Source organism: Chelmon rostratus, chromosome 24 (genome assembly GCF_017976325.1).
Source record: "Chelmon rostratus isolate fCheRos1 chromosome 24, fCheRos1.pri, whole genome shotgun sequence".
Taxonomy (NCBI): Eukaryota; Metazoa; Chordata; class Actinopteri; order Chaetodontiformes; family Chaetodontidae; genus Chelmon; species Chelmon rostratus.
The window spans coordinates 5,485,630-5,557,550 of record NC_055681.1 but is presented as its reverse complement, the minus strand read 5'-3'; the positions used below and the strand labels follow the sequence as shown (position 1 = coordinate 5,557,550).

The 71,921-nt window shown below is 42.0% G+C and overlaps 2 protein-coding genes across 2 annotated transcripts; both read left to right on the top strand.

Moving 5' to 3' along the window:
- Positions 1-18,187: 18,187 nt before the first annotated feature.
- On the top strand, positions 18,188-37,087 carry LOC121627138 (sodium/potassium-transporting ATPase subunit alpha-1). The gene is made up of 23 exons (XM_041965826.1): positions 18,188-18,353; positions 18,793-18,903; positions 22,564-22,623; positions 24,249-24,350; positions 24,495-24,596; positions 26,334-26,447; positions 26,953-27,087; positions 27,385-27,502; positions 27,906-28,174; positions 28,267-28,575; positions 29,578-29,712; positions 30,013-30,205; positions 30,312-30,487; positions 30,705-30,841; positions 31,393-31,543; positions 31,647-31,815; positions 31,939-32,093; positions 32,263-32,386; positions 32,520-32,665; positions 32,791-32,921; positions 33,624-33,725; positions 35,008-35,099; positions 36,889-37,087. Exons 1-23 carry the CDS (start codon positions 18,342-18,344, stop codon positions 36,915-36,917), a joined length of 3,072 nt encoding a protein of 1,023 aa, XP_041821760.1. The 5' UTR covers positions 18,188-18,341; the 3' UTR covers positions 36,918-37,087.
- Positions 37,088-40,903: 3,816 nt separating this feature from the next.
- On the top strand, positions 40,904-65,921 carry LOC121627139 (sodium/potassium-transporting ATPase subunit alpha-1). The gene is made up of 23 exons (XM_041965827.1): positions 40,904-41,129; positions 52,681-52,794; positions 53,485-53,544; positions 55,256-55,357; positions 55,561-55,662; positions 56,033-56,146; positions 56,413-56,547; positions 57,368-57,485; positions 57,583-57,851; positions 57,944-58,252; positions 60,010-60,144; positions 60,679-60,874; positions 60,995-61,170; positions 61,367-61,503; positions 61,657-61,807; positions 63,190-63,358; positions 63,500-63,654; positions 63,824-63,947; positions 64,667-64,812; positions 64,907-65,037; positions 65,320-65,421; positions 65,582-65,673; positions 65,791-65,921. The coding sequence occupies exons 1-23, from the start codon at positions 41,118-41,120 to the stop codon at positions 65,817-65,819; spliced, it is 3,078 nt and encodes a 1,025-aa protein (XP_041821761.1). The 5' UTR covers positions 40,904-41,117; the 3' UTR covers positions 65,820-65,921.
- Positions 65,922-71,921: the final 6,000 nt, after the last annotated feature.

The following is a 71,921-nucleotide window of genomic DNA, read 5'->3' as shown; positions in this document are numbered from 1 at the left end:
TGGGTTCGCGTGAGTGCATCCAACTCTGACTGGCAGATTGCTTGCAATGAAATGTCAGCTGCCCACACCATACCACATGCTGTTCTGCTGCTTTGTGTGTGCGTCTATATCTGTGTGTTTTAGTGTGTGTGTGTGTCGTGTGTCTGTGTGTCATCACTTCATTCACTTCATTCATAAGAGTGTGTAAAAGATTGACAGGCAGACAAACAGATGAGGGGAGAGCTGGAGAGACAGCAGGGAGGGGGAAAATCAATATATAAATGTCACAAGACATTCATTCTTTGTCATCTTTCACCAATCCTTTGACGCAGTGTAAATGATGTTTAGTCCTCATTAAACACTCCTAAGAGTCAGCTGTAGATGTGGCTGTTTTCCTCAAGTATCCACATAAAAATATCCAGCTTCAAAATGTTGCATGAGCATCCTGCAAATCCTGCCATGATCAGATTGAACGAGGTTTGAAAAAATGAGGCTTTTCTCAAACAGCTGACCTGCAACAGACTGTAATCCACAAATATATTCATGTTTTTCTCACAGTCAGGGCTGGTGAAAAGAGATTAAAATGCATGTATTAAAGTAAAATAAACACATTTAATATGTCAAGAAATACACCATAAACATGTGGAAAGTATGTATTTTTTGCATTTGTAGTTTGCAAGTCTGTGTGAGCGCTGAAGTCCAGACGCAGACAGAGGAATGAATGCGTTAATGTGTTCCAGTTTGTTTAAGTTACTGCACAATCATCAAATTAAATTCCACAGCTCGTGTTCTCATTGCAGTCGATGCTTTGTTTGGTTGGAAGGAAGGATGCTAAGAGCTTATGCAAAGGCTTCACCTAAAAACGTGGTGTAAGAGAAACAGAATTACATTAAATGCAAATAATCAGGGATAGAAAGGCCTCTACAAAATACATAAAAAGAAAGAAAAATATCTTTACAGTGTATATGAAGCATTTGTCAAGCAGTCAACACTGTAATTGGGATGTTAATGATTAAGGTTTTAAACACTTATGATAAGTGATGGAAAACATGTACATTTGAATCCCACTAAACAGCTCCTCTGTATCTAAATTGAAATGTAAGCACATTACTGGAATATAAAGGAAGATGAAAACGACTGACTTGGCTGCAAACATCTTGTTTAGCTGAATCAAGGTTAATAATAGATTTCCACCTAAATCCTGACATAGATCAATATACTTACATCGATAGATAGATAGATAATAGAATAGAATAGAAAGTTAGTGTGATGGCAGATGATGATGACATCTTGTTCTTTCGTTGCTCAGCTTCAGTAATCTCACCATCATATGTATCCCCCTAATCCTAAACACACATACTCACACACACACACACACACATACACATACTCACACACACACTAGATGAACTTGACTCGTCTGACCGGCTTTTTACACTAAAACACTGTGTACTCACGGTATCTGTCTTCATGTGCATATGTGTCACAGTACAAATGTGCACTGCTGGAATGGTTGCAGTATCTCGTTGCATCGGGTGTGGATTGTTGTCATGGCAACTAAGTAATGGGGTTAAGATGGCGAGTGGTGCATGTTTGTGTGTTTTTGTTTGCATCTGACCCTTTCTAGCCGGAGTTTCTCTTTGGGAGTGTGCTACAGTATCACTGACAACTCTCCTATCTCGCTCTCGACATGCAAGATTGTGTTCATGTGTGTGTGTGGTGTGTGTGTTGATGGAACGATGGAGAGTTAGAATAGGAGAGAGGAGGAGAAAAGATCCGGACTTTGTGCACGTCAGTGAGACTGATATTGATTTCTTTTAAACAGACATCCAATTCTGCTGACTGTTTGTGTGTATGTGTGTGTGTGTGTTTATGGTGTGCTTGTAGGGCTGCCCTCTCTCATCTCTCCCCACCGCAGTAAATCCATCTCTCTGGCTGCGTCGTCATTAAGAGGCTAAGATCAGTCTCTCGGGCCCCAGAGAGAAATCCATGCTTCTGTGTGTGTGTGTGTTTGTGTATCTGCGTGCAAAGTGTGTTTTTAAATTGTATATATATATTTTTTTGCTCATGTTGTTTTGTGTGTGTGTGTGGCCAGTGAGGTGATCCAGCAGGACTATAAATGGAGTCTAAATCTGATTTTTTTTTTTTTCTGCAGCAGAAGCTCAGAGGAGATCTGGCAATATTTTACTTTGCATCCAGCGTCATATTGGCCCCTAGAGGCTCCCAGTGCAAATTCATTTCCATTGTGTGTGTTCGAGGAATCCATCTGCTCTTTCCCTGTTAAGATCAGCCCCTGAGGGCCCCTTCAGCACAAATCCTCTCCTTTCTGCAGCCTTTTAGCAGATTTCAGGGAACGGAGAAACATCAGGCCCAGTATGTGACTCTGCCCCATCTTTCACAACCTGTCGTTACATTTAGATAAGTTTGATTAAAACATCATCTTTCACATTCAAAAAATCCAGGCTGGTTAGTTGCATTGGTATTGAGGAAGTCTCTCCGCTAATCATAGCTTAGCATCCCTAACTACGCACAGCAGGCCTGTTGAGCTTTGGATTTCACCAGATGTTGAAGCAGTGTGCATGGGGTTGTCGTGAGTTAGATCCTCAGTATTTAAAGCACTTGGAGGGTCATGTCTTTTCTTATGTTTTCCAAAACAAAAACAGTGTGTTTATGTGCTCTGACTTCAACATGTTGGCTAACTAGCTTCTGTCAGGGTATGTTAAAAACTGTTAAAGCTGATCCTGGACAGAAGAGTTTAGACTAACATGAGGAGCTCTGTCTTGCTCTTTTTTTGGCAAATTTACACTCCAGCAACCCAAACTAACATCAGTGTTGTCTTATACACATCAGGTAGTCCTCATCATAAAGCCCTTTCTCATGAAATATGCAGTTTGAAAAGGAACATGTTTACTAGATGCCACATATTATACATGTTATATTAAAATGTAATAATCTGATTTTACATTTTGTTGCTCTGCATCACAATGCTGTCTCTTCATTTAGTGTCACGTGTCCTCTACATGGATCATCAGCTGGTGAGAATGCTAACGCTTTCCCCAAGACCTGCAGCTTTAGCCTCAGTCTTTTAGCACATGATCGTGTATGGAGCCGTCAAGTGCATATTGAAGACCCTACATGATTCTCGTTTGAAAACGATTCAGCTGGCAGCATTAAAAGTTTAACCAGAAACTGTTTTCAACCAACTAATGGAGCTAATATAACAACTGATAAAATCTGCTGGTGGCAGTTGTCATTTCAGCTTGCAAATTGTCAGTCAGTGCCTATAAATGAGAAGTCCCCATTGTCTCAAAAGTTAGTCACTACGCATGTGCTGTGCGACAACAGAAAATCTGACAGGCATAACAATAGTAACTAACAGGGTGTGGTATTTAGAGACATTTGGATTTTAGAAAGTACTCTGCAGAAAATATCTGCCCCATATGTTGCCTTTTATACTGCAATCAAAAGTTGACAGTAAGTAGAAAATGTTCCAACTCTCTGGGGACAAACCGACCCAAACATAATTGTAGTCTAACTCACTAAAATCACAGCGAGGTCGGTCAGGACATTCCACAGCTTTCATTTTACTGTCATGCAAGTTTGCTGCGAGAACAAGAAACCTCTGTTCTGTCTTTCTTCTGAGAACATAGCTGAAGGCAAAGGCCAGAGAGGGAGAGAATGACAACTCGAACCTCCCTAACGCCACACACTGTCACACAGACACAATTTAAATTTGTCAGTGGACTTGGTTTGCAGATGCATCTGCTCTTGATCTCTCTCTCTCACACACACACACGCACACACACACACACGCACACACACACACAAACACACACACCACCAACATGCCAGCAGTGTGGACAGTACACCTCTACACTTATACATTGTGCATGAGACCTTGTTGCTAAGCACCACCTGGCTATGTCAGAATGGCCCAGCATGAGGGAACAGACTTCAGGAATGCGGTGTGTGTATGTGTGTGTGTGTGTGTGTGTGTGTGTGTGTGTGTGTTCTTGTCATTTTCTGTTAATACTGTATTGTAGTTGTGGGGACCACTTTGATTGCTGATCATCAGGAGAGTCGTGTGTAGGGGACATGAGGACCATGTTGAGTGTGTGTGTGTGTGTGTGAGTATTGTCTCTAATCTGGTTTGCTTGGTGCATTGTGTGTGTGAGCTGCAGAGAGAGTATGCAGCATGCTCCAGCATATTTCCTCTGCCATCAATTTTTAAACTTTACAACACCAAATGACAACAACGTTCACTTTCTGTATTGCGGTTAGTTTTAGATGTGTGCTCCTTACTTTTGTTTTTCTTTGTTGAGGCAATCTGTGCTTTGTCGTGTTTATTCTGCACACAGAGACCAACTGTCAATCAAACAGTGTGTTTCAGTGCTTGTTGTCTTTTTTGAGCCTGTCCTCACTGGAGAGTTTGCAGTTCTTGGTAGAAGAGACAGACTGTGTAGACTCAAACAGGCCTGTAAAGTACATTACTACATTAAAGTAAGTGAAATCATGACCATGGCTTCAGCCTCAGCAAAGATATCTAAACTTTACCTTAAACTACTGTCACCAAAATATTTTCATGTAACATTTAAGCCCTCTAAACCCAACGAAAACAGCTCATAGTCAGCAATCATACTTGTACCAAAAAATAGGACCATTGCTCTGTTTGAAACTGGTGTACAAGGGTTAAAGTCGACTACTGATGTCATGAATCTTGTCGCGTTTTAACAGAACTTTATGTCTACTACTTTATATGAACCTACACATAGCTACTGACAGAAATCTGCAGAGGAAGACTCAAGTCCATCATCTTCAAGTAAAAAAAACATCGATGTGGCATAAAACCAACAACCAGACATTTACGTTTGTTATTAATTATCTCTTAATGTATGTCATGACAGCGACTGAAGATTATTTTTTTCAGGACCACGTGAAAAAGGACTTATCTGTGTACGCACTTTCTTTGTTTAAAAGCGGTGGCTGCTCATGCTAACGAAACCAAAACGCCCAGAATCAGAAAAGGACACTGACTATTAAATAAATAAGTAAACAGAAAAAATAAAACATTTTGTGCCATAAATGTTCATGCTAACCACCCAGTATTTCCTCTATTTTTTTTTCAAGCAGTTCACCACTGATGCTGCCACTGCCAGAATAAAAAAAATGCATAATTTCCTGTTAACCAGATGCTTTTCCCAGAATAGATGTACTGTACACCAGATGTTAAAGCCTCTATTATGTGGATATTCTGAATTCGCTTGAATCACTTTTGTTTCAAAGTAACTGTCTATGTAATCATCATCTTTATGTGAAAATGGATTTTACCTTTATTGAGTGAGAAAGTGGAAATCTGATTTTGGTATTAATTCCTGCGACGTGTCTCTTTATGCAGAAGGATATAGACATGTGTTGCTTGCTCATTGTACATGTTATTGCATAATTTAAGAGATGGCAGGAAGGGACAATGCAACCTATGTATTTTGTAAAATGAATCATTGTCTTTAATCCTCATATTAAGCTTTGAAGTAGAGCTCAAAGTGCCACATGTCTACACATCTGGATTTTATGCTTTAGCATGAAACAGTATAACCTAGAACAGTCCGTCAAACCTACAGAATTAAAAGTATTATGTCTATATATAGTAATCTAAACTCATGATTAATCAATGGGGCATCTCTTTATGTCTCTGTTGACCTTATAAAGGAATATCCATCTTAATGAAACACTCACTCCAATGTTTTAGTTATCATAAAAGCAGTGTCTCTCATATTTGTTTCAAAATTTAAAATCAATTGAGAAAAAAACAAATCGCCACTTGTGCATGATCACTTTACCCACAAAGTATGTGAACTGAACATTTTTTTCCCCACTATAGACTGGATATTTCTGGCTCAGGCAGTACATTCTGCTGAGCTATTCAAGATGTACACTCGAGTAGTTTGTCGCTACAATATGGAAATACGTTTGCACCCACATACGCGAGGAGCTCTGTGTTTGTGACTAAACATTATTCACCTTTTTGCTCTATGGTTGTACTCATGCTTCTTCCGTTCCTCTGCTTGTCTCTATGAACTTTCTGAAAAATGTGCTCCTAATATTTAACCTGATATTATAAAGATATGGCTTAGGTTTGATATGGTAAACACTATGGTACACAAATTATTTTTCACTCTATGTATGTAAGTCATGTAAATCATTGAATGTTTGCATTGGGGTTAGCACAAATCCTCCTGTGACTTGCTAAAGCCTGTCTTTTGGCTTTCTTTGAACAGTGTTTTCACATACTTTTGTGGCAAAAGTTGCTGCAATACTGCTCAGGAGAGCAGTATTGCAGCTCATCATAACTAATGGGAAAAAATGCAACTACTGTAAGTTTCACTAAGTTTTTGTTGGATACTTGCCACTACCATATGACGGTTAAGTCCAACCAAAACCACAAAGATTAAAATGCTGCTGCTTTCCTGACTCTTGCAATGTTAAGACTCTTAACATTGCAAGAGTCAGGAAACGGACTTTGGATGCATTTATTCTGACAATACTTTTGCAAAATTAGTTACCACCTTTTTTATTGCAACAACTGAATTAAACTTCCTTTGATCTGAACAGCAGTTTATTGCAGTTACAATGATACAGATGGAAAATGGAAATGGGTAATTAACATAGCAAAGCACCAGCCAGCCATAGTTAGGTCAATGGAGGATTAGTCCAGTGGGAGGTGGTGTTGCTTTGGATGAGTTCTCCCTCTCTGTGCAGCATAAACTGAATGCATGTGGAGGGAGAGGGTTGCTCTGTATTTAACTGTCAGTCAGCATTTCAAGGCTGCTGGGAATGTAAATATTGGTGTTGTCACGTGTGTGTGGGTGGAAGAGTTGAGGAGTTTTAAAGCTGATCAGTTTTCATCAGATTTGATGTATATTAGAAAAAAAAAACCTCTCTCTGTCATTTTCATCACATCTGTCTCTTTCGCCATTATTCTGCTGTCCACTGTTTCCACACTGATCTCACTGTGTGTGTGTTTGTGTGTGTGTGCACTGGTAGTTTTCCATGAGGGAAGATTGTGAGGGCCCCAGGGGAAAGTCTTCACAGAGGGGAGGAGTCAGCAAAGGAATTCTGTCTGTGTGTGTGTGTGTGTGCGCGCGCATGTGTGCGTGTGTGTGTGTGTCAGTGTGGGTGGATGTGTGTGCAACATGATAATGATAACAAAGAGCAAGAGGGGGAGTTACAGGTGTGCATGTGTGTGTGTGTATTACTCATATTGTGGGGGAATAAGTCTGTTTAGTGAGATTGTGGGGACTCACCTTCCTTATTTGCTAAGTTCCCATAATGTAAACAATTAAATTTTAAGGTGCAGACTTCAGGGTCAGGGTAAGGTTAACTTTCGGGTTAACGGTTAGTGTCAAGTGAGTAGTAGTCTCCAGGAAATGATTGGTCTCTGTAATGTCCCCAAAAGTGTTGGAAGCATGATTGTGTGTGTGTGACAGGGAGAGTGAATGAACTCCGATTGGGCAATAACTGTGGCAGAGCGCAAAAAGCGGAAAACTCCAAAGTATGAAGGTGTTGTGAGTGTGTATCATTTATGTGTGTGTGTTGTCAGGAAATAAAATGCTATCATGCGAGACAAGGCTTCCACACACTGAAGTTGAAACTTTTCAACAGTCGCAAAAGTTTGCCAAAGTGAAAAGACAGAAAAAAGAGGAGGGAGACAGCAAAGAAAGAGAGAGACAAGGACATCTGGAGGAGAAAGAGAGAGAAAGTGAGGCAGATGCAGACAGATAGGAAGACAAAGAAATCGTTTGTTGTGAGATGCCGGTGTCCTTTCCAAGGACAAGCAGACATGCCACTGCCGTCATGTGAGGAGACTCCTCCTCCTCCTCCTCTCCTCCTCTGTCTCTTCAGCTCCTCCCTCTTCAACTTCTACTTGTCCCTTGTCTAACATGTTTCCCTGAACTTGTTACCCCTGGGCTGGAGATGAATGAACACTGGTGACACTGGCAGCGTTGGGAAGGTTTTCAAAGAACCTGGAAAGATTTAAACCCCTTTCTCTCACTTCCTGACTTCTTGACTTTTTCCTCATTCTCTTTAATTCCACAACTCAGTCTATTTATGCTGCCTAACACGACCGATTATATAGCTGAGTAAAGTATGACTTTGGGGTTATATTCACCTTAAAACTCAGCACACTGCTGGTCCCAAAGTTTCCAAAGATACCAGATATGTCAGGCTGAACTTTGGGAAGTTGTGTGTAAAATGAATGATCCAGAAGAAGTGTAAAATTAGGTGCAGCCATGAAAAGTCTTGGGTTGAATATTTCACTAGATGTAAACATATAACTCCAATGTAGAGCTGGAACAAATAGAATGTGTATGATCTTGTGTAGAAAAAGCTGATCGGGACCAACTTGAAGTTACTGAAGTGGAAATAAAAGATGACTGTATTTAACAGGGTTAAACTGAAAGAGATATTGTTCAGCTGTTTGTCCCTTTATCCATGCATGTGTCTACTCATCCTGCCCAGCCACTGTTTCGTTTTTCTCATCTAAAAAGTTGCTAGTGACTGAGTGACCTTTGACCCAGTTAGTGAGCATAGGTCCTGTCTGTATGTGTCGGGGAAGTGAAAACAGCTTAATGGCTGTATGGCAGTTACCAGCAGGGCTTTCATTGTGAAAGCCTCCCTCAGTACACACTGCCACAAGGTCTGATTTAAATGACGTGAATGCTGCATGACATGTGAGGGGAAGCTGACAAATGAATTGACTCACTGATAAGTTATGTTGTATTTCGAAACTTGCTTGTACACCACCCTTTTCACAAATTGTACGGTTTAGGACATCCACTTTTATTTTCCTTCCCAAAATTAGGTTTTGTTCAGCTCAATTTTATGTTGGAATTCAGTATTTGCATGACAGCAAATGTACTTAGTACAAAACTTTGGATACACCCATTTACAGCTTCAGGCAAAACCTTTTTCATAACACAACTGGCACAAACATAATCTTGGTTTTAAGACAACAATTATATGTTGTTTTGTTTGTGTAGGTGCAACCAAAATGAGCAAGTAGCAGCTTGTTTACAATCATGGCAAGTCATAATGACAACTTAGTGTGTAAAGTACCTCACTTCTGCAGAGACAGCCAGCTGATTTCTTGGAGCAGGAAGAAAGATTTTCAAGCTCAGACAGTTAAGCAGCACCTTTGCCCTATCAGGAAACTGAGTTCATGACCCCTGAACAATTTACAGTCTTTGATGGTCATTTCACCACAGCCACTCACGTGAATCTCTTGATCTTCCAAACCAGACAGGCTTTTTGTCAGCATTGTCGGGCAGCATAAAGAGTTGATTTAGTATTACAGAAATACAATTATTGTTTCCAAAATTGAAATGTATGTTCAGTAGTTTAGAGAAATAGATGTAATACACAGAAAAGTAAATTTATAAAAGAACAATTAAAAAAAATAACCTGAATAGGGGTGACATGGTCAGAGAGCTATTGTGAAAAATACACACACATTAACAACACCTATGAATAATACAACAAAACAAAGAGTCTGCAGTTACATTAGCGGCTCTGGGATGCTTAGGTAGCTAACGTCGACATGTTAACGTACTCACACTGACATTGCTAAGGGCTGATCTTTAGCAGATAGTATTAACCATGTTCCATCTGATTTTGGCTTGTTAGCGCACGGACATGTTTAACATTTGCTAATTAGCACTAAACTCAAAGAGCAGCCGAAGCTGATGGGAATCAAATTAGTTTTGCAGGTATTCAGTGGTAAAGAGGTATTGGAGAAATCAAAAGTTTGACCCGATGATGTTGCTAGATGAAAAGTTTTAGGGTGACATGCGTGTCTGAACCACATATCATGGCAATCTTTCCAATAACTGTTAAAGTAATTCAATCTAGAGCTACACAGCTAGCATGGCGAAAATATGCAGTGGTTACACTCATTGCCAACAGGTGGCATCAATATCAGGAGGTTTTCTTTTCATTTCCTGTAGATGGCGCACATTAGAACATCATGCTATTGAAAGTCCAAAACTACTGCTGCAGTTACTTTCCATCAGTGACTGGCACAGTTTGAACTGGAGATGCAGACGTGCCTGACTGTTAGCACAGGGCCTGGATTCAGATTAACCTTCCGTTTTGACGTAATGTCTCCATCTTTAGAAAATCTGACATCTTCAGCAGTGGGTAGCCAGGAAATCGCCGAAACAGGATTTACATTTGTGGGCCATTTCGGTGTGTGTGTCTATGCCTGGGTGTACACAGTACAGTATGCGTGCATGAGCGTGAGAGACAGAGTGAGCAGAGACAGTGGCTCTTTGTTGTTGCTGTTGCCAGGGTTTTGGATCAGCCAGGCTGGCAGTGCCTGCAGTGACTCTTTTCTTTCTTTATCTGCTTATTCACTCTGTCACTAGTTTTCTATGTGGCAGTACTTCTCCAATGCATAATGATAAAGACTATACATCTCTAAAGTTACACAAAGCTGCTATTTGAAAGAGGTAAAATCATTTGTACTTCGGATCGATTTCATTAAGTTATATTTTATCCAAGATTATTTCTGCTCCTGTCATTTTTGTGAAAGGGGTACCATACAGATCCCTCGGCTAAGCATTATTACTGGTTATTTCCACAACAGGTTGAGCTTCAATATCAAGATCAAAACAGGAAAAATAAAGCCTGTGGTGCAACACACGGTTGGTACAGTTGTTCTTGTAATTTTAAGAAATCTGAAGTTATGAAGAATCCTGACACGTGCCTCCCAGCATGGGATGACTCCACTGATTCACTATTTTTGTGCTGTTTACGTCATTAAGGAATTCTGCTTCCTTTGTGAAAAATAAAAACATATAGGCCTTTCAAATAGCAAGTTTGCAGCTAATATTTGCATTTGTCCTACACTATTTGAACTGAAGAGACCATTTGAAAGTGGAAATCCTCAAATGGGGTTTTCAGGCGTACAATGTGCTGATTATTGAAACTTCATGGTTGCAAAAATCCCACTCAGCAATAGTACACGTGATTGAAGTTGACTTCTTTTTTTAATTTGATTCCAAGCAGAGTTTTGAATACATTTTAACAGTGACCTTAACAATCAGTGATTACATTAATACTGACAATAACAATAACCAGAATTAGAAAAATGCATCTCTCACCCTGTCTGTCTCTCTTTCTCTTCATCTCCCCTTCTCATTCCTCTAATTGCAGCTGTAATCCTCAACCAGATTAGAGGGATGTGCAGGGTCTTCGTGTGTGTGTGTGTGTGTGTGTTAGTGTGTGTGTGTTGCTGAGTTTGTGTGTGTGGTCTGAATGAACGATGCATGGATCTCTCTGAGATTACGTGATCCCTGCCATCATCACACGGGTTGAAACTGACAAGAATCCAAATCCAATTTACTCTCGTCCGACGTTTACTCAGATGAAGGATGTGATCTGGCAACTTGTGAAGCGACTCGGCTAAACCACTGAGCATTTCCTTCATGACAGATACGCTGTAACGTTTGTTGTTTTTGGCTAGTTTTAAAACAGTTTCATCTATCAGCTGTCATGTCTCTTGCTGATGTTGGTGCTGATTTGGATTCGCTGATTCTCCAACTCTCATATCAAAGCCTGATTTCATAAATCCTGCCTGCTCTTCCTTTAATACAGGTTGATCTGAAAGGAACAGGGTTCTGGCAAATGTTTGGACCTATAAATGGCATCACTGTCTCTTTTGTGTCACTCTCTTCCTCACTCATACATAGTCTGACCTGGTTGTCGCGTGCCTTAATGGGTGCTTGTTTATGATCCATCTATTTAACTGCAACTTATTGTCTTGTCTTTTGTTGGTGCTTTTAAAGAAAGACATCTTTGCAAAATTCATACCTAAGTAAGAATTTTGCAAATAAGTCATGATTTCTCCTGAGCAGTGTCTGTGCATTTTCAGTAGTGGATTTTAGCCCATTAATGAAAGAACGTTCATTGTGGAAGCACCCCACCCCATAGACTACTCATATTGAAATGCCCAACTTAACGGCAGAAATAAACATCTTGACAGCCTGGTACAAAAAGTCTCTCTTGCTAATTTCCCCATTTATGACAGCTGGATGGGGTACAGGGCTGTAGGACTTGAAGTTATGCATAAGTATAGGCATGGTTGCTCTTAGTAACAGTTAGCCGCTAGGCTCCATTTTGCCTGCCTCAGCTCTACCCAGGCTCCACCTTTTTTGCCAATTTTTGGACTGGCTGGGAGTTTGGTTGAGTAAGGCACTGCCAAGATGGCGACAGCTGGATCCACTGTCACTGAGCTTCACAATGGCTCTCCAGGAACCTGTAGGTGTCGTCACAGAGGCTACTTTTATGACAGTTTATGGTCATTCCCCCTTTTTTTTTCCACAGTTCAGTTTTCTCAATATAATTTTTTTCGAAGACATGGAGATGACAGTAAGCAACTTAGTGGCATCCAGTTACATTATGTCCAGTTCCTTTATCTGACCTCAGCTTGTTATATGTTGATATAAGAGGAGAAGACTTTTTGTGCCTTTGCTGTCCTTATCAGGCTCACCAGCCTGGCCAAGAGCACGCTATTTTGTCTTTTTGTCATCACTTTTATCTGTGGCTTTGACTTATTTTCCAGAGGAAAGATGTTGGACCTTCAAGCAAAAATCCCCAGTCGCAGACAAGTGAGAAGACTGGGGTTGATGGAGTCATACGTCTGGTATCTATCGTGTCTTTTCTGCTCTTGTCTGTAATCTTTCTTTGTGGAAGTCAGATGTTTGAGGCTTGCTTGCTTGAAGCCCTTACATCTTTATTGTGTTTTGGTGAAGCCATCCACAATAGAGCTGTCTCGGTTCGCCCAAATGAAAACCTAAAATGTTAGTAAAATTGAAATTTGAAACCACACATGCTGAACTAAGCTGGATGTTGAGTGCACAGAGTCAATAGAGAGATTCCACTCCTTTTCTTGTGCCTGACGCAAACGCCTGGGTTGGGAATTTGAAGCAGGTGTGTGAAGTCTGTTTTTTGAGAATTCTGTTTGCCCATTGGGGTAAGTCTTCTAAGACCTTCTCAGCCAAGGAACCAACCAAGAAACTTTGCACTTAAAGTTTCTTTGCTGTCAAACTGAAAAAAAACAATTACTGGTTTGTTGGTGTTCTTTATACTAAGACAGACTTGTTGAGGAAGTACTGGTGATGGCATCAGCCACCGCTAGCATTCAGCTTGTGCCTGGCAATAATGTCCATGTGCGTCACAGAGATGCTCTCAGGGGAATTGCAGGTGTCACCAGCCAATGCTTCAACATTTGGGACAGCAGCGGCATTAACAGTGAGCTGCTCCAGCACACTGTTCATGTTTTCAAGCTTTATTTTCAGAGAATGATGCTGGTCTTTTCAGCTCCATCCTGTTTGGTTTGACGCAGTAAGATGGTCGATTAAATGCACTATGAAAAAGATTTCTTGTCCTTCTGGTATAAGACAGGATCTGCTTTCAGTTTCTGCTCTATTCTGAGAACTCTGTATTTTTCTTTCCAAATTGGCTCCAATCTTGACTCTCAGCTTGACACAGTGCATGCTGCAGAGGGGAAAGAGAGAGATGACATCTTTTTTAATGTGATTTAAACGTCTGGAGACTTGTATTGAGTGTACAGTGGTTCACATGTAAGAAAAATGCACAGAAAGCCCCTAGTTATCAAAAAAGGCCTGAATAATTTGTCATTTTTTCTGCTCCCTTCTTCAGTTAATCAGGATTTCCACTGAATTTCAGTAACTCTTTGTTGCTTTCTCATTGCCTCTGCTGTAAGTATCAGACGTAACTGCTCTGCTAATGTCAGACATATTTACAGGTTCCTTTACAGGGTGAAGGAATTTGCAATTTGTGTCACAGATACAGGATGTGAAAGGATAAATACAATTTCATGTGCATCATTTCTTGAGAAGCAAAGAAAATCTGCAAAAGAGAGGTTACTGATGTAATTTTCTGTGAATAATGGCATGGTTTCCAGCTTGACAGCTCATTTGAGTGCAAAACAGCGGTTCTTTTGATAGTTTGCATTAAAGTAGTTGTTTAAATAAATTATGTTGCACAGTTATAATACAGCAGTGCACTGTGGGAACCCTAGAAGCTCAGTGGGCTGAGAGACATACTGTTCTCGTGATGTGGTGGGTTGGAATTTGACTCATGATTGTGGTTATACTCTTCCTCGCTGCTTGCTTCCCATCACTCTCGATTCTTGTGTAGTTTGTGTAACAGGTTTAGTAGTTGGAGTTTTTGATGGCTGCTGGAAGGGACAATTGATCTTTGTCTGTGTGATCAGGCTCCTCTGGAGGAGGAGGAATGACTTTACAGGCCAGATTTTCTCCCCACACAAGCTGAAGTTTTCATTGTCCCCTGCGTCGCAGAAAGTAGCTCAGCAACCAAAATGTTCAAAGTCACTGCACTTGTATTTGGCCTTAAATCGGTTTAATTTGGGTTTGTAGTGAGCTTCTGGAAAGATTTATGATAAAATGACAGATCCATCAACAATGTATACTATACTGTACTATACTTCATACTACATGTTAGAGCACAACAATCAGACTTTTTTGACTGGATATAATCCAGTGAAACCAGGAAACATTTCAGTGCCAGTCAAGGCAACATAGTCCAGTTAACATTGGTGAAAAGGTTTTTGTCTGTACTTATTATTTGGCAATGTTTACTATTGTTCATTCAAGGCCAGCTGTGAGTCTGTCCAACACACAACAGAGCTCAGTTTTGCTCTACAATGTCTCAATGACTCACTTTCTTTCCATGCTTTGTAAGTCCAATGCAGATTGTTAATTAATAATGGTAATTGAGTGGCACTGTGGCAGCATTGCCGCATAAGGCAAGCAGGCTCAGTAAACACACATTTTTGTCTTTGCCAGATAAACTTCAGACAGCTTGTCAGTATCAGAGTGTAAATATAATCTCAGTTGGTGTTGGAATCATCATTTATCTGTTTGGATAGATGGTGACTGTCTCCAGCTGGATTTATTCTCCTCTCCCTCTCCATGTCTGACGCTCTCCTCGTCTGTGTGTCAATCAGTGCTGGACTTCTATTAAATAGTAACAGTTATGAAACACAGGTGGAATTTTAAAATGCCTCTACGTCACACTTGGTCCAAAGTTCAGGACAGTGGGAGCACTACAAGGGCAAGGGAGTGAAACATTTACAATGTACCTTTTTATATACACCTCTGCATTAGCGAAAGGCAATTTAAGTGTACATGTAGTTCAGGCTCTGGAAGAGTATAATGAATTTTAGCTTTTTAATGTACAGACCCAGAAAGAGTGAGTCTCTGCAGCAGAGCAAGACAGGAGAACAAACAGAAAATGTAATATGGTATCTTTGTAAAAGGGTTGGTTTACAGAAATTACAAAAAAAAAACACATACCATCGAACTTACCACAAGTCGTAATTAACCATGCATGTAGTTTTATTTTTATCTGCTGAGGATTTGAGAAGTCTGTGCATTTCTACCTCCTTCCCAATTGTAGTGGAGGTAAATTAACAGATTTTTTTTAAAAGTTCTACACACAATACTGTCTGCATGGCTGTATACAACTAGGGGTAAGTCAGAAAATGTTTTTTTCCGGTTATTAAATGATAGTTGCTACTATGTTGCTATGTCACTTATTACTAATATGTTTCCCCTAATAATAATACTATTACTCCTTGTACTCGCTACTACAGTGACATTCCAAAGGCCATGTTTTGCGTCTTCAGCTCCAGTGCTGTGTATGTGTTGCAGAGCATTGTTTGGGGTCAAACAAGAATCTAAACTGCATTAATTATGGAGCTGAAATCCCCATCAGCAGCATAAAAACTCTGAGGGAGCCACTTAGTCTCAGTCATGGTTTGCTGTTTAGGTTTTATTGATGCAGGGGTGATATCACTGCGTCGTGGGAGGTACGTTTCCCGAAGACTTAAACGTAATCAAGTACAAATCCTGCACACGAAAAGTCGAAACAGAAATTCTCAACGTGTGTGTCTGAATAGAAGGTGTGGTCATGTCATTGTGAAGCTAATGCGACAGGTACTGAAAATATGCACACTCGGATCTATAGCTGTTGCCGTGATGTGCCGTGAGCCACATGTTGTTCGTTAGCGTCCCAATGAATTACAGCAGATTATCATGAGTAACTGCACCACAAGCCAGCTTCCACTGGATTCTATTGTATTGTGGCAAGCTTCAGCCATTATCTGAGTGGATTACAGGGCCATGGCTAAGAGGAAAAATGGGTTTTATTTTATTTTGGGTTGAACTGTCCCCTTAAGGGTTTTCCCAACCTTTCTCCCTTTCTCGATCTTTTACATCACTGTCCTCTTTCTCTTGGATCTGTTTCATCCTTGTGAATAGAATTGGAACAAATTGAATTCAATACTCTGCAGGCTCCACTGCTATAGCAGGTTCTGTAGGCCTGTGTACCGTTAAAGCAGCAACAAAATAAGCTGCATTCATTGTACAACTACTTATCAATACCAGAGGAGATGTACTCTGTCTCGACTTTCTTCCCTTTTTTAATTTTTCCCCCTCTCTTTCATTTACACTCGTTCCTTTTCTCATAATTCCTATTATCCTCCTCTTTGCTATTTTACAATCGCCTCCCCCGCTTTCTCTCTCTTTCTCCGCTCATCTTTGTATTACAATGCCTCCTCCTCCCTGCATACTCTAGTGACTATAAACAGTCGTAAGTTTACTACAAACACATCCAGCTACCCTCCAGCAACCACCCGGCCAACAAGGACAATCCCTCCCCCTCTCTGCGAGTTACAATGAACAGGGAGAGCACTTCTTGGTCTCGCAGAGACTTCAGGGTCATGAGTGCACAGCTAAGGTGTCCGCCATAGATGTGTGATGACATTGTGACTGAACTGAGACTCAAAAAGCTGTGTCTGAAAACTTTTGCCTGATGCACTTCCTGCACAAATATCCACATAATTATAATTTTAGGCGTTTCGTTTTTCTGCACAGCAATGACCAGTTGAGACATCACTTTGTCTGCTCAAGGACAAGGCGTCTCAGGGGCATTAGTTGGCTCAATCATTCATTGAAAATCCTCTCAGTTAAACTTTATGACTTTGCTTTAGATTTCAGCTAACCACTGGAACACGAAGGTGGGGCTCACACTTGGAGCTGCAAATCGTTTGCCTTTAATGCGTTTTAAATTTGTACCCATTTCCACATTAGTGGCAGCTGTTGTTTGCCTAAGTTTGTGTTGGAAACCTAAATCTCACCTGAACGCTGAGAGAATGCAGCACATATTGGGTCTCAAATGGGATTGTCGTTTTTTTTCCCAGGACGATTAACGTATAGTAATCCTTTTGCCAGTATATGGGACCAGCAGGCAATCGGCCAAGGACATTTTTGAACTCACTCAGTGTTGCAGCAATGTGAATCTATGCTAACCACTATGGTGTAGCATTGTGAAAGACATTCCAGTCCTGGTCTTTTGACTTTTCCTGAGCTAGAAGGACTCCAGAATGAATTACAAGGTGTTTTTTTTTTTGTTTTTTTTTACAGGGCACTTTGAACCCAGACAGAGAGAGAAAGCTAACAGCTCAGTGGATTCCTCCCTTTGCATTCCACTTGTTATCTTTCCTGGGAGCGACAGTTTTATCCTGAGCTCTCATGCAAAGAAAGCCAGTCAGTTTTGATCAGCTTCTCACTTCTTTCTCATGCAGTCTTTGTTATTCAAATGCATCATACAGCTTTGGGCAACCAGTCTCTTGCAGAACTGGACTTTCACCTTTCCAGCTCTGCCTTTATCTCTACACCTCTCATTCACTATTCCACTATCTTGCCTTGTTTCACATTCATTCCTGTTTGTACTGTAAACTAAGTGCTGTGTGCAGGGATTCACTTGGGTCTCTGTGGAGGTGAAGGCCGTGGGCGTTTGCTAGTCTGAACCACCTATCTGTTGCAAGTAAAGGTCAAAATTAAGCTTAGTGGACAGGATTGAGGAAAGAGAGTAAATGAAGAGTGAAAGAAGGAGAGGGGAAGTGGTGAGAACAAAATACGGAAGTTGAGCAAGATTTACCCCTCCCATTCCTGGAGCACTCCTCCTCCACCCTACTAATCCAACTCCCCTCCCCAACACTACTACTCACCTGTCCAGTTTCACCCCTCTCCAGCTCCCCTCCCCCAAGCTCCTCCTCTCAGGGCAGGTGGGTATAAAGGTATGGTCATGTGAAGCAGCCTATCTTCTCTGCTCTGGAGAGTGTGGAAGACACAGGACGCAACAGGGCTGAGAGAGAGAGAGAGGGTGTGTGTGCGAGAGAGAGAGAGAGGCGGAGTAGGAAAGCTGCAATTTAAAAAGACAATTGGATTGACTGTTCTCAGACTTGCACTGCAACCATGGGGCTGGGAGTAAGTATTGGAACTTTGTCACATGTTCTGGCCTGCTTTCTAAGAGTCTTTAGATTTATGTTAAGATGAGGCTAGTTATGTATTTCAGTTTGGAGCTCAGACCAAGTTTTGGTCACAAGTTATTGGTTAAACCTGGCAGTTGTGAATTGCCTGAAGTACTTTGTACCATGGTTTCGAAATCGACTATGCGAGTGTACAGTTGTCGATATTTTACAGTTTTTGGGAACTCTCCAGACTTAATTTAAAATTAGAGATTTTTATGAGTAATTCACAGTCCCTCTGACAATGATTAACATACGTCTTACAGCGTGTTTGAACAGCAACGTTGACACTACTTTCTGCTCTTACTTGTGCAACAAAAGAGGAACTACAGAGCAGTATTCCCACATGTGCTAAGTCTTATTCAGAGGCTCATTTTGTCTCACTTTCTTCAATCCAGAGAGGCAAAGAGGAGTACAAACTGGCGGCAACCTCAGATGGCAAGGAGAAGAAAAGCAAGAAGGGTAAAGGGGATAAGGATATGGATGATCTGAAGAAAGAAGTTGACCTGGTGAGTACACAAACAAAAGTCAAACCAGTCTCTAAGTACTTGACACGAGCAGTTTCAGTAATGCAGTGCATTCGAAAGTGACTTAGTAAAACACTTTTTAAACTGGTGAAATCCACATGTCCAACTTCTCAACAGCAACAGGCGTGAAACAGAATAACCTTGAACTTTATAACCATGTCCTTCTATACACATTGTTTGCCTCATACTTAATGACAGTCTTGTTCAGGTCATGTTAATACTTGGTCACTGCCATTGGTCACAGAAATGGTTCAGTCAGGACTGGGACAAACCTCTGCTTTGACCTCATGGCTTGTCACATGAGATGTAGCTGTCTGCCCTGTATTTCATAAAGATTGCTACTTACACTGCTGCATGTACTGTCACATGTTATTAAGGGGCTTGCAGCTATACTTAACTTCTAAGTCATGCTCATCTAGATGGGTTTTCACTGCTGAAATCTTAAGTGAGAGGCTCTGTCGACATTATTGTCTTGAGTTTCTCAAAACATACTAAGCAGTCCTTTTCCCACAGCAAGTAAACATATATTGTTCTGCGTCTAGCTTCCTTTCAAACTGGGTAGTTTGATCAGTTGGGTGAGTTTCTTTTTATCTGTAGCCACAATCTCTTTCTTTTTCACCAGTGCACTCAGCTACCCCAGATGCATAGAAATTGGCAGGGTTGTACAGCTGAATGCATGGAGGTTTAGGTGGGTTTGAAATTTCCTGTGTAGAACAGTTCCCCAATTTCCACTGGTGTCAGCTTTTTCTCAGTATGTAGCCGGCTGAGGTCATTTCCCAAGGTCAGTGAGGCACTCTTGCATTAAGTTCACCCCAAACTCTATGAAAAGGGCTGATGCATGATTTCATACCACCGGTGGCATTTCATAGACAGGAATACGTTCATGAAAACATGTTTCATCTGTGACTTAAATTCTTTCTGCTGAGCTTCTGTGCTTGTCCATTAACCACCTTTAAAATGGCTCGTTAAAAGACAAAGCACCTTTCAGCTTCCGTTAGATAGTGTCCTTCACAAGGTCATCAGGCAGATTCAGGCCTCATGTTGATCTCAAAGCATGAAGTAGACATGAGTGAGCCCACCATGTTAAAATGTGCTGCTAATCTTTTGATAATATTATAGCATTTTTCATTTTCTCTCATTTTTATTTGTGATGTGTTTTGTGTAAACTGGTCTTTGACTTCCACAAGGTCATCCAGTCAAGATGTAGATTGATGTGCTATTCCTAAAGAAACTTTTCAAAAACTACCATTACAATAGAATATGAATGTCATGGATTGTTGCCAGTTTTTGTAATTAATTCTGTCATGACTGCATGTTATCTGTCCCTGGTCAATGTCAACCACCGGGTCACAGAGTCCTGCAGGTTATTAGGTAATAAAATTCCCATCTAGGTGACATATTAATGATTATTGTCCCCTATGCGTCTTAACTAGATCTCAAAGTCCTGCTGCCGCTGAAGGACATCTCAGTGCCATAGCAACCGTATCACCATTGGGCCATAATCTCCCCAACTTAGCATGTCATTTACTGCAATTAACCGCAGGCGCTGTCTTTAGTGTGTCTCCCAACGGCTAGAAGTGCGCCATGTTCTCACAAAGGCTTTTAGGTATGGAAAAGAAGTTTCACTTTGGGAGCATAAAATGGGCAACAATTATTTACTGTCATGTTCATGTCATGATCCTCAGGTTTCAGATTTGAACTATGGTTAAAGAATAATAGCATATTGGGCAGTAGTAGAACAGTAGTCAGAGTGTAGGTGAGTCTCAATGGAGCTGACATGTTAATGATTATTGCACCATCATATTATTAACTGAGGCACCAAAGTCCAGCAAAAGAGAATGGAAACTGTTCCCATAGCAACACAAAGCAGGCCGTGATATGATCAAATGTGACAGAGTCCAACATAAAATGCTAAATATAGAATCATGTTCAATTAGACTTCTTAAACTAATTCAGCAGTGTGTGTTTGGCCATCCAGACAGTCATCCAAATATGTGTGTTTATGAGCCTGAGTATCAAAGCTAGTGAAAAAATTTTCTCTGCGGGCTTCAAAAGAACTGCTGACGAACAGTTTGGGGCATGTGATAAAACATTATCCATGGCACATTTGGCTTGGAACACTGCTTGCTTATTATAATGCCAAACGATGGCAGACCAGGCAGAACCGTGCAATTACACCCATTTTCTCCAGCACCGTAAAAGTAAAGGGTCTCACTGCATCCAGTAACTTCACATTTTCTGTCATGTTATCATTATTTGAATGCCTGATTGCACGCAGTGCTTCTATATGTTCCAAGGAGTGGATGATGAAAACTTTAAAAGGTCGAAATAAACTTATATTTATAATAAACAAAGTACTTAAATAATATAATGAGGTACTGTTGCTGAGTGGTGTGAACTGAGGCCTCATTCATTTCCACAGTCATTCATTCATTCAAGATGGGCCAACAGTAGCTGAGAACAAACTGGCCATCTTGTTAATGGAAATTTCAGGGACTGCTTTCACGACAGACCATCAAAATTTATTTATGTTTTATGTTCTAAACAAATAACCACAAAGAGGCCAATGTGAAAAATGTAGCCTCTGCTGTTTTTCCATCTACCCCATGTAATATCTAATACAGGCAGAGTACAATATGACATACTTTCCATGTTTATAATGGTTGACTCATTGCATGTTGTCAGGGTGTAGTGAGTTGTGCAGCTTTAATTTTGTGGAAAAGTAATTACCAAAATGGAAAATTCAGCACCATTTCAATCACAACAAGAATTTCTCACATATGTGAGGTTAGTAAACCACCACAGAAACCAACGTCGGCATCTCGACATGAGATGTTTGGTGCTCTTGCATTTTGTTTAACGATTACAATACTGAGTTGCTTCACGGTGGGAGTCAGGTATGATTGCAGATCATCCAAATCACATTGCAAGAATCTCTATTCATTCACTCGCTGTAGGCGTTATTCAGAAAAACACAGTGTAGGCACATGAATAAGCCAGCTTCTCTTCTTGTTCATTTGCAGATACACTTTTATTTGCATTTTCACCCGCTCCTCCATTTAAAAATAAAGAGATTGTTGGTGCAGGAAACCCTTTTTTTAAAAGAATTCTAGACACTTTGTAATCAAAGTTTACCTGAAAACACTTAAACTGATCAAATCATCCACTAAATTCATTTTGATGAAAAAGATGCTGTGAGTTGAGAGTGGGCTCCACCCTTGTGTGAAAATGTCATGCACATGAGCAATACTCTTGGGCACAAACATCAGTGTATCAGCTGGGTGACATTGATCTAGCAGGATGAACTGTTTGCTCACAACAAACTGACTGTTTGGATGAGTCTGTTCTCAAGTGAGCTCATGATAGCTAAGCCCTTGTGTTTGTAGTTTTCAAAAATCAGCAAACTAGTTTTTCTCGAATGTCTGCTTTGGCTCATCGTAAAATCACATTTTATGGACCACCAGGCATCCTGATCATATGACTGATTTTGTCTTGTCATTTTTTCCCTGTGTCGCTCTGGAGGACATGACAGGACATTTTTTTAATCCTCAAAGGAGATAATAGCTGCGGTTTTAAAATGACAGGGATTTTGGCTTGTTGTGTGCAGTGTCTCTCAATCTCTTTCTCTCTCTCTCTCCAAAGGATGATCACAAGTTAACCTTGGATGAACTTCACAGAAAGTATGGAACCGACCTAACCAGGGTGAGCATGCAGTATTTGTGTGTGTTTGTATTTTAGTGTGTGTGTGTGTGTGTGTGTGTGTGTGTCTGTTTGCCCATCACAGAGATGGGGGAGGTAGGGTTGTTGTACCTGCTGCTGGTGACAATTCCACAGAGGCTGATAAGCCCAGAGGCCAGGGACGATCTCGCAGCATAAACTGATGCCAAAAGCACAAAACTACTCAGAAGACACACTTCACATTTGTAGATATTTTGTCAGTGATTTATCCACAATTTTATGTGTTAGTGTTTTGCAAAGTACTGCAGATCCAGACAATTCTGCAACACATTCTCACTGTCATGTGGGCAAATGATTTTAAAGGCCCAGTTCAACCAAACTACAGATAATATTTTTCTCTTCTACCTATAGCGAGGTCTGGCCGAGCAGATAGTTTTGGTTTTATTCGTCCAGATTTGGAGGTATATATCTTTGAGATCACTGAAATGCCACATAGGTAAGGCTAAATTAGAGAAAAGCTGTGAAAGATAAACATCCTCATCCTTAAAATCATCTTGTGACCTCTCGGATTTGTTGTACAATCTCATGGGCTGTCCCAAACTCCAGGTTGGGAACCACTGCTCTGGATACATCAAAAATACAAGCTGCCAAAAGGTTTCATAGGGACCATTTCCTCAGTAGAAAGTAGTTCTAATACAAAGTGTTCACAAAGTGTCCAGGTTATAGATGAAAAACTGACACATAAAACAAAAACTGTTTTATTTGGCTAAATGCCACTAGAGATGTAGGAGAGAAAATGTTGTGATTTGGCTGAACTGACCCTTTAAAGTTTAAATAAATGTCACATTACACAGAAAAGGAGAAACACAAAGTGTGCTTTCTGTGTTTCAACCATAGTCTTCATCAAGCTGAGGACACACAGAATCCCATTACACAACCAAGCACAACCCCACAAACTGGCTGATTATCTGCTGAAACCTGGTCTGTCCGAGTTTGCCCCATAACAAAGACTTCATTCACATAGGAACACCGGTCATATTGACCCTACCAACAAGAAAAAAATGCTGCTTTTCCTCCTGGCCCTTCTCCAAGGAGACCTTCAGCCACACTTGCCCTTAAGTCCTCTCCATTTTCGTACACTGTAAGAAATTGACCTTGTTGATGCATGCACTCTTCATTGATAAAAGAGATACAACCTGTCTGCTGTTAGCACTCTTTCCAAATCACAAGCATTTATTTACCTCAAGCTAAAAGTCTCATTATGCAGAACTGTGAAAACAGGACGTAGTAATTGTGAGTTGACGTAGATCTTTCTTCCGAAAGATGTGGTTTCTTTTGTTTTTCTTTCAACCTAATCCAGTGGCTCCTGAGGTAATAGCAGTGTACCTGTTTACAAAATAAAACAGTTCAGGAAACATGTCATTCGTCTGTCAGCGTTTCCCTCCGGTAAAAGAAGACAAAGACAAAGCTGTATATGAGCAGGGCAGAAACAGGGACACAGGTTTCCCTGTAATGGGTTTTGTTTACACAGACACAGTTCATCAGGCGAGACAATTGTCTGTAACTCAACCCTGTCTGTTTTTTCAGCCTGCCAGGTTATTGTGTGGAAGCTGGTACAGGATAAACCTTTCTTCTTTGTGTCGCTTTAGGGTCTTTCCAACTCCAGAGCAAAAGAGATCCTGGCCCGAGATGGCCCAAACGCCCTCACACCTCCTCCCACAACACCTGAGTGGGTCAAGTTCTGTAAACAGGTATGGTCACTTTTGGCCTGAAATTCGTGTAATTTTCCATGCAAAATGCAAACCTTTTTTTGCGTATTCAGATTGTAGGAATGCAAACTCACTCATTGTAGGCAGTAAAATCAGTTCTGACTCTCTGTTGTGTCTTCTTTCTAGCTGTTTGGTGGTTTCTCCATGCTGCTGTGGATCGGTGCTATCCTCTGCTTCCTTGCTTACAGTATCCAGGCTGCCTCAGAAGACGAACCAGCCAATGATAACGTAAGGAGGTCTTTCTCATTGTTTGATATATGCAGTGCCTATCATAAGTATTCACCCCCTTTGATGTTTTACCCTTTTATTGCTTTCATAAATCAATCATGGTCAATAAAATTTAGCTTTTTCAACACAAAAATTTATTGGAAAAAACTCTTTAACGTCAAAGTGAAAACAGATTTCTATAAAGTAATGTTAATAAAAGAAAATTATATAAATGAAAATAATAGTTTGCATAATTATTCACCCCCCTTAAGTCAGTATTTAGTAGATGCACCTTTGGCTGCAATCACAGCAGTGAGTCTGTGTGGATAGGTTTCAATCAATCTTGCACATCTGCCCACTGCAATTTTGCTCCATTCTTCTTTGCAAAACTGCTCAAGCTCTGTCAGGTTGCGTGGGTATCTGGCATGAACAGCCATTTTCAAGTCCAGCCACAAATTCTCTATAGGATTGAGGTCTGGGCTTTGACTCGGCCACTCCAGAACATTTACCTGGTTCTTTTTTAACCATTCCTGTGTAGCTTTTGCAGTATGTTTTGGATCATTGTCTTGCTGGAAAATAAATCTTCTCCCAAGTCGTAGTTCTCTTGCAGACTGAAAAAGATTGTCCCCCAGGATTTCAGTGTATTTTGCAGCATTCATTCTGCCCTCTATCTTTACAAGCCTTCCAGGTCCAGTTGCTGAGAAATATCCCCACAGCATAATGCTGCCACCACCATGCTTCACAGTGGGGATGGTGTGTTTTTGGTGATGTGCAGTGTTTGGTTTCCGCCAAATATGACGTCTGGTCTGATGGCCAAAAAGCTCAATTTTGGTCTCATCAGACCAAAGAATCTTCTTCCACTTGACCATGGAGTCCTGCACTTGCTTTTTGGCAAACTCTAGTCGAGATCTAATATGACTTTTCTTCAACAGTGGCTTTCTCATTGCCACTTTCCCATAAAGCTTTGACCGGTAAAGACCCGGGCAGCGGTTGCTACATGCACAGTCTCTCCCACCTCAGCAGCTGAAGCTTGTAACTCCTTCAGAGTAGTTGTAGGGGTCTTGGTGGCTTCTCTCACTAGTCTCCTACTTGCACGGTCACTCAGTTTACGAGGGCGGCCTGATCCAGGCAGATTCACACAAGTGCCATATTCCTTCCATTTCTTGATAATTGACTTCACTGAACTCCGGGGGATGTTCAGTGCCTTGGAAATTTTTTTGTAACCATCCCCTCAATTGTACTTCTCAATAACCCTTTCCCTGAGTTGCTTAGAGTGTTCTTCTGTCTTCATGGTGTAATGTTAGCCAGGAATACTGATCAACCACTCTCTGGACCCTTCAGACACAGGTGTTTTACAACTCAATCACTTGAAACACACCCACACCACTCAGGTGATCTTCATTTCACTAATTGTGAGATTATTGGCAACACTTTGATAGACCTCTATTGAATTAGACCATTAAATAAAAAAGGGGGTGAATAATTATGCAAACAGTTATTTTTATTTATATATTTTTATTTCATTAACATTACTTTATAGAAATCTGTTTTCACTTTGACATTAAAGAGTTTTTTCCAATAAATTTTTGTGTTAAGAGAGCCAAATTTTATTGACCATGATTGATTTATGAAAGCAATAAAAGGGTAAAACATCAAAGGGGGTGAATACTTATGATAGGCACTGTAAGTCTGTTCTGTTAATTAAGAATTCATACCACCAGAGATGAACTGACTAACAGTCTTTTCTCTTCACTGTAGTTGTACCTGGGTGTTGTGCTTTCTGCAGTCGTCATCATCACTGGTTGCTTCTCCTACTACCAAGAGGCCAAGAGCTCCAAGATCATGGACTCCTTCAAGAATCTGGTACCACAGGTGAGCTTCAGATTTTTTATTTTTTATTTTTTTTTTTTATTCACTCTAGTAATCCCAAACTGGGAAATTAGTCTCTGCATTTCACCCATCGCTGATTTACTGAAACACACACATGCACATGCAACATGCAGTGAGACACACAGGAGCAGTGGGCTGCCACATCAGGCGGCCCGGGGAGCATATTGGCACATCAGCCGGCTAAGTTTCTCTGCTAGTCCGGTGGGGGGAATCGAACTGGCAACCCTCCGGTCACAAGCCCCTGTTTTCTTCCTTGAACAGACAACAGTGTGGTTGAAAAGCGCATATCAAATTTGAGACCCAAATAATAAAACACGTTGCACATTGCTCAGGAACAGTATTACCTACTCAGCATTACAACACCGCTGACATTTTTTCCCCCATTTATCATTCAGCGTCTTGCTGCTGGGAATAAAGTCACCTTTTCAGGAAGTGCAATACTTCTTAACATGTCCTGAAAGCATGTGTTTTACCTTTGTTCTTGTAGCAAGCCCTGGTCGTCCGTGACGGTGAGAAGAAGAGCATCAACGCTGAAGAGGTGGTGGCCGGAGATTTGGTGGAGGTGAAGGGTGGAGACAGGATTCCAGCTGATCTGAGAATCATCTCTGCTCACGGCTGCAAAGTACGTACTTCTGCTGAGTATTGGCATTTTTTTAGTGTTGACATTGGTCAAGTACCTATCACCCCAGTAAGTCATGGTTAAAGTTGCTTCTCATCTGATGGGAATTACATTATGTCGACAGATGTGGTTTGTCTTCCTCTGAATCACTTCCTGAAGAGATTTCTGTTTACGAACTGAAAATTAGCCTCAGTTCAAAAGTGTATTCCTCAGTTTGTATGATGTTTAGACCTAAATGTGCCATCTTCATTTTCTGGATACGTTTGGTATTTCATTCCTGCTTTATGTGTTCCCCTTCAGGTGGACAACTCCTCTCTTACTGGTGAATCCGAGCCCCAGACTCGTACACCAGACTTCTCCAATGACAACCCTCTGGAAACCAGGAACATCGTTTTCTTCTCCACCAACTGTGTTGAAGGTAAAGCACTGACACGTATCAGACAACACAGAAATCACATGGTCAGAAGTCATTTGTGTACAGTTTTAAGTAGGTTTGATTTAAGTCCAAGTTAGAAGGAAATTCAACTTGAAAATATCACGTAAGCTATGAAAAGTTACAAGACAATGCAAGTTGATGGTAAAAAAGTAGAAGCTGAAGAAAAGAGAATTTACTAAATTTATCGACACAGTTTAAGATGAGAGGTAAATTAATGGTGATTTTTAAAAAAATACAAAGTGAAATTACAACAAAAGATTAATTTCAAGATCAAATTGGCAACGAAATGAAATGGTTTCATAGGTGAACTTATCTGAAGAAGACTGAATTTTCACATCTGTCATTTGTTTAACTCATCGCTCATAAATTCTCTTGCTCTTCCCAGGTACCGCCAGGGGAATCGTAATCAACACTGGAGACCGGACCGTCATGGGTCGTATCGCCACCCTGGCTTCCAGTCTGGAAGGCGGCAAAACACCCATCGCCATCGAGATCGAGCACTTCATCCACATCATCACCGGTGTGGCCGTCTTCCTGGGTGTTTCTTTCTTCATCCTCTCGCTCATCCTCGGATATGGGTGGCTGGAGGCCGTCATCTTCCTCATCGGTATCATTGTCGCCAACGTGCCAGAAGGTCTCCTGGCAACTGTCACTGTGAGTCCTGGTGTTTCTTCAGTATTAAAGGTCCAGTTATGGATCCCAAAAAAGGTCTAGCTGCTAACTGACCCATGCGCTCCCACCTCTAGGTGTGTCTGACCCTGACTGCTAAGCGTATGGCCAAGAAGAACTGCCTGGTGAAGAACTTGGAAGCTGTCGAGACCCTGGGCTCCACCTCCACCATCTGCTCGGACAAGACCGGCACCCTGACCCAGAACAGGATGACGGTGGCCCACATGTGGTTCGACAACCAGATCCACGAGGCCGACACCACAGAGAACCAGAGCGGGACCTCCTTCGACAGGAGCTCTGCCACCTGGGGTGCCCTGGCCAGAATCGCCGGACTCTGCAACCGCGCCGTCTTCCTGGCTGAGCAGAACAATGTTCCCATCCTGAAGGTGAAAAGCTTATTGCCTGCAATATACTCGTTTGAACTCATCTGGCTACTAAACACTAAACGTTTTGCTCTGGTTCACCCATTCTGATCACCATGAAAGAGTCTAAATAATTAACCAGTCAATGTAGATATCAGTAACGCTGGCTTTTTGGTGTAGCACCATTTCTTAGGCGTGGCTGTAAAGCACAGAGCAGAATCTACCCTCACTGCCTCATGGAATATTTTTCTTCCTGAAAACATTTTGTTGAATTTGATACGATACTCAGATGAATCCTGAGACGCAGCGTGTGAGGTGGCTTGGCAAGGAACTTTTTGGATTAAAAAACTACAAATGCAGCCAAATTGCACTATAAATCGGTATTAAAAGCACTCAACATAATTAAAGACTTTTTCAGAAATACTGTATAGTGGCAACTATAGCAAGATGTGGCTACAGGCACCCATTGATCTATTTCTTAATGAGTACTGGTAAGTTTATTTTTTTTCTCAAACTGCACAGTGGGAGCAGGAGGAAATTTCTTTTCTTTGACAAGCGTTCACAAATATTTCTTTAAAAAATAGTGTTTGAAATGTAGTTGGACATCTGATGGAGTGAATTACTGAAATCTAAGATGGTCCTAATTCATCTGTTTTGTCCACCTGGTCTGCTCTTCTGCACAGAGTTGTAGTTCATAAAACCTTGCAGAACTGGAAAAGTAATATGTAAATCAGAACACAACTCTTTAGGTTGCTCTTGTTTTTCAGACAGATTTCTTATTATGATGTCTTGTGAAAGTCTTTCCAATGTGTCTCCCAGTGGAAATTATTCTCAGTTTGACTTTAATGAGTTGAGTCAGAGGGCTCAGTGCTTTGACTTGATTCTGAATAAATGTAACATTTCTTTATCTGGGTTGTACTAGCTTTCATTCATGTACAATACATTGTCAAAAAATCAGTCCAATGCAATCTCCAGTTTGCCTCAAACCCACTGATTCATCTTTTTGACCTTTGGTTAAATCCACAGAGAGATGTAGCCGGTGACGCCTCAGAAGCTGCCTTGCTGAAGTGTATTGAGCTCTGCTGCGGATCTGTTGGTGGCATGAGAGATAAATACAGCAAAATTTCTGAGATCCCCTTCAACTCCACTAACAAATACCAGGTAATCATCCACTTGGTGTCCTATAGCATTGCAGCTTCTAAAGCTGTTCGTCATGTCGTCTATGCAGGTGAACTGATACAGATTTAAATCCCAAGAGGCTTTGCAAACCCAACATTGTCATACAATACTTGAAGTGGTAATAAAGGGAAATGTTTATTCAGGCCCTCTAGTGGTTGCGTTCACTCATGTCTTCACTGACCAATTTTTGACAAATGAGCATAGGTGAGAATAAAATTAAGATTTAAAGATCCGCCGGCAACTGCAAAACATTTAAAATCCAACCTCCCTCTTGTTCCACAGCTCTCAATCCACAAGAATACAACTCCTGGAGAGACCAAGCACCTGCTGGTGATGAAAGGCGCCCCTGAGAGGATTCTCGACCGCTGCTCCTCAATCATGATCCAGGGCAAAGAGCAGCCTCTGGATGACGAGATGAAAGATGCTTTCCAGAATGCTTACGTTGAGTTGGGAGGTCTTGGAGAAAGAGTGCTGGGTACGACATAGCTCCATTCAACAGCTGCATCCCCGTGTTTTTAACCAGCTGGTGGAGAGAGAGGAATCTGTGAGCTCCTGACAAGCATTTTCCTCTTCTTACTCAGGTTTCTGCCATTTCAACCTACCTGATGACCAGTTCCCAGAGGGCTTTGCTTTTGACACTGAGGAGGTGAACTTCCCCACTGAAAACCTGTGCTTCATTGGCCTCATGTCCATGATTGACCCCCCTCGTGCCGCTGTGCCCGACGCTGTGGGCAAATGCAGGAGCGCTGGAATCAAGGTGAGTAGATGTTTTCTTTTTTTAGGTGGCCATGCAAGATAAGTCAACTTCATGACCAAAGCCACAACCACAACCTTGAAGCTGAAGTTGCTGTCTGTGTCTTAATTTTACATTTTTTGATGATTGGACTTTGCACCTGAAAGTTTAATGCATCATCGTCTTCCAAAACTGTCTCTGTTATTTCTTAAATATCTTTTATCTTTAAATTCTCCGTCAGGTTATCATGGTCACAGGTGACCATCCCATCACAGCCAAGGCTATTGCTAAGGGTGTGGGTATCATCTCTGAAGGCAATGAGACTGTTGAAGACATTGCTGCCCGCCTGAATGTACCAGTCTCAGAGGTCAACCCCAGGTTAGTACACTTACTACGTTTTTCACCCTTGTGGCACTCAATATTGAGAATATCTACATGGAATATCTCCTTCTTGAACGTCTCTTTTTTCTCTGGTAGTTCTTCCTCAGACTTGTACTAATTCAGCAAAATTTAATCAGTGTTGACTAACGAGGGCCTGCAATCTACTCAGCCAAAAAGGCTTTTACCATTAATTCACTGCAGACAAATAAATCTGTGCATGTCTTTGAGCTGGTGGCTTTACTGTTTCTTCATCAGCAAGTTTATTCTGCCACCTTGGACTGCATCCTCATGCAAAAAAAATTGCTGATGTCAAACATTTCACTTTTTGAAAATATTACACTACCCTGTACCATGTGACTGGTAAAATGTTAAAAATGCAGGATAGCTTTTGGCTGATGATGCCATAATTTTTCTTCAAGGCGTGTAAAGGCAGGTGCTCTGTTTTTTAAAGGAATTTCCTGTTTGTACATTCCCCATGATATTTATTTTGGTGTTTCCATGGTTATGCCCTCGCCTCAGTTTTCTTGCTGCTGTGATTTCCTCTCCAGGGATGCCAAGGCCTGTGTTGTCCACGGTGGTGAGCTGAAAGACATGACTTCAGAGCAACTTGACGAAGTGCTGCAACACCACACTGAAATTGTCTTTGCCAGAACCTCCCCTCAGCAGAAACTTATCATCGTGGAAGGTTGCCAGAGACAGGTCAGCAGCGTAGTGAATTTAAGACTTTTTTTGCAGACACAAATGGGGATTAAAAGTTTTTAGAAATGCAAGTCATCTTAAAGCTTTTCTCGTCTCTCTGCAGGGGGCCATCGTGGCTGTAACAGGTGACGGTGTGAACGACTCTCCTGCTCTGAAGAAGGCTGACATTGGCGTCGCCATGGGTATCGCTGGATCTGACGTCTCCAAGCAGGCCGCTGACATGATCCTGCTGGACGACAACTTTGCCTCCATTGTTACTGGAGTGGAAGAAGGTAAGACGCACACCAAGGCTTATACCTGCAAATATGTGGAAATACAGACTGCAAAAAAGCATTACTGTGACTGCTTCGCTCTCACTTTCCTCACAATATTAATTTTAAAAAACACTCTGTCAGGCCGTCTGATCTTTGACAACTTGAAGAAGTCCATCGCCTACACTCTGACCAGTAACATCCCTGAGATCTCACCCTTCCTCCTCTTCATCATCGCCAACATCCCCCTGCCCCTGGGAACTGTCACCATCCTCTGTATTGACCTGGGAACTGACATGGTAAAGATGGGACAATTCATTTCTTTCTTACTGCTGAAAGGTCACGTTTCTGTGCGGTGGTGCAAGTTAACAAAGTCTAGACAATATAGCACACACAGTATTCCTGAGGTATAAATTCCTCTTAAGAGTTTCGCCGTGCTCACTGATTGGTGCTGTGCCCGTCCTCCAGGTCCCCGCCATCTCTCTGGCTTATGAAGCAGCTGAGAGCGACATCATGAAAAGACAGCCCAGAAACCCCAAAACAGACAAACTGGTGAATGAGAGGCTCATCAGCATAGCCTACGGACAGATCGGTAAGTGTTCTGCACTTTCTCAGTGTTGGTGACAGGAATGATTTCCGCTTTTCTAAAACGTGACACTTTTGCATCTTGTGAAATGTGGAGTGTGGAACGCTCTGTCTTAACAACACCGTCCCTTCTTTGTTAGGTATGATGCAGGCCACAGCTGGGTTCTTCACATACTTTGTGATCCTGGCTGAAAATGGTTTCCTCCCCATGGACCTGCTGGGGATCAGAGTGCTGTGGGACAACAAATCTGTAAATGACCTGGAAGATAGCTATGGACAGCAGTGGGTCAGTAATGCTAGCGTTTTTTATAATAATCTGGTCTGTTATTCAACCAGAATGAATGGTATAGTTTTCAAGGATAGAACAAAAGAGGAAAATGTACTTATCTTTCTTCTTTTTCTCTCAACCAGACGTATGAGCGCAGAAAGATTGTAGAGTTCACCTGCCACACAGCCTTTTTTGCCAGCATTGTCATCGTACAGTGGGCAGATCTGATCATCTGTAAGACCAGGAGGAACTCCATCCTGCAACAAGGAATGAAGTATGTACATATAACCCACAGATGTGTTGCTTCCCGGCTGCGACACGGCAACCAGAGGGCCACAGTGTATTTCAGAAGCAGTTCTCCACTCTATGATATGTTGATGGATGCCACATCAAGCTGCACATAGCAAATCAAGCCGAGCAGAAAGTCAAAACAGGACGATGTAGAGAATCCTGTCAGTTTTCAGAATTAAACACCCTGTGCAGACTCCTAATCAGAGATCAAAGTAACACACAAAAAGAAACAATTTCAACAGCTTACACATGGTCGAAACAGAAATATCAAAGTAGGACTGCAACTCATCTGTCCATTGCTTTCTCTGTTACTCGATTAGTTACATGGTCTTTAAAAATGTTCGAAAATGGTGAAAAAGAATGACGATGTTTTGTCCGTGATGCAAAGATTCAGTTAACTGTCCTGGAGAAGTGAAGAAGAACATTTAAGAAGCTGGAATCAGAGAATTTAGAAATGTTATTTCTTCGATTAGCTGATTATTAAAATAGTTGGCGAGTCATTTCACAGTTGAAAGCCAAATCACGCCTGGTGTCTGGTGCCTCCAGTGTGGTATGAAGTGGTTCAGAGGACAGAACAGAACTGCATCGCAGCCAGAATCAAGCCCTAAGAACTTACTGGCAGCTGAAGAAAAGTAACAGATGTGAGTTCAGTTATTGTAACTGTGGTACCTCTTTGCCTCCACAGGAACCGTATCCTCATCTTCGGTCTATTTGAGGAGACAGCTCTCGCTGCTTTCCTGTCATATTGTCCAGGCATGGACGTTGCCCTCAGAATGTTCCCTCTCAAGTGAGTAAAACAGACACACACTCACAGACAGCAATACACCCATGCTATGATTTTTCAGGAATTAAATTGAACTAAAATACTGTGCAGAGATATATGATCTATTAACTGTTATCTCTGATGTATTGATGCCCCCCGGAACACAAGGTTATGCATTATGCACATGACATGGTCTCATTTTCCATGCAAATACTGGGTTTGGTTTCCTGTGCGCAGGGTAATTTATGAGCGCAATATTTGTTCAGTTTATCCCTATTAAAGTGTAATCCGTGAAATCCTTTTTTCTGTTAATTTACTGACATTCTCTGCGCTTCTTGTCAGTCAGTGCAGCCAGTGCTTTGGCATTGTTTTTCCTGGATTCCCTGATGATGATGTTTTAGTCAGAGTTGTTTTGGCTTCATTATATTGTTAAAAAAACGTGGATACGATCTAGTGTCGCTGCTAATTTTCACTTCAGAGGCACAATGAATCTGAAGAGCTGCTGTACTAACAAGATTCTTTGCGCAATCGAGGAGAATAGAAAGCAGTGAGGTCACATGAAGCTCATTAGCTCAGAAGTTTCACATGCAGCTGAAATCTTGTCTTGTTGTGCTCTTAATGTTTTGGGTCCTTCCGAACTCATGCTTCTCCTTTCTTCCTCGCCACCTTTTCAGCAATTCCCAGTGCTTCTGTGCCCTCTCCTCTTTTTCGCTCGGCTTCTCCTCCTCCCTGTCTGAGTGTCTCTCCTCCCAGTTTTTGTCTTCCTGTCCCTATTTCTGCTTTCTGAGTTTGCTTTGTTCTCTCCTTTTTATGTCTGCCTTTACCTCTGAGGTTCTCTCTCTCGCAGTTTATATTCAGATATGACATGGTAAGGTTCTCATTGCTGGAGAAATTATATGCAGCATTTACAGCAAATAATGAGTGAATTCAGCTTAAAACTTTGGGCTTTTTCGATTGCTGGAAAGTGGTCATGCATTTGAAACCATGCTGCAACACTCCCAGCTAAAAAGTCGCAGTACAGGAGGTAAAGAGACTAGTGGGCATCATTTAATTTAATTTGCATGCATTATGGGGCTTTTCAACAGTGTCATTACTGTCTGCAGAGAGGACTTTCAACAGAATGCGTCATCAGCCTTAATGTTCTCTTTTCATGTGCTCTTTGAGAACCTTCAACCAGCCGTAATGCTATAAAACTCTCTGTACTGATATTACTTATTAACTTTACCTCTTCAACAGCCTGCAAAGAGCGCTCTTTTCTCTTTTGTCACTTTCCAGTCGTGACTAAGTTTCTTTGTCCGTACTTTAGGCCATGTTGGTGGTTCTGTGCCTTCCCCTACTCCCTCCTCATCTTCCTGTATGATGAAGCCAGAAGATACATCCTCCGACGCAACCCAGGCGGTAAGATCTGTACTGGCTCTTCTTTTTGCTTTCTGAGGCAGTTGAAGCTTTTGTGTCAAACATTTTTGCCTCTGTTCTTTGTATTTGGAGGTGGATGTAGGGGGATGAGGAGGACAGGATTATCTCATTCTGGCCAAATCATATTCAGAAATAAAAGTTCTGTCACGTCAAATGATATTTTAATGTTTCTCCCAGATTGTTTCAAAGAAAGTGAAGGATTAAGGGTCCTTTTCCGGCCTAAGAAAATTCTATGGCTTCATAAAATACATAAGCAATTTAGAAACCCATAGGATTAGCTGAAAAATGCATCATCACAAAGTGAAAAGTGGACTTTTTGGAGATGCATTGCTATGGTAGGACAGCAACAGTAAATTCATTAAGCACTGGTTAACACTTAATCAGTGTTGACATGACACCAGGAGTTTTACATTAATGACGATATTTGAATGTAAGTTGAATTTCAAAGTTGGGCAAGAAGCTGATGAATAAAACAAAACTTTATTGGTTTTCACAAAATCTCATTGAAGTGTATCATTTTTGAGAGATTCTGCTAACTTACCACTGACTAAAAACATGACCATCTCTGTGATTCTGTCCTTCTCCTGAAGATGAAACTTTGGTAGTTATGGCTAATATGCTAACTACTGATGTAATTTCAGACATGATGTACAGTAGGATGCTAACACAGAGAGCAAAGGCAGCTAGTGAACAATATGTGTGTTCAGCATGAGCTGTGTGTGTGCCCCGTGTCTATTTTTGTGTGTGTGCATGTGTCCGTTATCCCTGTCACAACTGTGTCTCCACACAGACCAGTGAACTGTGGCAGATGGCAGGGCCCAGTGGGATTTGAACCCTCAACCCTGCCATTGTTAATGCCTCGTTCCACCCACAGAGCTGAGCAGAACCTGTATGCAGGCCTGGCTGTGATGCAGCTGTGTGTATGTGTGTCTGTGTGTCTGCTACATCTGAGCCCCACAGCACAGATCAGTGAACATCCCATTGCCCATCCATGGTGAATAATGTGTTACAATCAGACAGAAACGACAACTGACACGTTCAAACAGCAATGAATGAATAAAGGCAAATGACCAAAAATTATTCGAACAAAATCTTTTTTGATTCTGTGATAGATTTTGTGCCCAAAGCTAGCTTTGTTATTTTTAAACCAGGGCTGACTAAAGGTTCACAGTTTCACTCAAAGTGGGAGCAATGATTCCAGCCCAGTGGGTTTTAGCCTGCCGTGAAACGTATTCACAGTGTTTCAGGCCTTAAATGAAATGTAGCTGTGGGCTTAGTGGTGCAGATCATGCTAAACTACATAATTCAAGCATCCACACCTTGATGTGCATGAATCTAATGATTCGACCCAAACCACGGTTCCCTCTGCTGTTTGAGCTACAGGGCCAGGTCAGAGTCAGCTTCCCCTTTCAGTCGTGGTCTGAAGGGTGATATCATCATCTCGTGAGCAACTGTGAGACAAAAATGCCACAACCTCCATGTCCCTGCAGGCCAGATCTCTTAAGGCATCATCAGGAAAGTCAGAGCGGCGTTGGCTCTAAATTCATGGACTTGTTTTGCTCGCACTTCCCAGTCCGGTCTTTTTTCTTTGAATCACTGTCATGAGGGATGACATCATCCTGTAGCCTGAGTTAAAGGTGTCAGCCAAGTCCGCCGTCCTATCATATCCCTTATTTTGATTGGTCAGTGGAAGAGGGACAATTTAGACCCCAAATATCAGGCGAAACATCCCAAAAAACTTGTCCCTAATTCTGTCTCCTTTGGTTTCTAGGTTGGGTGGAGCAGGAAACATACTACTGAGTCCACACGGCACAGTCATGGAGGGTGAAGTCAGTGTTTCATCGTTATTTACTGCCATGTTACATATTTGCCTGAGATGTTAGACAGCCTCCAAAAACACAAAGCATGGATAAGTTAAGAATATCATGATGTATATGTCATTCACAATAAAACATGTCCGTACCATTGTACATGAAGGCTGCTTGGATGTTCATTTCTTTCTTTTCTCTGGCATGGGAAGGATAAAAGCAGCATTTCAGGCATTGGATGCAGGATGTTGTTTCAAGGTTCAGTAGGTATGTACCAGTGAGTCAGGTCCAGTGACCCATGCAGAGGGATTATCCACCTCAACAGTTCCTAAACTTCAGTTCTGGGGTCAGATACAAAGAGTCTTGAATTTAAAATAAGATTATGACAAAGAGAGGGAGAATTATCACACTTTGCAAAGTGAATTAGATGCCTTTGGATGTTTTTAAAAAGAAGAAGTGAGTTAACTGTTGTGTATTAGTCACAGTCATTCTCCTTTAAAAACTTTGCATTTCTTGAAACAAAAAATGAAATCTAATTTAAGCATTAGATTTGCTTTGTGTACGTCTGACCAATGTGTTCTTTTGACTAGAGTAAATAACTGATCTTCACAATCAGAATCAGCCAGTATTCCACTGACTGACTGATTAATTAATACACTAATCGTGTCAGTGCTATCTGGCACACTGGATTTTACCTTTTTTAATCTTTATTTTCCCAGGTTTTTATCTTTACCTAACAGATATTAAGAAAAAGCATGTCAGAGCAATGTGTGTCTGTGTGCACGCGTGTGTGTGAGTGTGCGCGTGCATGTGTCCATTATCTCAAGGGCCAGTCTGCCACAGTGGTGTTTGCAATGGATTGCTCTGTTGACTGCTAATGCAAAGAGGCCCTCAGTGAAATTTAACTGAGGCCACTCTAGTGCTATCTACTCTGTGTTTACCCTGGTCATTATGAACGCCCCTTTCTCCCTCTGCCCGTTCACAGTATGGTCACACCAGCCTGATCCTTGATGGCCTGCTTCACACACGCTCAGGAAACACTTGTAGAATATTGCCAAAAGCGATGGATTGTCACGAGTGAAAACAGTGCAAGCCAGTTCATGTTGAATTGTTTAATCAGGTTATTTTCCCTCCTTCTTCTCAGGTGATATCTTTTGCTGCAGAGGGTGCTGCTAGTGTCAGACAGACGGCGAGAGTGCAGACAAAAGGATGGAGGGATGTGGAGAAAATAAGGAGAAAGAGAGAATGAGGTTGACGGCTTGTGAGGAAAGTGAGTCGATGCGACAAAGAGGAAGGAAGAGTAGGAGCAAGAGAGCGACAGATATGGGCAATTTATAGCACATTTTCAAGACGTGTAATTTATCATCTTATTATGCTTGGCAGCATAAACTGTTGTCTTTTTGCTGCTTCGTTGAGATTTTTCTGACGAACTGCCGATAAAGCATTTCAGTACAGATGAACTGAAAGAGAGAAAGAGGCGGCAGACAGACACTAACATTATCATGCCTTCAACCTTCGTTCAAAAGCAGGGCCCCTGAACGTGCCTGTTGCTATGGCAACTCGTTTGAGAGCCCTCTCTCTCTTTCCTCTCTCTCTCTCTCTCTCTCTCTCTCTCTCTCTTCAACATCTAAATAAAATCTAGGCTATTTATAGAGCAACACTGGCAACACGCAAGCTTCACTGATCACACATGCATGGATGTGAGTGCACTCACCAAAGCAAAATACAGTAAATAGAGTCTTCATATTTTATCTATCTACACATGCACATGTATGAGCGTATGCACACACATGCCCCCACAGTGCCAGGGCTTGCTGCTGTGTGTCCATCTGTGATTTAAATCCACTTGTGGTTCTGTTTGTTTACTCGTGTTCTTGTTCATGATTTTTTTTTAGATTTTGTGATTTTCAGAAAGGGGTTAGATAGAAGAAGGGATTGCTGGCTTTCAACCACGGAGCATGTGTGTGTTTGTGAGAGCTGAAGCGCTCGCTGAAGCCTCGCGGTGAAATCTTCCCGTCGCTGTTTGATCTATCTCAGGTTTATCTTGTCAGTTGATGGAGAGAGAGTGCTCTCCAGACCATCTGATAAGGTCGATTAAAATACAGACAGACAGACAGTGAGTGACACAGTCTACATATCAGGATACAATAGCACTCCAATGGCGGGCTCATCCTGCCTGCCCCGGGTCTACTTCATGGTTGAAGAGGTTACTTGCAAAATATAATCTATCACAGCCTGCTGATAATGCTGGTGAAAGCTGCAGACAGCAGAGCAATGATGGGAATTTGTGACGTTTAGCTTGTTTGCCTTCGAAATATATGAAATATGAAGCTCTGGAAGAGGTTTGCATGATTCAGGTAAGGCTGACGCGCCTCTTCTGTCTGTACATACAAGGGGCTGAATGTTTCTGGTCTCAGGCATAGATCCAGGGATGAAAGACTAAATCTCTCGTTTGTGTTGTCGGATAAACGGGTTTAAGAGCTCCTGGGACACATGCAAATGGCCGTAATGGTGCTGCTGCTGGGGTACAGTAAAGCTAAACTTGCAAGAATGGCTGCAATTTGATAATCGATGGGGTCCCTGTGTGGAACACTCTCTCCATCGTCTAGCCGGGACTCAGGTTGCAAATATTTGCAGCCCAAAGACAGTGAAGACAGAAATATGTTTGAGGAAACAAAGGAAAGGGGCTCCACTAGTCAAGGGGAGAGGGGGAATGCTTTCAAGGGGCCCCAGAGCTAAAGGGGGTCGACACATGCTGTGGAATCTCAAGCAGCACTTTTTCCATCTTTGTATTATAAAACAACTAAGCAGATGCTCTACTTTTGTTTGTTGATGGTGTCAAATTAATTGCTGATGTGTCAATGCACTGCAGCTGTGCATCTGTCATATAGCAGTGGCAGCGTTCCACAGATTAATCTGCTTTTGCACCTCTGGATTTAGAAGCAGAAGGTTCAGGAGTTGGCTGCCCGCTACCATCACGCAACAACCTTGTCAGAGCAGCAGTGGAAATGAGGTGTCTGCAAACCCAGCTGTTAAGATGGGTGGAGTGTAGATGAATCAGTGAGTGTGTGTGTGTGTGTGGCAGAAGTGGGTGGAGGTGGGCCTTTTCTCACACTGGAACAATACAGCTGACGTTTAAAGCAATGGTTGAATATTGGGAAATGTGCTGATTTGCTTTCTTGCTGAGGTGAGAAGATTGATCTCATATGTTGTCTGGCAACAGTCAGCGGTTGGTTGGCTTAGCTTAGCACAAAGACAGGAAACAGGGATACAGCTTACCTGGCTCTGTCAGGCTGTTACAAAATCCACCTGTCAGCACTCCTTAAGTTTAAACTATGCAAAAATTAAATTGGGTTTTATTAAAGTTTTAAAAAATGATAATTCACTGTTTTACAGGGTGTTATGTGCCAAACTATTTCTTGACTGGGAGCAACCACTTTAGATAAGATAAAGCAAGTTTATCAGTGAGTTTTAGAGGTGCTAGCAGGTATATTTCGACTGAGTCTAGCTGTCTTTTTATCCCTGGTTGTAGTCTTTGTGCTAAATTAAGCTAACCAGTTAACACAGGCTGTTAACAGGCGGGGGCCATTTAGCACCTTAAGATGTTTTATTTATGATTTGGTGCATTCACATGTGTATTGTGGGGGCAAAAATTGTTTAAAATGTGTGAACTGCTGCATCATTCTTTTCTGTTTTTTTTCTCAATGTTATCCGAGTATTTTACTGTAATACGATAATAATTGTTGATAATTTAGCTCTGATATTTGTATTTTCGTCCTATCAGTGTATATTATCGTCCATCCATTGTGAATGATGTGTGCTCCGTGTGTGTATGTGTGTTGCACGGCAAACAGAAAAAACGAAAAAAAAGAAAAACGCCCAATAATGGAGGACGCCCCGCCTCCATCCGTGGGGTTACCATGGCAAACGGCGTCGACGTCACAATGGAAGGAACGCCGTCTATAAGTATTGGAGGATCTGCCGCGGCGGCTCGCGAGCACGGATGTGCGTTCCGGAGGAGTGACACGTGCTGAAGAAAAAAAAACAAAAAAAAAAAAGAAAAAAATAACGGACACATCCAGGAGTTTTATTTTGTTTTAATATATATTTTTAACTGTACATATTTTTTAAGGTGGATTTTTGTTTCGCCATTTTTACTTGAACTGGGAAGAAAGTGCACGTCTCTGCAACCATGGGAAGAGGAGTGAGTACACATTTCGTCTTTGTTGGACTAAAACTGTTCATACAGAGAGATGTGGCGGGGGGAGGCGGATTTAAAAGTTCGACATTCAAACAAGTGGTTTACTTTATCGGTGTTGATGTTGTCGAGGGGGGGTGGCGGAGGGTCACATGTGTTAAGATGAGCAACAAGCCTTTTTTTCTCAAAATGCCTGCTGTGTGAAAGCACTTTAACGACTTCCGTGTTTTAAGCCCCCGGTGCCCAAGACCCCTTTTGACTGATTTGGGCCGGCTGGGAAAATAAAGTGTAAAGAAACAAGTTTCCAGCTTTCTCTCGGTGCCTTGTAACGGTTCGGTGTCCGGTTACATAACGGGATGTTCTCCGACGCCTGGGCTGTCAAAGTGTTACCAGCTAACAGCATTAGCTGCGACGCTGCAGCTGTGGAATAAAACCGGTTCAAGTGAGAAAACTGGGAGAATGGCTGCGGGGGGCTTTTTCTCAGTCTGGGAGGTTATTTTAGTCTATTTTGAGTCGGAAAAAGTGCCATATATACTCTTGCTAGCATTTATGGAGTAGTTTTCCCATCACTGATCCTCTCCCTGCAGGAGGAAACCTGTGTTTCTTTGCTGTTTTCTCAGTGTCAGTGCTGCATGTTGAGAGCAGCAGTGTTCTAGGTTTCATGGCTTGGCAGTGGGAGGGATATGTTAAAAAAGTCCAACCCACGTTTTGCTCTGCTGGGAGATTTGCAGCTCTGTGACCAATTATCTGAAATTCATTTCCAATCACATCTACGCACCTATCGGGGAGAATATCTTGGAGTGAGGCTGCTTTTTAGGCTGACACGTTCAATGCTTTGTAGGCAATAAAGTGGAGCGACTACAGAAATCAGCAGTGAGAAGGCGTTTAAAGAGTTGCTTTGTGATTATTCTTGCTGCTTTTGAAGCTTATAAAGATTTGCAATCCCCGCCAACTGCAACAATCCATCATTGACAGTTTATTGATCTTGCGATTAGAATCGGTCATATCACATACCAATAGTCTGAAAGTTGTTCCTTAATATTGGAGGATGAGGTTCAGACAGGTACACAGCTTTTTTGGTGTCAAATCTTTCATTCACATGCCTTTTTTGCCCTGTTATTTCTTTGAATGCGTCATAATTTCCACTGAGAGTAAGAGGAGGCATCCTTCAGAGGCTGTCCTGTCAGAAGAAGTCTACATCATAGATTCACCATTAGCCCCTCTGTTATTGTTCTGCCTCTTAGTTTTATTTCTGGGCACATCACACCTGTTATTTTCCGCAGACTTGAGCTGCAGGGGATGTTGAACCCTGTTGTATGAAATATCAGTAGCCGCCACACCCTGCCATGCTGCGCAATAGAAACACTCATTATAGATTCAGCCTGCGAGGGATGGAGCGTTGGATGGAGGGAGAGAAAGATGGACCAGGAGGAAGATCTGGCGGGAGATGTGAAGCAGAATGGCTCATTCAGTCTCGCTTCCTTCCTCCTTTTTCTCCGTGATGCTCATTTACAATTCTGAAAATCTTTGCTCTCTCTCTCTTGGTTTCTTGGCTGCTGCTGGGGTTTTTTCCCCCCCGCCCATATGTGATGAAAGCCATGCCCTGCCCCCATCCAACCACCCTTCACTTCCCCACTGTGTCTCCCCTCCTTCACTTCCCCCTCCACTCCTCCTCTCCTCTCCTCCAATACATTCGGTGCTGGCACAGACAAATAGCGAGACTTGGAAGAGATAATCGCCACTACAGAGCTTTCCTGGTGTGAGGAAGAGAGAGGTGGAGGGGGAGGATGAGAAGTTGTTTTGTTGTAATGGAGAAGAATCGAGGCTGTGAGAAGGAGCTCGGGCATGAGACGAGATTGTTTTTGTCTAGTTTCCCTCCTTGTGTTTTGAACACCACCTCCCGCTCATTTCTAATATGAGATTGCCCTTTTGCTGCCCTTTTTATGCTGTTCAGTGTTTTCTCATCACATTGGCAGCACAGCGCAGTGAACAGGGAAAAAAAAGCAAGCGAGCTGAGAGGAGAGATTGATTGCTTCAGAGAGGGGAGGTGGTGGTGGGGATATTAGGGAGAGCCAAGAGGCACCGGTTGCCGCATTGCCAATGCTGAGCAACTTGGCTCCCAGACATGATAGAGAGGCTGGGGTGGGGCTGAAAATCATCATTTCAAGTAGAAACTTGAGCTGAAATTTGTTTACACTGAAGTGGACAATATGTCCTGTCTTCTTGTCGAAATGAAGACAACTTTAGCTCTCCTAACCACAGTCTCTGCACCGAGTGGTGAACCGGGCAGCGATTCAGTAGACAGCTGTCAAACTCACAGGAGACTGATAGGGTGGGGGGGCATTTGTGAGATGTCTTTTAGGTGTTAGAAGACCAGGGAAGTGGAAGCTGATGCATATTGTGATGGCGAGGCTAAACCAGTGAATGGCCTCTGACAGTCAGACAGACAGATTAGCAAGAAGCATCTCTCGTTAAAGGTACAACTTGTCATAAAATGAAGGTTTTGCTTTTTTTTTAATTTAATGCTTGCAAAGTGTGCACATTATGTGAGATTAGTTGATATGGCGACCCATCTTTGGAGAGAACTGAAGGCATGTTGGCAAATCTTGCTTGTCCTCATGCTTTCAAACTTCACACAGAGGCTTAGAAAAGGGGGTTGTTGAGTTTCAACACTCGACCGTAAACCAGCCCTAACCCTCCGAATGAGGACTCCTCACATTGTTCTTCCCACTGTGAACTGACCTGGGATGCCAGCCCTGGGCCACTTTTAATCTGAGCCAAAGGGGCACCCCAACTCCACCTTCACCTCCATTCTTTACGGTCTGTTTCCCTCTTGTTCTCTCTGTTTGTACCTGTTTTCCGTCTCTCTCTCTCTCTCTGAGGATTTAACATTCTTTCCGCTTGGCAGTCGGTGTGTATTAACTGAGGCTTTTGTCACACGCCACCTCTTGTCTGTGACAGAACACAGCGTACTGCTTCTCTCCTCCGCCTTCTTTTTTTTCACTCTCACTCCATCTCTGACTCCCTGTTCTTTCCCTCTTTGCTTTCCTTTCTTGCCCCCCCCCCACTCTTTCACATGCCATCTCTCTCTCCGTATTTGCCTCTGTTTGGCTAAGCAGCTTGAGCCGTGTGATTTGTTTTCCGTGGCAGCTCTTTGAACTTTCACTGCGAGCCTGTTGCTCGGCCGAAGTGGAACATTCGCATTAAAAATAACAAACTCCAGAGCACGCTGTCCGTCCGCCTGTGTCCCTGCATCTCCGACATGAGGGAATCTGACTGTTTCCACCTTTTCCATGTCTTGATGCAGGGCTGAAATACTGTGTGGCCTGAACCACTGGGTAGTTTGTTCATGTGAATATGACAGAATGAAAACAGGAAGTATTACATATTTGAGACAAGTACGTGTGACACATTCAGCCTTTCCCCCCCTTGAGGAAATGATGCAACTTGTAGCTATGGTGTCTTTGCCAGTTAATGTCATGGAGATGTGGCTAAGGCCTGAAATTGGAGAAGAAAGAGCCATTAGTTTACTGGTTCATTCATTCTAGTCCAGAGCAGCTCCAAAGCTCTTACATTACTTGTTTTGTCCCCCACATAGAAAGCAGCCTCTCTGGAAGAGTACAAAATGAAATATGTAACCATGTGGAACAAACAAGAAAAGATCCTTTGTCTTGTAAGATGGCTTAAGATTGCTTACACCTTCGTTTTCACTTTGACATATGAGGAATTAGCATTTTGCAGATAATCAGCAATGAAATGCAAGGAACACGGAGCTTTTGATGAAGTAGCTGTGTGTGTTTGCAGAGGATTGTGACTCTGTGAAATTTCTTGTTGTTCATGAAATTTTAAGTGCCTTAAAAGCTTGTCTGTGTCAGCAGCAGGATGCCATATTTAACAGAATAGAACAGAAACAGGGTTGCACGTGCAGGCTGAATGTTTTTCCTCCTGATTTCCAAGCGATTTAAATTGAATTTAGGTTACAGGTGTTACAGTACATTCGACACTGCTTACTAATAAAACCATGCAAATCGCATCAAATACTTGTGTGAGTGATATATAAAAGCAAAATATACCTTAAAGGTACCAAAAGAGAGATGGGATGGAGTGGCAGTACCTGTTTAACTATTTCAGCAGTAGTCAGAAAAAAGAGAAAATAAGCACATGTTCCCCAACTGAAGTGTGAAACTGCACAGTGTTGCTGGTATCCTGCTAATTTCAAAAGGCTGTATGGACAAATCAAAATTTACACAACACAAATGACAATTACCGGCACAGGATGATACATTTTAAGAAGTAAATCCTCTGAGGGTGGTGGCATTTTGCACATTTTTCATTTCAGTGGTGTTTTGCGTCATCCTGGCAGTAGAAAAGCGCCCACAAAGTTTCCCACAAGGACAGGCATTGATTCATTCATTCACTTTTGTTCTGCTTGGGGAAAGCTGAAAGTTGCACAGGACGTGAAGGGAGTGTTAAACACGACCCCATGGAAATGAACACACTTTCTTTTCACTGTTAGGACAGAAAATGGGGTAGTTGGAGGAAATGAAAGAATAAAGGAGGAGGGAAGAGGAGAGGGGGGGCATGGGAAGGAGGAGGGTGAAAGATGTGGGGGAGGGGCTACAACACTTGACTCTGTCCATTCACATATCTCGAGAGGTGGGGCAATTGTCGTCGGTAGCAACCGGGCACAGTCCCTACTCTGTGTGTGTGTGTGTGTGTGTGTGTGTGTGTGTGTGTGTGTGTGTGTGTGTGTGTGTGTGTGTGTGTGTGTGTGTGTGTGTCTCAGCACAGTTGAATGAGCAGCTTGTGTATTTGGCAGAAGACCCTGGCTCTGGACTGTTCATAGGAATTCAAGTCTGCCTGTAAAACGTGTGCTTTAAAATATGCGCCCGCTTGACCAAACGCTCTCTTCTGATGCTTGTTTGAGCCTTTAGGGAAGTTGTTCTCTCAGGCAAGAGAGTAAAAATGGGTAAGAGGGTAAGGAGGTGGAGAGAGGCCTCAGAAATTCTTGGTGTTGCATTGCTTTTCGCAGAGGCCCGTTCATTCAGCCATTTGATCTCCCTCGAAAGGCTTCTCAGTGTCTTTCTCGCACAAATCCTTGCTTCCCTTTTCTTGTTTTTCCACTCGGATGTGCTTATTTTTCTCATTCTGTCTCCAATTTTCCCCAAAAGTCCCATGAACTTTCTTTCAGTTTCCTGAGCAAGATCACTGCAGAAGGTTCCTTCACACTCTCCAGCTGAATCAGGATCAGTGTTGGTCTTTATTCACTCATAAAACAAAACCTAAACCAGTATAAAAGAACTTGACATCACTGAATGAGGCATTCCAGTCTGTAATGTGCAGACTGTGATCAGATTTAGCTGTATCTGGCTGACACGTCCAGGACAATGAGGGAAAGGAATTTTCTCAACAAACACCCGTAAGCAAGCAACATTTTTGCCAAGTTTTGTTCCTCTGTCACACTCCACTTTGAAATTCCAACAAATCTCGATGAGGACAACGCAGTGTCGGTCAGCCTCGCTGCCGGATAAATCAGCCCACATGGCCGTGGTCTTAACAGTCACATGGAAAGATTTCTGAGCCTTTTGTTTGTGTTTTTGATGCAGATTTTGTGGAAGATGTACAAAGGGCCATTGTTCTGTGTCCACTAGGCTTGTGTGTGTGTGTGTGTGTGTGTGTGTGTGTGTGTGTGTGTGTGTGTGTGTGTGTGTGTGAGAGATAGAGAGAGAGAGATTCCACACTAGTTTGTCATGTTTTTGTTTTTCATCGCAGCAAATACTTCTCCACCTCAGTCATCTTCTGCTACGTCTTTGTTCCAGAGCATCCTTCCAGTTCTCCTCTTCTTACCCCACCCCCCTCTCCCCCCTTGCTCCTCTTTATACTTTGATTATTCTGTTTTTCTGTCAATGCACACTCCTCCCGCTCCATGGCTTCTGAGGTGTTGATGTCGACCTCGAACGCTACTCCTCAAGGTTTTCCTTTTTCTGTGGGAGAATATTGTGTTTTATCTGGGAAATAATGCTGCATTTAAATTACTCAATAACACAGGTAATATTTCAAGGTGGTACTCCTGCAATGTTAAATAACACAGACAAATATAATATCTGTGAATTCTCTTGGAACAAAACAATTAGTGTAAGTAGCTAGGTTTTTGAGCTGTTGTCATGTACGTGATGAACAGAATGGCCTCCACCTTAATAGCGCGATCAAGGCATTTTTGTTGCCTTCATTAGACTGTAACAGGTGGAGGTAGACTAGAGAGGTATGAGGTGCGGCAGAGGTCGCCAGCTGGAGTTGAACCGGTGATGGTTACGAATCACAGAGTAACTCACGATACAATACTATCATGATACGTTGCCAGCAATAATAATGTGATCACAATACAGTGAAGAAAAAATACCTTTTAAATAGCAATAAACAGGAATTACATAATGTTGAATGCTTATTCACTGCATTGTGGTGTCAGTTTTGCAGAATTTAAATATATATTATACATATAACCTCCAACTCACTTATTGAATTAAAAAAAAAATCTTCATGTGCTGGGTTTTGTTTTTTTTTTACCATAGATTGTAAACTTCGTGCAGGTTTGCTAAAACCTTCAAATTCCCCATGATCAATACTGAGGATGTGTCTCCAGCAGACTCTACAGGTGTGAAGAAAATGGATGTGCTGGTGGGTAAACATGCAAACACAGCTCAGGCACCGGTGCACCAGCTTTGTTTCTTGTCTGCCTGTTATCTGCTGCAGGTGATTTGTGTGACATCATGGCCAGAAGATGAGTGAGCGTAAGTGCAGGTGAAACACACCTCAGCGTCAGCAAGTGCAGCGCTGTCGCAGCTTTCCCCAGGAAGTGGTTTGGAGTGGGTGAACTCATTTCTGTTCGACTCGAGCATGCTGAATAAAGCCCAGACAGGTCTCTCTACAGCTCTGAGGGAACTTCTTGTGGCCTGCTTAGTTCAAATGGGATTTTCCCATGAAGACCCTGTACACACAGGTGTGTTGAGTTCAGGCTGGAAATTACTGTATGTGCAGTCTTCAAACTGCATCCTAATAATAATAATAATAATCATAATAATGAAAAGTCCAGAATGAAGGCAATGCTGGTGTAGTGGTTGGAGCTTTGATGCGGGTGGAGATGTGTCATCAGCTGCTGGTTTTTGTCATGGTGAAAGTGGTTGTCTGATCGCAAATGTGACACATCGGCCGAAGATATTTTTAACCTGTTTATCAGACAAAAAAAAAAAGCTTGTTTGCACTGTCTGAGTTTACATTTCAGGTGAGATAAAAAAATAAGATATTAGAGTCATGTGAGGTAAGGTGAAACAAATGCTCTGATTGGCTTGACAGAGCAGGTGCAGGCGGCGCTGAGATGACAAACTTTGGTCGCAGGGCAAAGGGAGAAATCACAGCTGGCTGCACTTTGAGACAACTCAGTCGGGTACCTTGACTTTGCAGTTTGCTCTGTCTTTTAAAGGAAATGTCAAGAGCAGAAGGGGGCGGGGGGTGTTTGTGCACAGCAGCTCTGGCCTGACTTGTTTGTCAAGCTGGAAACAACTGCTGGTCTAATATGGGAGCAGCTTTTCACAACATGAAGCTGTAACTGAAACGTTTGAATATCAACTTGCTCTTTGAGTCTGTTATCGGGGATCGATGTGCCCTGAAATGATTATCCTGGCATTTCCTCTGTCTGAATTTAAGTCATTGTCACAAAATTCACTTGTCGGCATGCCATAACACACTTGTGGATGTTCTTTACTGTACTACTACTTATTAGTCCTTCAGAAAGGCCTGTAGTTTGTGTCAAATTAATGCCATCAATTAATCTGCCAGTTATGTCCTGTAATATCATAGAAGACATGAAAACCAACAAAAGCTTTCAAATTGAAGTAAGTGCTCAATTCCTTTTTATAGTTGTTGCAGATACATTTTCTGTAAAACAATTAAATGACTTGATGTTTCAACGCGTTTAGCCTATTAGTAACAATCCTGGATAGTTTATTACCAATTTATCAATACAAGCAAACAAACAAACAACATTTTATTTTACAGCATCTACCAGTATGCCATAAAGAAAGTACATATTCATTTAACAGCAGTAATTATATTCGGAAAGACCCAGATTTTAAAATATATTTATTTCATTGAGGCTCCAACAAACCACTTGCACTTCTGTCATGTCTGTTGGAAACAGGTCTGCGCTCCAACTTCAGGCTCTGGACCACTGTTTGTGAATTATTTGCCTCAAGCCAGATGATCTCTGGGGGCTGTCGGGGGTCCAGAGTCTAGAATCTGGCCGCAGTGAGCCAGGACCAGGCTCAGTGTTTTCCCAGCTTAGCTGGCCAGGGGGCTCGAGCAACAATAACAACATGTGCTGGGATCACACACTCTGCTCTGGTGACTCCTTGGGAAAATTGAAAAGGCTAATGCAGTAGAAAAACAACATTAGTTAACATATTTCCATGACTGCGACTGTGTGCAGGATGTCCAAATTTGGTCTTATCAACGTGGGCGAGCCACACTCGGGTCATTCCGTGTCCAAAATATCCCCCTCTAAAGAGTTTTCAAAATGGCTGCTGCAAACTGGTGTTGCATGCAGACAAATAGCTCATTAGTAGTCACTTGGTCTCTCTGCAGCCCTGCCAACATGCTAACACCTCTGATCCTTGTACAGTGCTGAATTATAAATGAGCCTTAACCGCTAATCGATGTTGGCTTCTAGTGTTGCCATCTCCAGTTACCCACCTGAAACACACACAGGCTTAACTTTCTCTCCTGCTGTGTGTTTAGCGCGCGCACACAGACACACACACACACACTAAGAAGCCCACTCATTCTTTACCTGGTTAGTGATGCTGCAAACATGTGGATGGCACACCTGGATGTACTTTTATGTTGCAATATAATTGTGTACCATGATCTACAGCCATGTCAGCAGCACTGTTGGGCTCAGCAGTGTTTTGAGCTAAAGTCAGCATGCTAGAATTAACACCATGACAGCATGTGCACGGCTGTTAAGTAGGTAATATTCACCATGGTCACCATCTTAATTTGTGTGGCTAACATATACTGATTAGCACTAAAGACAGACTAAGTACAGCTGAGGCTGATCAAATTAAGTTCAATGTTGCCATAAAGTTCTGCTTATGGATTTGCAACATTGCCCACAATAGTCCAATAAAAGAAAAACAAATTATTGTCATCTCATGGTATTTCGCCTCACATCATCCAGTGCTAGTTTACAGGGTGCACCTTTAAATTGGTGGTTTGTAATTTGGGAGAAGGATGTTCCTGCTGAAAATAAAATCAGGAGTTGCTACGCTTGCCATCTGGATATCGTGCAGTAATTGAGTTTGTGTGCGGTGTCTATAAACTAAGTGTAGGCTCATACAGGCGCTGGAGGCAACTCACCTGATTATACCTGCAGCAGGACAGCGGGCACGATGGAGATTCTTAATGGCACACAGACTTGGCGAGTGTCTAGGGTAAGAGGAGATCTTTTGGTCTTTTAAAATGTCACTTCTACCCCCACCTCTCCTCTCCGCCCCCTGTCCTCCTCCTTATCTCACCTTCCCTCTGTCACTCTGTCTCTCGCAGCTGTCTCGCGGACACAATCTTTGCCAGGGCCTTTGTTGCCTCGTCAGCTACAGTAGCTGCCGATAATGAGAGGGGAGATCTGTGGAGGAGACGGCACAGAGGAGAGGCAGACTGTCGCTCTGAGCTGAAGTGCCACAGCTGACGGTGTGATAGGGGACGTCACGTTAGAGAAAAAAGGCACATTAACGATATTTCTCAAAGGATGTGTCTGCTTGTTTCTGCGACAGACAGACCTCTCTTTCAAATTAAAATCCTGCTTACAGCCAGAGAGTTTGTGTCACAGTCACAAGTGGAAGTGGAAATCAACAAAATGTCTCTATGTGTGATTATGGCTCAAACATGGTTTATTGTTCCGCTCTAGGGTTTGGCTGAAGCACTGGTGGCATTGGTGAGGCTATGTTTAGGAAAGCAGTTGCCGAATGAGTAAAGCTCTGTGTGTTTTTCTCACTCAGTCAGTAGCACCCATTGTTGCAAAACATGGGTGTTAAATAAGTGAAGTTTGTTCTCACCCTGCAGCCTAATCTGCCTCACCATGCAAAAAAAAGAAGCACTTATCTTCCAACTGACCAAAAACGACGCGCGCTCCTCCCTTTGGTTTCACCGCTCGACGTGACACTCTTGAAGCTTGACTGATCCGTTCAGGGGGTAAACAGACAACCCGCAGATGTAAGACATTCATAGCGAGCAGAGTTTCAGTCTGATTACCAGGTGATGGAGTTGGACTAAAGCAAATGGTAGTTAAGAGTTTATAAAATTCTGCTCTCACGACAGAAAGCCTTTCAAGAGTTTGCTGAAAAAGTGGATCCCCATAGGGCTCTTTTTGCAGTGACAGATGGCACTGGTGTCCATAAAGCCAGGATCCAAGACTTTCATCGCTCCCCAGCTCGTCCAGCAGGGCTCTTGATGTCACAGCCTAACTCTGTGTGACAAGTAAAGATGTGACTGTTTTCTTCTTGGACTGTTAAAGTTTTTGGCAGTTTGTCTCCCCAATTTAGGCCACAGTTTTCTCAGTTTTAGACTGGGCCGTGTTTACTCTTTCCTCCGTGTCTGGTTCGAAGGGCATTGACCCACGTGGAGTCTCTAAAAAGATGCAGTGTGACAAAATGTCTTCTGGCATTTTGAGTCATCATCAGACGTGTTCACGTTGCATCAGACACACCTCAGCAGTAGTCATTATGTTACTTATGCATGGTCTCCCCCCGAAAGTACTCAAATAACACAATTTGAATGTTGGTTGAAAGGGCCATTACACATTGACACTTGCAAGTTGTGATGACGTGTCACAACAGAAAAAAGTTTTGTTTTAAAGGGTTGGAAACATCCAGTAAAAAAAAAAAAAAGAATCACACATCACTTGAATCACACACATTTACGTGTTGACTGGGGCTCACTTTGCTAGAATACACATTTAAACTCCAACCAAAGTGCCAAAGTGAGACATTTGCACAATTTTGAGATGCAAGAAAGCTGCGATTTCAGAAGATTTTATGTTTGACATTATTTCTTTGTGAAAGTAACAATACAGGGCCTTCGAGGGCAGCTTGCACCAAACTAACTATAATCACACGATCAAGTGTGTATTATAGCTTTTACAAAACATTTACCAAAGCTTGTGTGTTGCCTGAAAAGGTCTGCAAAGCATCATCGGAGACAAAAATGAGAGAAAAAAATGAGCAATGCTAGCCAGCTCATTGCCTGTGACCAGAGTTGGTATAACAATAAATGAAGCCCATTTCGAACCCTTTGGGAGGCTTGGTTCAAAGCAACTGTTGCACTTTCACTGCCTGTGTTGAGTCCCAGTTGCCTCACTCTGTCTCTGCTGAAGGCAGTCTTGCCCACAGCTAGCATTATCCACAAATCAGCGCTGTAATAATGGTAAGTCGAGGGTGTTTTTTAGCGTTGTTATTGGGGTTACTAATCAGTGGTTCTCATTTTTTTCTCGCCTTCGTTGCATTTCCAGGAAGGACGTGAGCAGTATGAGCTGGCTGCGACCTCGGAGCAGGGCGGCAAGAAGAAAGGCAAGGGGAAGAAGAAGGAGAAGGATATGGATGAACTGAAGAAGGAAGTGGACATGGTGAGTGTCTCAGCTTCACTTTGTCTTTCGCTCTCTTCCCTGTCCTCAGGACTTCTTCCTCTGATTGTCCCCCCCCGTCCTCCCTGTTGTGCTGGTTTTATTTCTTTCTTTTTGCCACCTCACTACTATGTAAAACCACATTAAAGAACTAGAAAATATCAAAATTACAGGTATTTAAGTTCTGAAATGCCTGAAATACATTAATGAAACTCCTTCAAATGTGTATTTTTAATTACACTTTACAATTATGAAGCACACGTAGTTTGATTTTTTTGAGCCAGTTCAGATTTTTCCATTCATACTGACTATGACCTTCTTCTTGAATTCAGTTCTAGTGGTTACCTTTGTGGTGTGATACCCTGCAATAGCTTCTTTGAAAGTGATGATGAGATGAAGTGTTTTTTCTCCTTTTATCTGTGCCTGCTTGTCCTTTCTTTTTTCAATTCAACTCCCTCACTCCCTCACTTCCTCCTTCTCTCCCTGTCTTCCCTCCTCACTTCATTTCAATCTCCTCTTTTCTCAATTTATTGCCCACTTGCCTTCTTCCTTTAATCCTTCCTCTCCTCTTTCTTCCTCCTACTCTTCTCCTCCTCCTCTGCACACAATGCGCTGTAAATGTCACCTGCTCTCGGCACATTAGACATAAACACTGGACTGATGCCGCTTTCTTTTCTCTGTGTGTCTTTGCAGGACGATCACAAGCTGACCCTCGATGAGCTCAATCGCAAATATGGAACAGACCTCAACAACGTGAGTGCGATAACGTGGAGGCCGTGTTTTTGAATGTGTTGCACTTGACATGTGTCTCACCTACAGCTTTAAAAGTCACACAGAGATGTAATTCTGGCGGCCTGTGATCTTGCAACTGGCACTATATTGTAATTCTGAACAGCGATCAGATAAATATCAAATATCAGCAGCAGAACTGGCCACTGTTTGTCATTAACCTCCATCTTTCTCTTCAGTCTGTCATTTGCTGAATGATAAATGAGGCTCAGATGAATTACATGGAGGACTTTGTTTAACGAGAGATGAGCTCTCCTCTCACACGATGAAAGAGGAGTCACTGAGGGTGTGATCAGCTACTACAGGCTCATCTCTCCCAGGCTTTATTAAACAAAGAGCGCCGAGTGAGAGCGAGCGGGACACAAAGAGGAGGAGGGGGGAGGTTGCAGGGAAAATGAGGTGGATCAAGACAGAGATGGATGATTTTTTTCTGATTTTCTGTTCTCAGTTTCTTTCCAGCAAGTAATTAGCATGGAATTGTGTCACCGCTCTCTACAGATAATGTAAAAAGCAGCTCGACACACAGCAGTAAATGCTCATTTCAGCGTCTACTTCCACATTTTTATTTTGACTCAATCTATGCCGTGAAATTTCTTTGCTTATGTTCTGTCTTGCAGAGAGTGAGATATGGAGATCAATACCACTCTCATATCTGCCCATTGAATATGAAGCTACAGCCAGTAGCCTGTTAGCCTGCCTTTGCATAAAGACTGGAACTGGGATATCAGCTATCATGGCTTTACAGAATCTGCCTGCCAGCACCAGCAAGGCTAATCAATTGTAGCGTTGTAATGTGTTTGTTTAATCTGAAAACTGAAATATAATCATGTTCAATCAAATGTTTATCTAATTAAATGATCATTTTTTACATTTAGTATGGACAAACAAGATTTAACTTAGATAAACTGTGTAATTTGTGTGTTTTAGAGGGGGTGATAGACAGATTTTGTCATCTTTCGACAGAGCCAGGCTTGCTGTTTCCCTGGTTCCAGTCTTTGTGCTAAGCTATGCTATCTGGCTGCTGGCTGTAGCTTTATATTTACCGCACAGATTTGAAACTGGTGTCAAGCTTGTCTAAATCTCTGCAAATAAATATATTTACTCAAATTTCAAACTATACCTTAAATGGCAGAAATGTGAGGTTGCCAAACTCTGGCTAGCCCTCTCTCCTCATGCAAATGTGCTTCTGGTCATGCAGGAAAGATCAAGGAGAATGGTTAATCAGTGCCTCTAAACTGGGGTCTGCGTGCATGCATGCGTATGCAGCATTTGTGAATAATTTATTGGCTTCAGAAGCCCCTGTGCCCTGATTTCAGACGATTCTCTTTGCCTCTCTTTCCTCCTCTCCTTTACCTTCACTTCCCTCCCTGTTTCTTCCTCCTACCTGCTGATGATGGAAATGGCACTGTTTTTCTGTTGATACAGTGTTACCAGGCAACTAGTAGCACATACAGTCCCCCCTGGACTGGAATATGTATCAGTGAGTTTGTGTGTACATGTGTGGTTGGCTTGCAAACAATAAGGCTTTGCTTTCAGAATTGGTTGAATTTTAAATTAGACATGGTTGTTTATCTGACTTTCAACATGTCAATGATCAGTCGATTGACACATCTAGCGGAGAATCTGAGGTTTTATCACCAGCTGTTACTGAATCTGTTTTTTCTCCTCATATCAGGGTTTGACTAGTGCGAAGGCTGCTGAGAATCTGGCCCGTGATGGGCCCAACGCCCTCACTCCTCCTCCCACCACCCCAGAGTGGGTCAAATTCTGCAAACAGGTATGGTCAGCTTTTTCCTAAATTGCACACTGTCTTGGTGGCTTGTACAGTTGTTGATATTCTTGCCATTGAAGGTTTTTAGCTTCTGTATTAAAGTTTAGATGTAGTGCCAGTCTCCTAATTTCTAAGTTTTCTCAAATTTCGAAGGTACTTCAAATCAAATCCCAGCCTTTAGAAGTCACTCGTGTTCTGTTTTCCTTCAGATGTTTGGTGGTTTCTCCATGCTTCTGTGGACTGGTGCCATCCTCTGTTTCCTGGCCTATGGTATCCAGGCTGCAATGGAGGATGAGCCCGCAAATGATAATGTAAGAAATAATATCCACATTATGTCTTGATGTGACAGCCTGGTGCGTGATTTATTCATAGCTTGATGTAAACCTGTTTTCTGATGCATTTTGTGTATGTGCTACGAAATTAAGAATATGTTGACTAATGTATCAATTTATAGGTAAGAGTAGCTTTAACTGTACCAGCACCAATGTTTCCTCATTCTGAGCCATTTATCATTTAGGATTAGCTAGTCTGAAAGCCGCAAACAGCAGATAATTTTAGAAGATTTAAAGTGATATGTTGGAACATATCACAGCAGGAACCTGACTGTATTGTTCCCAAAAATGATATTAACGCCTCTCATATGCTGTGGTAATGTAAATGTCATATTTTTGACATCCGCAGTTGTACCTGGGTGTCGTGCTTTCTGCTGTCGTCATCATCACTGGTTGTTTCTCCTACTACCAAGAGGCCAAGAGCTCCAAGATCATGGACTCCTTCAAGAACCTGGTCCCACAGGTACCCTGTCACACTTTAAACCCTTATTTGTTTAATCTGTTTATCTTTATTTTGTTTTTATTGCTGTAATTGCAGCGATTTTTGATTCCCTTCAGATCACAAGAAATGACCCAAATTTGGAGGTTAATAATAAGAACAAAATATGAAAAAAAGCGTTCACACTGTGGAAGCGGAGGCATCTAAAACAGACATAGAAGAAAGCCGTCAATCTCACTCTCCCCTTTGTCTTACATAAGTGTCTGTCTCCGTCACGTCTTGTCTCGTAGCAAGCCCTGGTCGTCCGCGACGGTGAGAAGAAGCACATCAACGCCGAGGAGGTGGTGGTTGGTGATTTGGTGGAGGTGAAAGGTGGTGACAGGATTCCCGCTGACCTGAGAATCATCTCAGCCCACGGCTGCAAGGTGGGAACCCTCGACACGAGTCATTTTCTTTTGTCTGGAACCCATATTTAAGAAATTGAACCTGAAAGCCATTTCTCCATCAGAACATTAAAGGGGCTACCTTACTTTTTTTTAGCCCACTGCTGTGCTTGAGTTGACACTTCCTATTTGTTAGTGCATTGAACTCCTTGAAGTTTGTGCCATGTACTTGTTTTTGAAAGCAAAAAGCTTTCCCCTCATGAAATCTAAGCATACTGCTGGATGTAGGCAATTATTAGCTCTCTGTTGTTTTTAATGTGGATTTCAACCAATGTCAAGCATATTTCACATTTTTGTTCACATTTCTAAGATTTAATTACCAGACTGTGAAGAAGCACTTGAAGCACCAAATTACCCTCTTAAAGTTTGCCTTTGATGTCACTATTTTAACAAATGGACTCGGGCCTTTTCATGTGACTCGTGGTAGTTTTATTAAGGGGACAGAAAACAAGCCTGTGACCCATTTTGGGTCCTGAACTAAACTCAAGGCCCAAGAGCAACACTTGACCCAGTTATGCCCTGTGCTTTTCCATCTATCTCTGCATCATTTATTGTTATATCCTGACACCTGCCTCTCCATCATTTAGCTGTTGCTTCATTATGGTCCCAAAGTGTGCCATGTGACCCAAATCTGCCATCTGCCCCTGAGTAGCTGTTTGAACCACACAGAAAAGCATTGGAGGAGAAAGTTTGTTTTCCTCCCAGAGAAGGGAGCTTTGTGGCAGCCATGTATCTTTTCTTTCCGAAGGTGGATGATTCCACATTGTTTTTCTTCAGTCACAGTCAGTGTTTCATTTCCTAGGTGGACAACTCCTCTCTGACCGGCGAATCAGAGCCCCAGACTCGTACTCCTGACTTCTCCAATGAGAACCCACTGGAGACCAGAAACATTGCTTTCTTCTCGACCAACTGTGTTGAAGGTATGCTGACAGGATACATCAAAGCCATATGGAAACTGTGCTACATTTTATTTGTAGTTCAAAGACGAAAAAAAATGCCTAACTATCCTTGCGACAGGAACTGCCCGTGGGATTGTGATCAGCACCGGAGACCGTACTGTCATGGGTCGTATCGCTACGCTGGCCTCTGGACTCGAAGTTGGACGCACCCCCATCTCCATCGAGATCGAGCACTTCATCCACATCATCACCGGTGTGGCCGTCTTCCTGGGTGTTTCTTTCTTCATCCTCTCGCTCATCCTCGGATACACCTGGCTGGAGGCCGTCATCTTCCTCATCGGTATCATTGTCGCCAACGTGCCAGAAGGTCTCCTGGCAACTGTCACTGTGAGTCCTGGTGTTTCTTCAGTATTAAAGGTCCAGTTATGGATCCCAAAAAAGGTCTAGCTGCTAACTGACCCATGCGCTCCCACCTCTAGGTGTGTCTGACCCTGACTGCTAAGCGTATGGCCAAGAAGAACTGCCTGGTGAAGAACTTGGAAGCTGTCGAGACCCTGGGCTCCACCTCCACCATCTGCTCGGACAAGACCGGCACCCTGACCCAGAACAGGATGACGGTGGCCCACATGTGGTTCGACAACCAGATCCACGAGGCCGACACCACAGAGAACCAGAGCGGGACCTCCTTCGACAGGAGCTCTGCCACCTGGGGTGCCCTGGCCAGAATCGCCGGACTCTGCAACCGCGCCGTCTTCCTGGCTGAGCAGAGCAATATTCCCATTCTGAAGGTAAGTTTTTTTACCATACTTTCTCCCATAATTGTATTTCTTTTTCTCTGTTTACTTGAAGAAATAGTACCAAATATTTAGGCTGCTCTGAGACAACCAACCTCAGAACGGAGGTTTCTCACATGAATTAATGTTATTAGGGAAATAATTAGTTCTTAGAACTAAAAACAGATGTCAGCATTGTCTTTCATCCTTTGTTCAACAACAAGATAGCTTTTTCTGTTGTTCTAGGCCTTTCGTTTGTGTGCTCATTATGTGGGCTGGATTAAAGAAGTCTTGTAACGCTGACTCATGTTCCCATTTGAATGTGCCGTTTTCCAAGCAGTTTGAAAATGGCAGCAAAAAACAAAAACAGCAAGTGTTCCTCATCCCTATTGTTCTTTTTTCCTGATTTTGGCTTCATTTAATTTCTCATAAAGCCAACACCTGTTCAAGTGTACTCAATGAAGATGAGTTTTCGAGACCTGTTTCCAAAGGGCCGACATTGCTCGTCCTGTCTCGTCCAAACAATGCTGGCTATCAAGCGATAGCAATTTAAACTGTGTTGTGTTGTGGAAATGGAAGCCCGCAAGCGAGGCTAACCAGATACCACGAGAGATATGGAAGGTAGTTAGCTTAGCTTGCATTATAGAAAGGAAGGAGTTAAGCTAGCATTAGCCATCTCTCTTTTGTTCAGTTGTTGTGACAGCAAACAACCGAAGTGCAATGAGTAGTCCTGTGACTTATGTTACCCTGTAATTCAAATTATGACGAATCACAGCTGGGACTAAGCAATGGTTGAGATAGGCTAACGAGGATGATGAACAGCCTGTGTAGCTGCTAGAATTGTTAATAATACGCTTCAAGTGTTATTAGTGCCCACCCACACAGATATCTTACAAATCAAATTATCAGTGTCAAGATCGTCAGTGGAAAACAATCACACATTAATACAAATTTTCTAAATTTATTTTATTTTTCTTTATTTAATTCGAGTTTTAACCAGGATAAGTCTAAAGAAGCATCAATATTGACTCCACAGGAAAAACTAATCTCTGATTGGCTGAAAAGTATCAGGACACCTCATACCTAGTTTGGAGATATATCTGCACATTGCTGCAGTAATTACCTCTCTTGTTAAAACTATGCAAGTTTAAACAAAGGATGAACATATGAATTCTTCTCTTACACTGATTTTGGATCTTAACATCAGACACCAAAGCCTTTGTAAAACAACCACTCAGGCCAACAGGCTTGTTTTTCCATCTTATATCACTGTCCCTGGAGTGCACACACTCGTTGTAACCACATAATTATTCCTAACTGCATGCCCCACAACACACACACCAAGTTGCATGTACGTCTCTTGGCTCCCAGACAGTGTGTGTGTGTGTGTGTGTGTGTGTGTGCGTGTGCGTGTGTGTGTGTGTCACCTGTAAATGTCTGGCTGGCATCATGGCTCTAATTACCAGTCATTCTCTCTCACTGCTCATTATTTCTCCCTCAGTCACTGTTACGAGAGTGAGAGGAGGGTAAACATGGTGTTGGTGTTTATCAAGGCCAGTAATTATGATGGAAAAATATAGAAAATTAGCATTTTTCTTTCATGGCCGGCCTCCCAAAGGATTCTCTCCATCTGATTGTGTTTTAGTATCGTAGGTGGACACAAAAACATGTGTTGCTTGTGGAGTAAGACAGTAATATAAAGACCAATATTTCACTAAACCAACTGAAAGGTTTGCTATTGATGATCTCCCCTCTCTATCCTCCTCCTCCAGAGAGATGTGGCCGGCGATGCCTCTGAGTCGGCTCTGCTCAAATGTATTGAGCTGTGCTGCGGATCGGTCCAGGAAATGAGAGAGAAAAACCCCAAAATATCTGAGATCCCATTCAACTCCACCAACAAGTACCAGGTATCCAAAGAGTAGCTAGCCTTGCAGCTTAATGTTTTTTTTTTTTTTTTTTTTTTTGGAATCACAAAAATATGGAGTTGTTTGTCATGTTTGTGTTTTCCTCAGTGTTTTTAATGGTTTGGAAATGTCATGTGCTTTTATTGAGATATTAAATGTCAGGTTTTTTTCTCTTCCTCATGTTGATAGTAAATCCACAATGTAAAATTGATCTTGGGAGAAGACCTTTGGAAGAAACTCAGCCTTCGGATAAATCTTTGTGTGACCTTTTACGAGCATTATGAATGCTTGCTAATTAATAAAAATTGACTCCTTACAGAGTGTGTTAGTTCCCTAATAAGGATTTTGCAAAACCTTAAAGGTCAAGCAAGCCATAAAGTCTTACTTTATGGCTTGCTTGAGCTTTTGCTCATTATTTTAAGTTTATCATACTTTATCTGCCTGCTTTTTATACAAGCTGAGGTTGAAAATCAAGCAACATAAGACACATGAATGCTGGAATGGACCCGTTCTCAATTTTGTCTTTTGCACTCCTAGCTCTCCATTCACAAAAACGGCACACCTGAAGGACAGTCCAAGCACCTGCTGGTGATGAAAGGAGCCCCGGAGAGGATTTTGGACCGCTGCTCCTCCATCATGATCCAGGGCAAAGAGCAGCCTCTGGACGACGAGATGAAAGATGCTTTCCAGAACGCCTATCTTGAACTGGGAGGTCTGGGAGAGAGAGTGCTGGGTAAGGATGGATGGCTGGGATGGATGGGATTGATTAACAGTGCTGAACCCTAAATGACCACCCAGAGAATCACTTCATTTGTGAATTTCTCTCTTTCTAAACTTCCCTTGTGTCATTCAGGTTTCTGCCATTTCAACCTGCCTGATGAGCAGTTCCCAGAGGGCTTTGCTTTTGACACTGACGAGGTGAACTTCCCCACTGAAAACCTGTGCTTCATTGGCCTCATGTCCATGATCGACCCCCCTCGTGCTGCTGTGCCCGATGCTGTGGGCAAATGCAGGAGCGCTGGAATCAAGGTATTTATTTAGTTCACAGAAAGCTATTTCAGTTACCGGACGCAGGTAGAATGGTTATGCAAAAATATGAATATACAGTACATACAGTTGTATGCCCTCCATGTGGCCTAATTGATGATAAATCTCTACCTTATCATGATTGTGTAAGTGAAGGTTGAGTCATGGAAGTCATCAGCACAAACATCTCTTCTCCTAGGTCATCATGGTAACAGGTGATCATCCAATCACAGCTAAGGCCATCGCTAAGGGTGTGGGCATCATCTCCGAAGGCAACGAGACTATTGAGGACATTGCTGCACGTCTGAACATCCCTATCAATGAAGTCAACCCAAGGTACTGACTACACTGGTGAACTCTGAGTGCACAAGTTCAGATATGGGACTTTAGTTTTATACAGCATCCAACCTCTTTTGAAATCGGGGGTTGTAACTGCAGCTGTCTGTGTGTTGAAGTTGAAGAAACCTAATGGCTTTGCATTCCTTCCAGAGATGCCAAGGCCTGTGTTGTCCACGGTGGAGACCTGAAGGATCTGTCCTCAGAGCAGCTTGACGACATCTTGAAGTACCATACTGAGATTGTTTTTGCCAGAACCTCCCCACAGCAGAAACTGATCATTGTGGAGGGCTGCCAGAGACAGGTATCCCTATCCCCTCATGCTTATTTGCGATCATTGCTTTGGTCTGATGACTGAGTTGGCAGAATAATCAAGCATCAACATCTGTCAAGCTGTGACCTCACCCGCACGCATGAATATTCATCAGTGGGCAGCACCAACTCATCTCAGTTTTCGTGTTGACTCAGACTTTGGATTCATTTATTGATATAAATATTTTTGTTAATTATGGCTTGACACATTACCAATATAAACAACATTATATTTGGTCACACTTTATATTTAGGTACACATATTCACCATTGACGAATAATCAACTAGCTAATGGTGGTTATGTGTCCCTTAATATAAAGTGTTACCTTACATTCTTCCGATATAGTGCTAGTTTAATCTCTTGGCCTTTATATGTCTGCAGAAATAGATGAAAATAAACTTGATACAAGTTTAAATGGACTCGGTATGAGAAGTCTGTCACCAGTGATCCAAGTACAGCTGAGAGTCTGTCAGAAAGTTGCAAGAGAGTCAATTAACATAATGTTATCCAGTGTGTCTGACATGCTTCCTCCAGGAGGAGCGAGAGGGGGATTAACTCTGATTTGTTACTGACATTTCATCTTATGGGCCATGGAGGTTGTATTTCTAACGTGTCTCAGTTCACTGTGCTTGGAGGAGCACAGGTATGCTTCATCAGGTTAAATGAATAATGGTCCTTTTAGTTTATTGGTGCACATTTAAAGGCATGGCAGCAATAAATACTTGTTTGAAAACTATATATCTAAGAACTGCTGCCTTCATACTCAACACCGACTCTCTCTCTCTCCGACTCTGAAAACAATGCACTTGGCGAGCTGTTTATTTACTGGAATGGGAAACCAACAGGACACATTTCACTGTCATCAGAAGTAAGGAATATGTGAAACAATCACATTTTCTCTTTCAAGGCTTATTATCAGTAGTCGGCTTGCAGCACACCCACTAATTATCATCAGATCCAAACACATTTCTGTCCAGAATAGGAGCTCCGTCTGCTGATTCGCACGTCTGTCTCTTCTCTATTCACTTTCATCTCATTTGTCGGTTCTGTCAAAGCAGATTTGCTCTGAAACCTTTTTGGAAATGGAAGCGTTCCTTTTACACGCAACAGGAAATTATTCTGTGTGACACAGTGTAACTTCACAAAAAGGAAATGTCACTCAACAGCAAGAATGGTGACTTTTCTCTCAGAAGGAAATGAAACCTGTTCGTTCAGTTGAACGTTCTTTGCACACACAAGACTCAGTTTGACTGAAGCTGAGGTCGGCTCAGAGAATGTGTTGCATCCTTCGCTCCTCTGCGTTTCTCAAATAAAATAATCACAATAACACACACAGACACTAATATTGCCCCCAACACCTGTGTCTCTGCAGGGGGCCATCGTGGCTGTAACAGGTGATGGCGTGAACGACTCTCCTGCTCTGAAGAAGGCTGACATCGGCGTCGCCATGGGTATCGCTGGATCTGACGTCTCCAAGCAGGCCGCTGACATGATCCTGCTGGACGACAACTTTGCCTCCATTGTTACTGGAGTGGAAGAAGGTAACAGATTGTACTTTTTGAGCCTTTGAGGACTTGACATTTGCCCAAACATTTTAATAATTCCTCTGGTTTTAAATGTTATGTAACTGGAAGGTTCAAATTAAACACAGACTGCATGCGTTTGTGTCATGTTCTCGTCAGGCCGTCTGATCTTTGACAACTTGAAGAAGTCCATCGCCTACACTCTGACCAGTAACATCCCTGAGATCACCCCCTTCCTCCTCTTCATCATCGCCAACATCCCCCTGCCCCTGGGAACTGTCACCATCCTCTGTATTGACCTGGGAACTGACATGGTAAAGATGGACCAATTCATTTCTTTCTTACTGCTGAAAGGTTACGTTTCTGTGCCGTGATGCAAGTTAACAAAGTCTAGACAATATAGCACACACAGTATTCCTGAGGTATAAATTCCTCTTAAGAGTTTCGCCGTGCTCACTGATTGGTGCTGTGCCCGTCCTCCAGGTCCCCGCCATCTCTCTGGCTTATGAAGCAGCTGAGAGCGACATCATGAAGAGACAGCCCAGAAACCCCAAAACAGACAAACTGGTGAATGAGAGGCTCATCAGCATAGCCTACGGACAGATCGGTAAACCAGCTTTCAAGTACACAGCTAAAACCAAACCAGAACCAGGGGCTCCTTGGTGCATTTTTCCGAAAAGCCAGCTCAGTATCTGGGTGGTCCAAGATAACTAGAAGAGTGGCGTGCGCCAGAAATAGGCTCAGACTGATAGTTGACTGATAGAGAACTGGAGTGTGTGTGTTTGAGTAATGATGGAGCAGTCCCTCTGGCTTTTGATTTTTCCCTCTTTGGTAATGAAGCCAAAAATAGACTTGACCCTCCTGAGCTACCTTATGAGAGCAGGACACAAGCAAATGAATCTTGTTTTTCGGTCTGTTTTGACTCTTTCTCCTGTTATGTGTCTCTGCATCTTGCCAAAAGCAATCCAATTCGATCTCTATGGTTTATTTACCCTAAAATAATTTTGCTAATTTACTAAAAGAGCCACAAATCATTTTGGTGTTGATTAATGCTCCAACTTCTCGAAAGAGGACCTAATCTAATGTATTTACCACGAGGCCAGTTTGTTTCCGTGATCATTTATTGATTCCTGGTTTCATTTCAAATTCTAAATGGCCTAATTAGCTGCACTTCTTCATTCGTCTGAAACTGCTCAAAAGAAAAACTAATTTCAATCTTAAATTAAAAGACTTTTCAATATCAGATTGATGCGATGACTCAGTCAAATGTAGCGTGATGTCAGACTTAATTTAATGCCTTCATCCAATCACATCTCTTTCCTGCAGGTATGATCCAGGCGCTGGCAGGTTTCTTCACCTACTTTGTGATCCTGGCTGAAAATGGCTTCCTGCCCGCCACCCTGCTGGGCATCAGAGTCTCCTGGGATAATAAGTACATCAACGATCTGGAGGACAGCTATGGACAGCAATGGGTCAGTAACGTTTACTGCACAGACCGCAGGTTAAAGTGAGAATTTGGGCCATCACCACCTGCTATAAAGTTTTTTTGCGTGTGTACCCTGTCAGACTTATGAGCAGAGGAAGATCGTGGAGTTCACCTGCCACACAGCCTTCTTCGTCAGCATCGTCATCGTCCAGTGGGCTGATCTGATCATCTGTAAGACCAGGAGGAACTCTGTCTTCCAACAGGGCATGAAGTGAGTACAAAAACGCTAATTGGCGCACATCAGCGTCCTCTCCCAGCTGTTAACCGTTCAAGCCTGAGTCGTGGATGTTTCCTCAGAAAATACACTCTGCTCCTGGAACCATATTGTGCTCTTCTCTTTTTGGAGGAACTCTCATCAACCTCTCTGTTTATTTTGAACTTTTGAAATCCTGGCACCAAAATAAAATCCCAGCTATTATCAGTCCATATTTATCTTATTTGGGTCTCTGGTTTCATTTTTTCAAAGTCTTAATTGCTCCCTTGCGTATTTCAGGAACAAGATCCTGATCTTTGGACTTTTTGAGGAGACCGCCCTGGCTGCTTTCCTTTCTTACTGCCCAGGCATGGACGTTGCCCTCAGAATGTACCCTCTCAAGTGAGTAAAGCACAAAAACATGTCTCATAATCCACCAGGAAGCCATGTCCATATCTGGATGACTCTGTAATCGTGCTTAGTCCACCTACCACATGTTGCTTATTCCCGCCCGGGGCCCTGGATCAGTTTATCATCTCTTTTTCTCGTGTGTGTTTTCCAGGCCCAACTGGTGGTTCTGCGCCTTCCCCTACTCCCTGCTCATCTTTATCTATGATGAAATTCGTAAGCTGATCCTCAGACGCAGCCCAGGAGGTGAGTCCAGAATCCATGCCTCTGTTATCTTTTGCCTCCCTCTCTGCTGCTTGTTTCTCTGCTGCTTGTTTCTCATTAAATCCCATGTTTGTTTGTTTTCTCTCCCTGTGCGTCCAGGTTGGGTGGAACGGGAGACCTACTATTAAAGACCTGTTAGCCTGTCAGTCCAGTCAGCTCGCATCTTCTCCTCCACTCCCATCTTTGCATGAATATTGTCTTGCTGCTCGGAATAAAATTTTAACCTCTGTGAAAAAAAAAATTGGAACGTGTTTTTATATTAGGGAATGCTTGATACTACTATTAGACATATACTGAGATGGAACGTGCTGATGATGCTGATGATGATGTTGATAAATGATAATGCTAATAATGACATGAACACTGAACATTGACATGACTATGCGTGCCTTGTTTCTGAAACAGGACCAATTTTATACATGTTTTTAACAGTTATAAACGTTCAATAAAAATGCGCTCGAGTCAGGTCCCACAAACGTTTCCTTTGTTCTTTTTGTGTGTGTGTGTGTGTGTTTCCTGTAACTGAATGGCCAATGGTGTGATTTCCCCATTAGCCACAGAAGAAGCAACACCGCTGCATCCTGTTAAAAGTGCCTTTATGCAAAACTCCATTCACTGTTGCCTAATATGTACTTCACACACAGTGAGGGTAAATTTGAGTTCATCCTAAAAATATGTCAATTTGAAACACTTAATTGATTGAGTGGAAAACTAGGACTAGCCAAGAAAAGTAAGTACATACATGCTTGAATATGCAGTCATTATGAAGTTAGTATCCTGCATCTTTGGAATAATGGATGGATGGATAGACGGATGATTTCTAACCTCACATGAACTCTCTGAGTTTGTGAGTTGTTAAGGCCAGGGTGGGTGTTTTAGTTTACCAAGAGGCACTGGGATGCCTAATCCAATATCCATTGTGCTGTGGTGTTTCTAGCTGGGAGTTTCAAGCAGCTTCTGTGTGTGGTCCCTGTCCTCCCACGCACTGCTTGCTGAGTCTTGACACACAAACACAGGAGGCTTGAAGAAGCAGAGAGCAAAAACTCAGCATCCTCCTACTTTAAAAATGCACAGTTTGCAAGAGAAAAGGAGATTAAACATGAATGTAATACATTACATTTGTGATGAAAAATAAAGAGCAAGAGACGATTGAAAACGTTTTTATCCAATTTGGCTGCATTGTTCTTGTTTTTATTTAAATTATTGTTCATCTTTTATCACATAACACTAATGCAAGCTATTACTGCTCACTGTTGCGTATCTATATTACCGGGCAATTTCAAATAATTGCAAGAGGGGAAAAAAAAAGCTCTTTGTGCTTTCTCCTGCTAAACAGAAAAAAAGTTTATATTAAAATTACAACAAAATGTAAAACAAAATAATAATAAAACTAATTTGTACCCTAAAGAAAATGTTGGAGGAACCCTACACCATCCTCGCAACCCCCCGCAGTGAGTCGAAAATGGTTTAGTCTTCATCTACACAGGTTTGGCAATAACGTCGCTAATTGGAGATGCGAAGCAAAAACTTAAAGATAAAGCTACCGTATAAGTGGTATCAAACGGAAGGAAAGGGCAAACAACTCGTGATTAAGTTTTGTCAGAAGAAAAGGTGAGCTCATCAGTGTTCTGAAACTGCTGTAAACTAAGCTATATGTTAACAAAGGTAGCTAGCTAAAGGCTATTAATGACATGCTAACTTATTAATGGTACAGCTACTGTTATTTTCAGTTGACCTTAATCATGGCGGACATATTGACGTGTCCAGTGGTGGAACAAGTATGAGGACATTCTTTGATTAAGTATAAGGAGTAAACTCAGTTACAAGTAAAAGTCAATTGAAAATGTTACTAATTCATAGAACTACATGTGTAGCATTATCAAAATGTACTACAGTATCAAGGTAAAAAATACTAGGCCGAAAAATGTCCCATGAGTTGTATTATAGGGCTTCTTCCTGATGCAGTCATGTGTCAGCATTTTGATGTTATTGCCTCTGGAAGTAGAGCTAATGTACAGGGTGTATTTTGGATAGTTAAAAACAGTGTGTCATATTTTACAAGCCTAACACGTTTTACATGTAAAATATAGATATAACAAACTGTCAGATGAAAGTGGTGTTCCCCTGATGTGTAGTGAAGTACAAGTATGAATTTGCAGAAAGTGGCAACACTCAACTAAAATACAAGTACATCAAATACAGTATTTAAATACTAAGTGCAAATATTTAGAATTAAAACAGCTGTAACTAATTAGCTGTGATCAGTTTAGGTGAGAAGCAGCAAATACAATGGATGGAATGCAGTGCAGTGTTTAATTGATTTTCATTTGTAACACCTGTGTCTGACGAGGCATGATGTCCGCCATCAGAAAGGTCTCTGAAATTAAATCATATATACAAAAAAAGTAGGCAGTTGTTTGGGCTGAAGTGGAGAGGGGGCGAGGTGAATAAAATATTTTTGTATTCCTATTAAACTTCCTTCCAAGGGACACAAGATTTTTTTGTGACATTTTTAAATTGGAAGACTGTGACGCTGATGTTCATCCTTCTCAGAAACTGCTACAGAGTGAAGCAGCAATCTCCCACCACCTGATGATGTTACTGGAGACATGATGCAAGGTGAGCTCATGTCGCAGGTGAAAGTGGCTGCAAAAACTTATTTCAAGCAGTTAGGTTAATTATTAGCGTCATTTTCATCCAATCAAGTCACAGAAAATATTTGTTTTGTAAAGAGAACGTACTGCATTATCATGTTGATGGTTTTGAATATTGACAAGTATTCCTCTAAAGAACTCGGGGAAAAAAGCTCATACAATGTCAGATTCAGTTCAGTCCTGAGTCACCACTCTTTAGCTTTTACACCTTTATGAATGGCTTATCTTTCAGTTTTGACTTGCCATTGCAGGACAAGCACTTTTGTATTCGCTGCAAGCTACTATTGTGTCAACATTACGTCTGTTGTAATGCAATAGCCGATAGTCTAACAAGCTAACTAAGCTAACCACCAGCACTTACCTGTTCAAGAGGACAGGCAAATTCTGCGTTGTCATCCTCATCCTCTCCACTGCTCACCAACAGGTGAAGTCAACCCCAGATTCACTGTCGTTTTTCAATGAGCTTTTCCTTCTTGCTGCTGGCCTCATCATAATTAGGTTTTTTTTGGAACTGTGTTTGCTATTTTTGTAGCTTTCCCTTGGATGTGTGCACCTTTTTTGTAAAGGCTTTACCTTACTTGTGCACTGTTCGGCTCATTGGCTGAGAGATAAAGAGCAGCTGCCCAAAGGTTGCAGCCCAGAAATGTGCCAACCACAACAAAATAAGAAAACTAGAAAATACAGGCAGAGATCAGTGTCTCTGTACATAAACAGACTGCTACACACTTCTAGTCAGCCATGATTGACAGGGATTGCTTTTATATGAGTCTCTACACCCTTTTTCAGAAACTCCAGCATGTTAAGACTTTAGCAATGAGTGAGCAATGAGCTCATTCAATACCAGCTCCATAATAATAACCACCCAGTTCTTTATTCATTCCAGACAGATTTGGCTTCTTCTACAAATTTAAAAGCCATCATTTTGGGTCAGCAGATTTTCCCCCTGTAAACAGCCACCATACACTAAGTATACATTCAAAGAACTTCATATAATGCCTAACAAACATTAAGAAGAAAAACAAATAGAAATCACTGATTCACAATTTAATATGTGAATTACATGAAACACAAATTCCCAAAAGGAGCATAAACCAGCATATGTTCCTCTAACTTTGTGGATATTTTTTGACTCCACACATCATTATAATTGGTAAACAACCAAATGATGACACCTGTCTCTCATCCCAGTAAAACATCCTCATGTAACATGAGGCTGTGTGTCTTGGGAGCTCATTAAACTGATGTATTTGATGTCTTACAAATGTAGGTCTATGTGTGACGCTTTTCAGTATCTGCCTGTATAGTACGTACCACAGAACACCAGCATACAGTATGCTGGCCACATTGCTTGTTTGCTTCAAGGCGTATTTGGATTTTGTTTTTTACTTTAATCACAAAGTACCTGGTGAGGCCTATAGCTCAAGGAAGTGGCACAAAACATCCTCCTTTCTTACAGTTTAAAAAATTTAAATACCCATGGCCACCCTTTAAATGGAAGAACTTTTCACATCATGAAGTTTATAATCATCACAGACTAAATAACCAATTTAATGTTTTTTCCAACATACCTTTACCTAAAGCTTCCACTTTAACATGAAATCTTCAAAAGTACTGGATTCCAGCTCTTTTAAAGAGGAGAGCAGCAATTTAGCACAGGTTTCAACATGTCATTTATTACCACTAGTTGTGAGTTACCTCATATTTAATCAATGAAATGTAATGCATAATCAGGCTGCACTAAAATTGTAAATGATTTATGTTTAGCTGATGTTTGCAACCCAGAAGTCCATCAGCAGTATGACAAGAAACTGAAAACAAATGGGGTTAAAAATTTAAGAGCCCTGACTGTGATGGTGCAAATTGAAAATGAATGATGAAAAAATAAAACAAACAAAAAATAGGACAAATAGATTTTACTTAAACTGCATAGAACTAAGAGCAATATCTGGGTCCTGTCACATCAGGTTAAAATAAAGTCTAAATACACTGTCCAATGTGATTATAATGTGGTCCATAGTCAGGCACATGACCTGCTTAGAATGAAATGTGCCAAAAGGCCGAAAAGACACTTAATTTAAGGCATTATCAGACGCTCTAATGAAGGCAGACTTTATTTCAAGTGGAGAGGTCACACACGTCCTTCAAATATACACACTTGTGGTGGCACAAGGGGACAGGGACAGACTGAGAGGCTCCGCAGTGCGTTGCATGTGTTTCTGTGTCAGCGAACACTTCAGCTCTGTCAACATATCACACGTCTCCCCACTGACCCCAGTGACAGCTCTGTGGCTCTGATCTCGACTGCGTGCCTGTGTATATGTGTGTCTGTGTGCGTCTGAACCCAGTGCTTTATAGAGCAGGTACTTGCGTGCTGACAATGCGACGTTAACTCGGCTCACATCTCTCCTCTCTGTCTCTGAGAATACGCTTTGTTCCTAGCGGGTTAGTTCATGGTGACACATGTCATATCAGCTGGCGAGGAGGCACCTTCTGGAGAGAGAGAGTATGACAGAGACACAGATACAGAGAACCGTGTCGCCTTCGAACACTTTGCCTCTTTCTGTCTGTTTGTGCCAGAATAACAGCCTGTGAGTGTTTGGTAGATCAGACGGTTGGTCACCTTCACCAGTCAACACCAAAATTATCCTTGAATTTGTGGTCGATCATTGTCTCAGCTGTCCAGTGCACGCTAAACAGCTTCATAACACAAAGCCCAATTATTGGCTCAAAGTTGGGATCAGAGAGTTAAGATTCAATAGTTCGCTATCTAATAACAGCATGGTACGCTGGTTCCAGGCTTTGACTAGAATTTATTCACGTTGAGTAAAGTGGTATCTGCAACAGCTTCAGATTATGTGCAAGGCATTTTACTTTGGACTGGCTTCGTGACTATATGGAGCAAATGGTGGGCTTTGTCTCTCTCTCTGTCCCTGGTGGAAGTAACTGCCATACTCCTGCACTTTGGGCTGATAATGTGTTGAAGGAGCCAAGTGGTCCTCCTCAACTGAATAAAGGCGAGCTTCTAACCTTCAAGTTTATTGTTACACCCCTTTTCAATGTTCAAATCAAATTCTTCCCAAAATTATGTCCTGCCTGCCAATCTTGTTTCACTCATAAATGTGTCACAATACAGAAGCTAAACTCTCTCGATACCACTCTCTCCACTCTGTGAGGCATGAAAAAACCCTCTCATTCGTAGGCTCAGGCAATGTGATGTCATTCACCAAGGTCCTGTGTTGGCCAATCAAATACAGCCCATATTTCTGGTAAATTTCTTTGTGATGTGGATCCTTGTTTTTCAATTGATCGTGCCGATGAAAAGTGCACTAGAAATTAAATGTATTATTATTATTATTATTATTTGATTACCACACAACATTGTGACGAAATACGTGCCACCATGATTACCTAACTCACAGGAGTTGTAAAACCCTGTCTTGTGGGTATAACAAACAGTTATCAGTGTGTTGGTGTCTGATAAACCTTTTAACACACAACCTGCTCCTCCAAATGGACTTCCTGGATTGTATTAAGTGTCTCAGCAGTACATTTAAAGAAGCACTTTGACAGTTGGGG

Excerpts from the sequence above, each read along its gene's own strand:
- LOC121627138 (XM_041965826.1), top strand. Across the intron at positions 31,544-31,646 it reads TGGAAGGTTGCCAGAGACAG|GGGGCCATCGTGGCTGTAAC; the intron begins GTCAGCAGCGTA and ends GTCTCTCTGCAG. Across the intron at positions 32,922-33,623 it reads ATCCTGCAACAAGGAATGAA|GAACCGTATCCTCATCTTCG; the intron begins GTATGTACATAT and ends TTGCCTCCACAG.
- LOC121627139 (XM_041965827.1), top strand. Across the intron at positions 56,147-56,412 it reads TCAAGAACCTGGTCCCACAG|CAAGCCCTGGTCGTCCGCGA; the intron begins GTACCCTGTCAC and ends CTTGTCTCGTAG. Across the intron at positions 61,504-61,656 it reads ATCAATGAAGTCAACCCAAG|AGATGCCAAGGCCTGTGTTG; the intron begins GTACTGACTACA and ends CATTCCTTCCAG.